This window comes from Phalacrocorax carbo, chromosome 5 (genome assembly GCF_963921805.1).
Source record: "Phalacrocorax carbo chromosome 5, bPhaCar2.1, whole genome shotgun sequence".
In the NCBI taxonomy this organism is placed as follows: domain Eukaryota; kingdom Metazoa; phylum Chordata; class Aves; order Suliformes; family Phalacrocoracidae; genus Phalacrocorax; species Phalacrocorax carbo.
This window is the reverse complement of record NC_087517.1, coordinates 53,461,078-53,513,023: the sequence shown is the minus strand read 5'-3', so window position 1 is coordinate 53,513,023 and position 51,946 is coordinate 53,461,078. Positions and strand designations below refer to the sequence as shown.

At 52.4% G+C, this 51,946-nt stretch overlaps 3 protein-coding genes across 3 annotated transcripts; 2 read left to right on the top strand and 1 right to left on the bottom strand.

The window, feature by feature from the left end:
- Positions 1-9,638: 9,638 nt before the first annotated feature.
- SYT8 (synaptotagmin 8) lies at positions 9,639-14,712 on the bottom strand. The gene is made up of 9 exons (XM_064453330.1): positions 14,585-14,712; positions 12,765-12,899; positions 12,244-12,401; positions 12,004-12,099; positions 11,604-11,771; positions 11,220-11,387; positions 10,901-11,018; positions 10,341-10,474; positions 9,639-10,252 (listed from the first exon to the last, which is right to left on the bottom strand). Exons 2-9 carry the CDS (start codon positions 12,880-12,882, stop codon positions 10,019-10,021), a joined length of 1,194 nt encoding a protein of 397 aa, XP_064309400.1. The 5' UTR covers positions 12,883-12,899; positions 14,585-14,712; the 3' UTR covers positions 9,639-10,018.
- Positions 14,713-16,771: 2,059 nt separating this feature from the next.
- LOC104049227 (cytosolic 5'-nucleotidase 1A) lies at positions 16,772-24,226 on the top strand. The gene is made up of 7 exons (XM_009509869.2): positions 16,772-16,914; positions 18,658-18,716; positions 19,438-19,605; positions 19,986-20,115; positions 20,624-20,746; positions 21,820-21,998; positions 22,554-24,226. The coding sequence occupies exons 2-7, from the start codon at positions 18,672-18,674 to the stop codon at positions 22,854-22,856; spliced, it is 948 nt and encodes a 315-aa protein (XP_009508164.2). The 5' UTR covers positions 16,772-16,914; positions 18,658-18,671; the 3' UTR covers positions 22,857-24,226.
- Positions 24,227-32,072: 7,846 nt separating this feature from the next.
- CTSD (cathepsin D) lies at positions 32,073-48,692 on the top strand. The gene is made up of 9 exons (XM_064452506.1): positions 32,073-32,307; positions 32,810-32,966; positions 35,260-35,383; positions 37,003-37,121; positions 41,141-41,340; positions 42,514-42,636; positions 43,830-43,974; positions 44,985-45,083; positions 45,756-48,692. The coding sequence occupies exons 1-9, from the start codon at positions 32,246-32,248 to the stop codon at positions 45,915-45,917; spliced, it is 1,191 nt and encodes a 396-aa protein (XP_064308576.1). The 5' UTR covers positions 32,073-32,245; the 3' UTR covers positions 45,918-48,692.
- Positions 48,693-51,946: the final 3,254 nt, after the last annotated feature.

Below are 51,946 nucleotides of genomic sequence, written 5' to 3'. Positions count from 1 at the left end.
AGAAGTTCAAAGAAAGAAGTCCCATGAGCAAAATTTTGGCTGATACAGATGTGTTTGTAGGACACAGAATGAGCAGATGGTGAGGTGTGGTAATAGGATGAGAGAAGGTTGAGCCTGAGTCTGCATGAGGCTTTCCCTAGAGCTGCCTGGCACAGAGGTTAAGCTGTAGGGCAGCTCTCCCAAAAAAGGGGAAGTCTGGGGTCTGGGAGGCCCCAGACCTAGAATACCACGAGGAAGAAACCCAGTGAGGATCAGGAAGAACAGAAAAACAAAAACATCCCAAAGTAGGAAGTATAATTAACATTAAGAAAGACAGAGGTTTCCAAAGGAAGTAGTGTATGTGTTTGAGTGATGAATAAACCAAGCTTCTTGCAGAAAAACTCAAGGACGATATAAGGAAGCTCCAGGCAACTCCTTCACAGAGGTGTGAGGCTCTATGAATATGAAGTATGAGTGAGAGTATTACACGGGGGCCAGGGGTGGACACACCGTTCACACTTGGGTACCTTTCCGGTGGAGCAGATGACCTTGTTCCCTTCCCTTATTCCCCTCCACTCATGCTAGAGGAATGTGCCATTGAGTGTGGCCCACCACTCCCAGAGCACTTTTGCCATCCTGCAGGGCCAGACAGACCTGACATGTACAGGACATTCTGCCCTATGCTTTAGAGAAACTTAGGTGTGGCACTTCTGGGCCAGGCTCCTCCAGGGAACCACTATATCTTAGAAGGACTAGGCTGATGGATCTACGCAAGCTGTCCCTCATGGCCATCTCCTACACCCTTACACCTTCCCTGTTGAACATCCTACAAGCATCAAGTGGACAGGCACTATGGGGTGACATGACACCAGATGACACTATATCTTATTTCCAAAGATAACATGGTTAGCAAAAGCAAAATAAATAAAAACCAACCAAACAAAAAAACCACAGAACAAAAAAAACCTCATAAGCCTTCGGCTCAGCAGCAGTGGAGCTTATGGTAAAACCTCAGGCAGGACCTCTGAGCAAACCAGTGTCTGACTTCCCTTTGCTTTCCCAAAATCACATCAGATCAAAGCAAAGCACATGGCTTCCATCCTGCCCAGGACACTCCCTCTCCCTTCAATGTATCCCTACAAGAGCTCCCCACACTCTTCTTCTGTCAACACCAGCCTCTATGAACTGCTACAAAAGAAAGCCATAAAGCCATCACCTTTGCATCTTGTGCCAGTGCTGTCCTATGTACCCCACAGCTACAGTCACCTCATTCACCCATGACACAGACTTAAGGCCTTTGGCTTTTCCTCTTTCAGGGCTGCTGCCAAACAACACAGCCACCCTGTTAATATAGCTCCATGCTGTCTTTCTTGACAGGAAGTACTTCAGGCATGTGATGTTGATGCCCCGAGGCTGCAGGGACATCTCCAAACCCACCAACAGGTCCTGATGACACTCCTGGATGTTCAGCAGGTACCGTGCCCTCACAAACTTGTAAGCTGCCGGCAGCCTCATGCTGTGCTTGACCATCAGGTACTGAGTGACACAAATAGGACCTACAAAGCAACCATCCCTGCAGTGTATGAGAACATACTTCCCTTTCTCCAGCAAGGTTTCAATGCATTTGTTGATGTTCTGAAAGCACAGTTGCCCCATTTTGTGATGATCCCCATGGAGTGGAGCCTCGATGTCAACCTTGAGGCTTGACCAGCTGTGTCAACCCTCCCCGTTGGCACATGCAGGGGATGATGCTCAGGCTGTGGTCACTGGGCAGGCTGTTCATGTCGATGATGCTGTCGATGCTGTTGGTGCACAGCGCCTGCCCGCTGTAGGCAGCACTGAGATTCCCCAGGTAGACGCAGTCAGTTATCCAAGCGATGATGGGTCCTGATAAGGAGGAATATGCAGGCTCTCTTGATTTCAGACCAGTGGGCTCCTCAAGATGCATATTCTTTGAGCTGGCATGGGTCAGGGAGCTGGAATCAGGCTTGGAGCTCCACAACAGCGATGAGAAGATGGAAAAGCAGCTGGAGAGCTTGGCCTTGGAAAGGGAGTCTGCTGGACAAGGCAGGGGAGAATCAAGGGTGGGACTGGATCTGTGAGCACAGGAATAGGATGCCTGCACCAGGGACCCTGTGCTGTGGGCCGCCGCTCCAGTCTCAGGCTCTCCCATCTGCAAAAAATCCCAAAAGGACTGGTGAGACCACAGAAACTTGTCTCTCCAGCTGCACAAGCAAGAAGGCACAAGCTGGCAGCTGGCTTTGCCCACAGCAGCACTTGGATATACTAAAGGCCCTGAAGACCTTGCACATCACCAGCCCAAATACCCAATCATCCTGTTTCCCTGGGCCAGGCACAAACATGCTGTAAAGGCTCACCTGGACCTGCAGACTGCTCTGCCAGTCCTGGGGTGCCGGCTTGCTGGAGCGGTCATCCCCTCCTGCTGATGATGCTAAGGAGAGTGGCCAGTGTGTCCTGTCAGGCTGGGTGGCTACGGACACCACATCCCCACCCTTCTTTTCATGCACTTCACTTTTACTTATCACCAAGTTTGGACAAGAGCCTGTAGGAACAGAACAACTCCATATGGACACACTCAAGTACTCAGACACAGGTGCTTTCAATATAAACATTGGCCTTGAAGAGAAACAAGGCATTTTAATGATCCCTACCACTCCAGAGGGACACTCTTTGGTGTGAGCGGCTGGAGAGGTTTGCAACTCATTGAAAGCTGGAGCCAGGAGGAGGGATGACATTTCAAACTGAAAACTTGAGGGGGTAAAGAGAAGCTGCAGGGGGAGGGCAAATGACAGAAAAGCCCTCTAGATGAAGCCCCTTCTCACCGCGGCAGCACCTGAGGGCTTCAGTCTCCAGCAATGGAGAGGGTGTGTTCATAGCCAGGGTTAGGGCCACTCAGTTCCCAGCTCAGCCCCAGGCACAGATCTTACTCCTCACAGGAGCTTTTCCCACTTACACCCAGGACACTTGGACCAGAAGGTGCCTCAGACCCTGCCACAGCCCAGCCATTTCTCCATGTCCCCAGGCTGAGTTGGCAGACCCTCTGGAAAGCCAACAGCCCACACATTTCTCCCCAGTGGTGGTCTGTGCCCAGACCTCCAGCAGCTGAGGTGATACCTCCAGCATTCCCACCAAGCCTGCCCATGGATTATACTACCACAGTGACCTGACAGCTGATCAAAATCTTCCATGGGTCTTCCACGGGTCTGGAAGGGTCCTCAAACCCTGCTAAAGACCAGGACATGACCCAGAACACGTCTGGAGAATAGGCTGAGACCTCTGTGTGCTGAAATGAATATGATTGCAATATATCTTCACTCTTAAAAGGTCTTTAAGGCTGTCTGTGCCAAAACAAAGCAGCAGCAAGAACTTTGTGTGAGTAAAGAAAAAGTGGCCATAGAGCTCAAAAAAAAAAAAAGCAATAAAGCACAAAGCTTTTCTGTCCCCAAGGTCAGCAACTGCCCTACAAACCAGTGGCCATGTAGGGAATGATTCTCCAGAAATCATCCATTACAAGCCCACTGGCTTTTTGCAAGTGCTATGTGACCCCAGACATCACATTTTGTAAAAAAGCTGGGAGCTGCAAAGACCCTCAGCTGCCTCGCCTACCTGCACATAACTGAGAGAGTGCCATGGGAGAAAACAGCTGCAAGGCGATGGGCCTCTGGAAGGTCTTCTGGAGGTGCTTCGCAATCAGGCCTGGGAAGGGAAGGGATAAGCTCAGAAAAGGAGAGGGCTGAGCCAGGAAAACTCAACACCATCCCCAATGCTCCTTACTTCAGGGTGTATCTAAGAGAAGAGGTTTCCCGTATGGAGCCAGACCTGAGTTTAGCACATACCCAAAGCTCAAGGGTAGTGTGGGATGAGTGCAATAAAAGCAGAGAGACCTTCAGAAGATTTTGTTTCTGGCCTTTGTAGATGTGAATGTGTCCTTTGTCACATCCAGAGTAAAGTTCCCAAGCAGCTTTTCATAACAGTAATGCCAAGCGTTTTAACTGGCCTCTCTTAAGTGGTGCCTTTCATGCCAAAATTCAGGCTTCTACATCAAAACTGCTCTGATTTTTATGTAAGCTAAGAGGGAAATGCTCTCCATCCAGGGCAAACCCAGATGCTGATGGGGCAGAAACCTCCACCTGAGCCAGCCACCTCCTTCACAGGCGATGAGGAGAACTGGCTCTTCCAAGGGTGTAATTCTTCTCATCCTAAATGAACAATGAATCATTCACTAACCAAAGTTCCCATGGGAAACACAGAGGGCTTGTTGCCCCCAGATAACTGGCTCAGAAGGGGACACCTGCAATGTCCATGTTTATGAGCAGGGTGATGAAACACTTGTTTGCAAAACTACCATCTTCCCAGACACCGCTCACAGGACTTAAAATAAGATATAGGTTAGGGTGTTTGCAGGTCAAGAGCTCATTTCAGTTCATAAAATCATAGAATCATTAAGGTTGGGAAAGACCTCTAGGATCATCAAGTCCAACTGTCAACCCAACAATACCATGCCTCCTAAACCATGCCCTGAAGTCCCTCATCTACACTTCTTTTAAATACTTCCAAGGATGGAGTCTCCACCACCTCTCTGGGCAGCTATTTCCAGTGCCTGACCACCCTTTCAGTAAAGAGATTTTTCCTAATATCCAATCTAAACCTCCCCTGACGCAGCTTGAAGCCATTTCCTCTCATTCTATCACTAGTAACTTGGGAGAAGAGACCAACACCCACCTCTCTACAACCTCCTTTCAGGTAGCTGCAGAGAGCGATAAGGTCTCCCCTCAGCCTCCTCTTCTCCAGACTAAACTTTAGCTGAATTCCTATTCCTAATTGTCTTTGTGCTTGTTCCTGCTTGAACTGAACTGCAGTAAGTGCCCACAGGGGCTTCATCACCTTTGTGTGAAGTTAGCAAGGCTGATTGAGAAATCCCCGTCTTGTTGACATGCAACAAATTATCACAGATAACTGATAACACTGATCTCTGGGGGACATCCTTTGCCTGGCAGCGTGACAGTGGTGAAATCCTTGTGCTGGTTTTCCTCTGGCTCCATCCTGCTGAGACCTGAAATACAGAGAAATTATAGGTTATGGGGTTTTAGGTTTGCTCCTTCAAATGGAAGGAGGCATTGGGGAGCATCTCTGTGCACCCGTTATCAGTCCTGTTTCTTAGATGGGACTGTTTGGGGCAGGAGGCTGCTACCCCACGATGGAAACCCTCCATGGCAGTGAGACGTGCAGTGGGACTTAAACTGGTCCTAAAAACACGTCTGTGTCACCAGACTGATACAGAAGCAAGTCAAGCCCAGCATGGGGCACAAACAGTTCCAGATGTGAGTGCCCCAGCAGTAGCTGGGGCAGGATCAAGGGGGCAGAGAAAAGAGGTTGGGGCAGGGGAAAGGGGGCAGAAAAAAAAGGGGGGGAAAGGGCAGGAAAAAGGAGATAGGGAAAGGAGTAGAGATAAGGGTAGGGAGAGGAGTGAGGGTCCTTGCCTCTCTCTGAGGAACTGAAAGGCACATCTACTGCAGACTTGGCCAGGGCAGAGGAGGAAGCTGTCACCCCGAAAGGCAGTAGCGCACCATCCTGCAGCAGCGCACCATCCTGCAGCCCCCCTCCCACTCCCCTCTCCCTGCCTTGCTCCCAGCTCCAGCACAAAGCCCCTCTCCCCTCCCTCCCATGCACCTCCCCCAGAGACCCCAGCACCCAGGCACGACTGCTTCCCTCCACCCTTTTCCCACCAGTGCCCAGTGGGGGGGCTCTCCCAGCACCCCCTTATCCCACCAGAGCTTCCCAGAGGCCAGGTGGCCAACTGGAGCCATCCCTCCCACCCAGCAGCGTGCAGGACCCTTCACCAAAGTTCCTCCCCATGTTGCAATGCTTTACCGTAGGCGAGGGCAGGGTGCCAGGGGCCAGTGGCTGCACCCCATCTCCCCCAAGCAGCCCTCCCTGGGGAGCTGGCAGCAGGGCAGTGTGCTGGGCAGCCTGGGAGATGTAGTTTCAGTAGGAAGCATGACCCTGGGCCCCCCAAGAGAGAGCAGCACATGGTGGGACTCTGAGCCAGGGGGAGGCTGGCTGCAGCCCACACCACCTCTCCTACCCTCCTTTGCACCGGCTGAGGGGTACTGGCTTTCCTCCCACCCACCTAGCAAACCTTGGCAGCAGCTGGTGAGCCTTCCACGGGGCCTCCCTCCGCTGTTGCCTACCGCCACCATCCCACAGCAAACCCCGGGCTCGCAGCATGGCTGGGCAGCTGCCAGGACCCCCATTCATTTGCAAGAGCCTCAAGCAAAAGCCAATCATCTTTTCACTTTGCCTCTGGGTTTTGAGCCTGGAGGCACCCTCATATATTCCCCCTGCCTCTAAAACCACAAAGGTTAAAAGTGTGCTTTAAAAAAAAAAAAGCTGCAAACCTGCAAATCCAGGAGCCGGGGCTTTTAAAACAACACTGTGGCATGGAAAAATATATGTGTCCCCATAAAATTGCAAGACATAATGACGCTTGTTATCGAACACTTATAAAACAGGCACGCTTGCTCCTTGTGAGAAAAGCTTAGATACTCTCTAACTCTCAAAAACTCTGAGACTAGCCAAAAAAATCTGTGGCTGGAGGACAGCCAACATATATCCAGGCTGAACGATGACAGCCCATAATCATTTTTGTCTCACGGCAGATGACTGGCAACAAGCACGAATAAGGCTCAGCCTTCTCCTGGTGCAGCTCTCCTGTTTGATTTCCTGAAGCACAGGGACAAATATCATAAAAATCACTGAATGAGAGAATAATTTACTTTGGGAGGGACTTCTTGAGGTCAGAAGTCTTGGATTTGGATGTAAATAAATGAGATTATAAATCTTAATAGCAAACACCTCAGTACTTCTTGTCTCCTTTAATGACCTCTGCATGGCCCAAGCCCTGCTTTTTGCCACCATCCTGCAAAATTGCTAATTAAATGCAGAGGGACTGTCCTTTGCATGAAGCAGAGGAATGAACTCCCCACCCACGATCCAGACAGCTCACACCATGCAGACTGGCTTTGGATACCTGCTTTTGCCTCCCTCAACCCACCAACAAAACCCACTTTGCCCCTGTGGTGCAGGATCAGGCTGGCTCCTGCCTCCTGGAAAAAGCCACATGAACACCTCCAGCATCGCCGCCCAGGTGCCAGACGGCTCTGCGGCAATGTGAATGGGCTTGCACCGGAGTATCACAGCTTTCTTCCCCTCTCACATACATGCTCCACCTCCAGAAGAAATCTTGGCTGGTGAGGCTCTACAGGAGCCACAGACCAGATAACACAGAGCCCCAGCCTGGAGCACGTACCTGCCCTGCCCCCTAGATGCAGATGGGGGAATCCAGCATAGACACAAGCTGAGGAGGAGTTGGTTTCCCCCTCCTTTAACTTCTCTTCTTGTTACATCTTCCACTCCCACTTCCTTCTCTTCTTGTCCATACTCCTGCTCCAGGCCCTCCAAGTGCATGAGGAGCATTGGTTGGGCAGTAAATGCTCAGACATCGAGCCTTTGCAGATGAGGGACAACTGGTCTTGCCAAGGCCAAGGTGAAAAGGAGATGCCTGCCTGTGAGATGGGGCCATCTTCCTTCCTGTGAGCAGGCTCCTGAGAGTGCTACATTCACTTTGGGTGAAAAAAGCCATGAAACAAAGCCCAGCTACGCCTGCCCTGCTTCAAACAGCTGCTAGAAGATACAAAAAGGATCCCACCAGAGGACGAGAGCACTCAAAACCTTGTTGTAAGGGCAAAAGGCAGATTGAAAAGGTAAAGAAATGATGGAGAAAGAAGGCAGCCTTGGCAGTGCATTAAAAACTGGAGCTGGGTGGAGATCATCCCCACCCACTCTCCTCTCCCTCTTGAGCAAACAAATTAGTTTGCTGCGTTTTACAGCACCAAGGATCAGCCCAGGCTGCCTGGAGCTGGCCCAGCCAGGTGCCAGTGATCTGGACTCTGAGCAACACCAAAGCTGGAGGGATGAGTGGTGGGTGCTTGTATTGGGGGTAACCTTTCTCAAGTGAAGGGATGTCCCCACGCTTTCTTCAGCTGTGTCCATTTTGGGACTAATATGCACATGCTTTTGTGCCCAGCCCCATAAATTAAGCAGTGAACCTCAAGGCCACAACTTAAAAAAAGGGCCCTGGAAAAAGGAAGCATGCAAACACATATGCACAAAAGAAATGTTTGTTCCAAGCACCTCCAAAACCCTTCTGGGTCCTGCATGGCCCTAAATCACCACACAGCATCACCAAAAACCAACCTCACAACAGATTTGGGATCCCAAACCCAATTCAGAGATGTTCTCTTCTGCACAGCCTGTTTCAACCTGATTCAAGGCTGAGACTGAAAGATGATGCTTTAAAGCATCCCTTTACAAGTCTTTCTCAGGTGACTGATTTTCTCCTCCATCTCATTAGCGGCTGCCAGCAGATGCTGTTTCCCCAGCAGAAGCCACACTCCACTTATTACAGCCATCTCAAAACCACCCTGTCATTTCTTCCCTCCTCAAACTACAGCGAAGCCTGGAGAATATTTATCAAGAAGCAGACGCAGCAGCTTTTTATGGTTAAGCTTAGGTCATTAATCTCTATTGAGAGTTTTCATAATCTTCCTCAGCTTCAGCAGGTTTGTTTAACTCTTGGATGGTCACTCCATGGAGCTCTGGGTAATTGCAAATTAACTGCTTTTCAATATTAATGGCTCGTCATTAATGCACAGGCTCTCTCCCCTCCAGAACCCAGGTAACAGCTATTAGCATTGTGCCCACTGCTCCCCACAGTGCAAATTGCTGTTGTCTTTTGGGCCAAAATTTCATTAGATGAGTCTAAATCTTCTGTGTGTTATGGCTGCTTTGTGTTAGAGGTATTTCAGAGCAAGGGTGATTCCTTCCTCCAGCCCAATGCAATGAGCTTCCTCCTGCAGATGGCTCAGAGGAGGTGCTTTTGAGCTACCCCAAATACAGCATACCCAAGGACAGGTAGGGATGGTGGCACCTCTTCAATGCCCTCATCCTTCTAGGAGGGATCTTTACTTACATAGCTCCCACCCCAAAGCCACATGAAGCAAGGCAGGGCAGGACATGTGGCCACAAAAACCTCCCAGATTACATGAAACCTGCCCAGAAGTGACATGAGTGTCGCAACCCAGCCTTCTTCAGGGTGTTGTGATCATGGCATGTAAGTGAGATCCTCAGCCCCTTCACCCTGGCAGCACCTCCAGGTGCTGGGGGTGCAAACCTTTCTGCACTAGCACTGTAGGACCATGCGGGGTGGATAGAGCTGACTGTACATCTTCATCTGCATGGTCCATGGGGATGGTTGCTGGTGAGTCCCATACCCTGAGTCACATCTTGGGGTGCACAAGTCAGCATGGGCTCAGAATGGGCTAAGAGTGAAGCCCTGTGGACAACTAGTGGCTGATCTTGCTGTCTCATTTAGCTTCTAGCGAGGACACAGAAGCACTGAAGAGCTAGTCCTGTATCTCAAACACCATCCCTACCAGCCTGTCCTCTTTCTCTCCTCGAGAGCCTCTTAGGGTGCTTCAAGATCTTGGTCTTGTTTAAAAGCCTTCCCAAGACGCATAAAGCCTTCCCAAGAACTTGCCTCTTGACGAGTTATTCACAACCAAAGAAACTTCCCACCCCATGCTGCTGGCATGTTAATCCCCTCTTTTAAAATATCAATGGACTCAGTGTTTTTGCATGACCTTGAAGCTCCGTGTATTTGTCCCCCCAGCCCAAGAGCGGCTGGGATGAGCTGGCTCCTGCACCCACACTGTCCCTTCTAGCATCCTCTGCTCTGTGTCCAGCCTTGCCCTGGGGTGCCGAGCTGCTCCACTCCAGACATTACACAGGGCATGAGCTGCACCAGCAGGCAGCTCATCTCTTGGCCAAAAGGAGCCCCCAGTCCTCTCTTTGCAGACATTGAGCTGGGATGAACACATCTAGACGCCGCTGAGCAGAAGCTCCTCATCCCTCCGCAAGCCCTCTGTCCTGCCCTCTGTGTGGAGGAGGAAACCCCCCACTATCTGGGGGACAGGGACAGCTTGAGGTGGGAATTCAGCCCCAGGGCTTTGTCAACCACATCTGGGGGCTGCAGGCTGTGCCACTGGGTGAGGGGCCGGCGTGGGTTGGAGAGCATGTCAGACCAGTGCCGCAGCTGGTTGCCCGTGGCCCGGCATCCCAGGAAGAGTTTGCCGATGGGCTCGTTCTTGGTTACTTTATCATGATCCCAGACAGAGATGACAACTTCCACGTTCTGGGGGGGACACAAGAAAGAGGGTCAGTGGGAGTGGGCTTGCTGCAGTGGGGACCTGCTCAGCCCTGGGTGCTGCAGTGAAGCCCACCTGGATCTGACTGAAAGGCACCTCAAAAACAAACACCTCATTGAAGTAAGGGCTTAAGGTGTTTTTTTTCACACTTGTCTTTTTCTTCTTCCATTTCTTCCTGTTCAGGATGAGATGCACCTTGACAAAAGGATCTGAGGAGAGAGAGGACACGGCTGACACAAGTGACAATTTTTGACTGAGGAGCTCAGCCATGAAACAGCTTCCCTGGGCCAATCCCAAGCAGAGCATGGCATCCCACTTATCACTTCTTGTGGTGAGCATCCACCCCTCTTCCCCTTGCCAGCCACCCCACAGCTCACCTCCCCCTGCTTCCTCCTGCCATGAGCTCCCCATGCTATCCAGCCATGACATTTTCTCCTGGAAAATACCTCCAGCTTCACCCAAAGATGGAATATTTTTGCTGGGGAAGGCTGGGAGCTGGCCAAGGCCTGGGTACGGTGCTGGGAGAGGGAAGCAGGTCTCTACACAGAGAGCTTTCAAGGCTTTGCATCTCTGGGTGCCATCATTAAGGCCTGAGCAAGGGTAGGGAGACCTGAGCATGAGCAGTCCCTGCTGACCTGAGAGCCCATGGGAGTCCATCCGCTTCAGCTTCTTGGCTTCCAGGATGAGCACTGTTAGTTTGCCAGTGCTAGGGACGTAGCGCAGCGAGAAGCAGATCTCACCCAGCTGCTCTTCCTGATGGAGAGATGCCAGTGATGAACACTGGGCAGAGGAGCTGGCTCACCTGGGGCTAGAGCACCAGGCTGGACCAAAGTTTCTCAGGTCTCCCCCATCTTCATGCTTGCCCCCAAGGGGCTGCTTCTTGGGGTGGTGCCAAGCAAAGCAAAAGCAACAATGCGTTCCTCCCGGCAGAGTTTCCCAGCCACGAGGACCAACCTCCACTTTACTGGCCGCCACCAGGTCACTCCACTGCTCGATGACATGCTGCAGGCTGACACTGGCCAGGGGCAGCCGGACCTCGCCAATGATGTCATGCTTGGTGAAGCGATTGAAGTCATAGACCTTCATCACCAGTGTAGATTCAGGCACCTCTGCCTGGGGTACCTGCAGGGGAGGACCCTAAAACCTGGATTCACTCCTTGGTGGCAGCCCTGCCCCATGGAATGGGGAGGCAGATGCAATAACAGGTCTTTCCCTCTGACGCTTCCCCACCCCATTGCAAAGGCATGTCCCTGCCTGGAGAGGTTTATGCCCAGGGAGCAGTGCCCATGCAACACTCCTGATGGGACCATAAAACTGTCATCAGCTGTAGTTTCCTACCTGGAAAATGAAGCTCTCATTGAAGACAGGGTTCAGGGTCTTGCGGTAAACTTTGGTCTCGTACTTCTTCTTCATATCAGACGTTAGGTAGATGATCACATACGGGTCAGATGTGCCTCCACTGTCCATGGCCTTCAGCTCAGCTGCCTGCTTCACACCGACTTTCAGCTTAAAAGGAGCAATGCACAAGGTCACCAGGTGGAGGAGGATGGGGCAGATGACTGGCATCTCAGTGGGAAGCAAGCAAGTGCAGCAGGAGGACACCTCCACACCAAGTGGAGCCAGCAAGGCTGCAGGCGGAGAGAGGTGCAAGAGGGTATGGCCCATCTTGGTGGGCAACAAAGAGGGACCATGCAACAAAGCCTTTTCCCTGCCATGCCGTGGCCACAAGCATCCCCACCTCCTGCGCACGGAAGTTGTACTCCAGGGAGTACTGCAGCTTTCCTTGCGCCTTCTGCTCCACGCCCTGCTCCAGGTCTTCAATCTCAGGCTGGACCTGCAGCAAAGAGCAGCACTACCCTCAGGACATGCTCAGCCATGTCCCTGGCCATGCCGTGCTTCTACCACCCCCAGGACCGGGCAGCATGGCAACAAACCTCCAGGAAAGAGGGAGGGGGGAAGAGGGGAAAGCAGGACGCACAAGGCAGGCTGTGCTGGAGCCACTGACGGCGTGCAAGCTGACTCTTTCCTTCTTCTTGGGCTTCTTCTTGCAACAGCAGCACCTGACGATGCAGATGAGGAAGAGGAGGAGGAGAACTGCCACTGCCACAGCCACAGCAATGAGCACCCATTTGGGTACTGGTGTGATGTTCAGGGAGTGGAGATGGACAGAGGAGTTAAACTCAAGCGAAAATGTGAAGAGTGCATTTAAACCCCTTCCTGGTGCTTCAGCATTAAGGAGTTGTACTTTCAAAATTGCCCCTATAATCCTAGACAGGCCCAATGCAGGGAGGCCACAGCTGGAGACCATTCCCCAAATGGGTAGCAATGTTCTACACTCCTTGAGCAGCACAGTACCACTCTGCAGCATCCCTACCCTGATGGACCTTGCTGAAAAAAGGGATTTGGAGGGAGGGAGAAGTGGATACACAGCCTCAAAGTCCAGGAGCCCTCCCAGGATAATGCTGCCTGATAGATCAGGGTAAGTGCAACCATACTCACGTGGGATCCGGCTAAGCCAGCTGCCCAGGAGTCCTGGCTCAGCTGTGGTGATGATGGCCACAGGGCTACTGGCAAGCAGGGAGTCCGTCACCCTGCCTTTTCTGGCTGCCACTGCCATTGCTAAGCCAGGATGACCTGGGGATGCAAGCAAAAATAACAGTGTCGGGGTTTCCTTTCCAGTACAACATGTGCTGCTGGTGGCCCAGGGTTCTAACGAAAGCAAACACAATTAAAACATAGAGCCCAGTGTAAGCATTTAGGGCTTGGCCACTTTGGCAATGAGGTGCAAAATAGATCAGGAGGGAGCCACAGGCAGAGCTGGGCTCTGCGCCAGCTGGCCCCTCACCTACAGCCTTCTTATTTATATACTTGCAAGCCTGCCTTCAAAAAGGGGAAGGAGCAGGGAGGATGTATTAGGGAGTTTTACTTTGTTTTTGAGAAGAGGAATCGCCTGGCTGTAGAAATAAAAAACCCCAAGAGCTCTTTTTTGCTGGCTACTCCCTGGCCAGGCTGCATGAGCTGAAGGGTTTGTTCAGCCCCAGGCAAGCCCCACCGTTAGCTAACACCCTTTTCCGGCTGTTTTCCCCCCTCTCACAGGGCTGAGGAGCAGGAGGGCTTGCTCCTTGGCTTGCAGTAGGGCTGGTGCCTGGTGCCTGCATTGCAGGTGGCAGTGGTGCCACCAGGCTGGGGTCACACTGGCTCAGAAACTTTGCATAAGCCTGACCGTGCACATGGCAACGCTGACGCAGCTTAAGGGAAGGTTTCAAATTTAAAGCTGAATAGTTTTTCACTACTGGTTTTGCCATAGCAAGGCTCTTATTCTAGCATGAACACTTCCCTGTAGCCAAAACTTCCTTCTTGCCTCCTTTTAGGTGAGGAGTGGCAGCAGAAGAGGTGTGCCAAGATGTGGGCTGTGCTGCAAGTGGGTCTGCATCCATCACGGTGCTGGTGGCACCTGGTCCTGGTGCCATGAGCAAGACTGGCAGGTATGTGCCTGTTTGCCTTGGCTGCCCCAGCTGCCTGCCCTGCATCCAAGCAGGTCCCTGCTCAAGCAGCCAACGCTGCCTTGCTCTGCCTGTGCTCTGCCCACATTCTTCCCATCCTACAGGGTCAGGGGTCCTTGCATGGTTATCCTTCTGAGGAGAAGCCACCTCTGCGCTTCCCTGTGCTGAGCCCGTGAAGGCAGCAAGAGCCTTTAATTCTTCCAACAGTGTGCTTTGCTGTGTGCAGGCATAGGGCTGACGGGACATGGGAATTGCCATCATCCCTGTGGCATCATCACTGGGGCAATGAGGTGCAGGTTAAGTGACTTACCCAGAGTCACCTGGAACAACTCTGCCATTGGACACCTGAGCTTTGCTCGCAGCCTCGCCACCAGCAGCTTAAATGATCAGATTCTCCTGTCCCCACAGGCGGAAATTTGTGGCCAGCAACGTGCCTGTGATATTTAGGAGGCACCAGACTGCGGCTTCAGGCTGTGGCGGTGGGTGGACACAACAGCATGGGTGAGCAGGCACCCACCCAGCACAGAATTGGGTGTCTCAGCACTTTTTCCCTGCCAGACCCCCATGGGCTTTGTCACATTAGTCTGATATTGGCCCTGGTTCAAAAAAAAAAAAGCCCATTCCAGCCCTGGGGGGTGATCTGAGCCGCTGTTTTGGTGACAGTGGGGACAGCCCAGCTGCAGTATGGGAGAGGCAGTGCAGACTTGGTGGGCTCTGCAGGGAGCATCAAGCATCCCTACTCCTGGAAAAGGGGCCGCGGGAGCCCTGCTTCTCACTCCCACCCTGTGCTGACTGGACTCCCAAAATCAGACTTACCAACACGTCTCCTTCCCAGTCTCAGTCTCCTTTTTTCCCTGCGTGGGCTCCAGGCTCAGCTGCCACACATGGCAGGGGCACGCTGCGGGGTGAGATGGGACCCTGCCAGGTGTGGAGCCGAGGGTGCAGCAGGGATGGTGGCTGCACAGCACAACCGAAACAGGAAAATCTGCTTTGCCAGTGCAGGAACGAGGCGGCCCCAGCAGCTCAGTCAGCCCCACCTTGCTGCTGACCAAAGCTGTGCTCACGCAGGTGAAAAGCCAGCAGGGAACTCCCTGCTGGACCAGGAAGCAAAATCTGCCTGTGAGAAGCTGGTGGGCATCACTGCCCAGCTCTGTGCCCCAGCAAATTCTGTTCTTCATGTTATCCCTGTAGCGATACTGGACTGAGTAGCTTCAGACACTTCGCACAAGGGGACGGACGCTTGCACGGGGATGGGTGCACGGCTGTATCCATCCCGGGTAAGGTCTGCACTTGGGGAGCCCAGCTTGTTGGCCCACAGGGGCACACAGAGGTTTAATGCACTATGTGAATGCCTGGGAAATGTGTGCAGCAGTGGGGATAAACAAGGATGCTTCACTCCAATGTGGCAGGGAGGACAGATGGAGCGGGGGGATACTGGATATACTGGGTATACTTGGGTGGCTCCATCCCCCAGCTCCAACAGAGCAGCACCAGGCACACAGCCAGGAGCAATTTCACCGGCATCCCTGTTGCATTAAATTTATGCTTGCACACTTCCTCCCTTGCTGCCAATTCAGCAAAGTCAGCCCAAAACCTGCCTTGTTTTGTCAAGTTTGCAGAAATTTGGGGCGGTGCAGGAAGCAGGGAGTGATAGTACCAGCGTCTGATGGCTGATGCAGACATGGTGGGAGAGGCCACCAGAAACCAGACCCATGCCAGCTCTGCCCGGCCACTGGTCCTACCAGATTTTCACATGGCCACCAAGGTGTTGTCACACAGGGCACCTGGCCATGGGAAAGGTGCCAGGGCTGCCCCTCGGCCACCAGAAACGGCCATGCTTGCAAGTGCCCTGCACTCCTGCTGCTCAGAGAAGCATCATCTCCAGGAGCAGGAGATGCTGTGGGAACAATGCTGCAGCAAACCTCTTGAGGGGGAAACACAGATGGAAAACATATTTTTGTTCTAAACTGGCTGTCCCGGAGGATGCACAGGAGAAATGCATAAGTGGGACGGGGCAAAAGAGAACATGCCCAATAAAATCAGTCAGGGAAAGGGGGTTTGCATATGCATGTGAAAAGCTAAGTGCATCAGTAGCCTTTCTGAGAGGCTTGCTAGAGGCAAGCATCTCGGTGAAACCAAGCTACCTAGGACCCCAGTTGCAGCCCATGCTTTGGGAGAAGATTTGGTGATGCTGGTGATAACCTGGTGCTACACAGGGGAATGGCTGCTTGGCCTTAACACAGATGAGTTTGGTCTCCTTTGGAGGGACCAGGCTGGGAAGGCTGCTGCTCTGGGCCGTCTTCCAGCAGCAGGGCAGGGACATGCCCCGGCTGGGCAAGGGAAAAGCGGCAGGACAGCAGCCGCTCCTCTGTGTCAGCCCCACGCCCCCACCCTCCCTGCCAAATCTCACTCTTGAGCAGAAAAGGAGTGTTGAAATACCCTGGCAACATGAGCATCACAGGGCTGGGTGCCACACAGCCCACCTGGAAAAGCAAGATCCCAGACCAAAAATCACCCCTGTTCAGGTCAGTGTGCAAGAGGCAGCTTTCAGAAAAGAAGGGAAAAGGAACTCAAAAACATTACAGTAAAATCGCAACTGTGGTGAGCCCCACTGCACCCTGCCACACTCTGCACCAGCCTTTGTCCCTGGCCCAGCTCCCTGCATCTGCCTGCATAAGCTGCATGCAGCTCTTGAACAGGTACCCCTATATATTCAGTCAAAAACACAGCCATTATATATTCAAGGGCTAGAAAATGAGAGGTCTGGAAGCATTCTATAAATACCCTGGCTACAGAAACTGCAGCGCTTGTGGGCAGTGAGTGGCAACTGAGCACAAGCTCCTGGAGAGCCTGAAAAGCAGGACCAGGGCTGAGCCCCTTCCCCAGAGCATGGCCATGGCTGATGCCAGCCTGGACGACCATGAGCTGCCCTGTGCAGCGCTTGCTGGGAAATGCAGTCTGGCCTGGGCACGATGCCAACGCACCGGCCTGCCTACAAATCCCAGCACGCCAGGGAGTGGAGCTGCCCGGCTCCTGCCTGCTTCCTGCCAGCACGGGGAGAGGGAAACATAAACAGCAGCATCTTGGACAGAGTTTGGGTGCTGCTGCTGGACACACTGCACCAGGGAGCAGAGGCAGCACTCGCGGTGAGTTTGGGCTTTTCTCTCTAGCAAAATCCTGGCTGTGTACAGTGGGGTAATAGCTGCTCTATGCTACGCAGCTGTAGGATGAGCTGCACGGACCAGCAAGCATCTGCCTGAAATGCTTTTCTGCATGTCTGGTGTTGCGTGCATGGCGGGGTGCTCACAGGAGAGATGCGTGCATGTGCATATACATATATCTGTATGTAAGTAATACCGCAGTTACTAGAGGCAGGTAGATGGAAAGAAGTCAGGCTTGGTTTGCAGCACTTGGAAGTACAGAGCAGAGATTAGGCGGCGTTCTCCCTCCAGGAAGGTCTGGTCAGCTCTGTTGCCTCCTCTCATTTCATTTTCACTTTTAGAAAAGTGCTTGGCTGAAATTTGGTCAGAGGAAAGCTTCTCCCTGCTCAGCAGACAAGGGCTGGTGGTTGCCACCCTCTGCCCTGTTCTGTGGGAAGATGCCCCTTCCCAGCATGGGTTTGGGTAGAAGAAGCAGAAGGATGCTCAGCATCTCCTGGTTTTCCAGCCACCTCCTGGCTGGGGGAGCAGTTGAGGAGTGTACATGCACACATTGAACCCCCATGGCAAGGCTCTGGCTTTTGGGGCTGGCATCAGCCAAGTGCATTTCCTATCAGTCCAGACAACACTTTGCACAGCCCCTGAATCATAAAAATGAATTAAAGAAAACTGGGGCAAAAGAAGGGTTTCCCTGGAGACCCTGACTTCCCCTTTACACTGTGTGCTGGCTTTCGTCAACGCTTGCACACACCCCAAACCCAGTAATCAGGTAGCACATGAACTAGTAAATAAGGTTTTAACCCCCCTGCCATTCCCAGCACAACTGTGCAGAGACATCATTGCTGCCTCTGCTCTCCAAAGAAACCCCACAGTGTACTTGTTGGAGCTGCTGGGTGGAAACAACTCCTGTGGAGTGCCCCTCAGTGGGAACGGGAACAGTGCCCATCCCACAGGCTGAATCCTAAAAGTCCACTTCTAACACTGACTAGTACATAGAGATGAAGTATACAGCATGGTGGTTACAGAAACCACAGGACTTTGGTGTGCAAAAATAAATGTGATTTCTTATTCAGTTGCTAGGCATAGGCAGACCATGTAACCCCTCATGACTTTCATCTGCCAGACCTGGTTTAGCACAGCCTGCATAGAGACCTTTAGTGTAGGAGCTGGCTGGCTCAGAGGGCTGTGGAGGGGTAGACCAGCCCCATCAGCAGGATCCTGTCCTGCACCCAAGCCCTCACCACATGTCTCTACTTACTCAGGCCTTTTGCAGCTGCAGATGAGCTGCTCACACAGTGAACTTGCTTATTTGTGGATACAAATTCTCCATTCGAACAAAAAAAGGTAGCAAGAAAGGCAATAAGGATGCAAACTAGAAGCCTATCCATAAGATCTGACGTATTTTGGCTTTTTAGCTCCAATCTCCAAACCCTAGTTAAGGTACATAAAAACTAACTTATTTTGCTGGGAAGAGCTTCACGACGACCTTCAGCAGTTCCCCCTAGAGCTTCTGGCGGGTGCGGGGGAGAAGCAGTGATCTGTGATTGAAAAGCCACTTCATCATATTTAATTGGAACTATTAGACTAGGCTTTCTCACAGCAGAGCAGGAGCAGGTTCATTTGGGCTGCTCTGCCTGGTAGGTAGGATGTCCCCTTTCTTTTCCACTCTTCCCCCTCTCTAGATTGGCTATATTATAATGCATCAATTTAATTGTATATTTTCTCTTTGAGGCTGAAAGTTGAAGATGGCAGAGCCTGAAAGCACCATCATAAACACCGATGTGAAACAGGTAAAAGGTTGTTCATTACAAAACACACATCCTGTATTTCTAAAGCAAGTTTTGAAATGCCACCGCAGGAGAGGACACACCACAGCTGGGAGCTGTAGTGGCCTGAATTGCCTGTGCCTAGGTTTCAGCAGAAGTGGCCTGTCCCAGGGCTTCTGGGCACCTGGTCCCAGTGAGGTCTGTGTGATTTCCACATGAGAAGAGGTTGCATGACTAAACCTCCAATTGCATGGACAGGAGCATTTGCTCACACTTAAATTTTGGAGCAGCCAGTAAGAAAGCAGCAGCTTCTGTACATATATATAGACTTTATTAGACTCTCCAGAACAGACACAAATGAAAGGTAAAGCCACCAGTATGTGCAGAGAAACACAGAAGTGCCTAGCTCAGCACAGACAACCATGGCTGTGCTGTGGCGACAAATACAAGAATTATGAAGCAATCCCCTCTGATGTAAGCTGTCCCCAGAGCATATGGCACTTACCAGACAGGTTAGTGTTTCACAAGTGCCTGCCCCATCCTTGGTGGCCTGAAGATGAAGATAGGGCTTAGTACCTCTTCTCCAAAGACCCTCTGGCATCAGAAACCATAACATACGAGTGATGCCTCCAACACTCAACCCCACCAGCCTGGTCAGTGGAGCCCTGTGTCCTCCTGCTCACCCCACCCCCCAAGGCTCCTTCTTTGCTGTCCCCTCGCCCCTTTTTCCCTCCCTGTCCTGCAGAAAGACCCCAGTGAGGCACTGGTCATTGCGGTGACCACCAGAGCCATCTTCAACCTGGAGGAGGAGCACAAGCTTTACCTGGAGAAAGGCAAGGAGGAGTACACAAGGTACCAGCAGGCCAACCAAGACAAGCCCCTGCCACCTGGCACGGCCTTCGCCTTTATCCAGGTGAGCCCCATGCCTGGCCCTGGGCACATACGGACACTCACAGGATGGGGTGAAAGGTCAGCTTTCCCAACTTTCCCAGCTTTAGGTCTTAACTCCCATCAGAGTGCAGATATGCCTGTCCTGGCCTCTTAGTCTCATTACAGGGCATCGAGACCTGTGCTCCTCACCAGTCCCACTTGTCCACCCCTGCTCTGGTGGGGTATCCTGCTCCCTGCCCCCCTGTCAACAGCTTTTGCAGGATGGTCGCTCCGTCTGGCTCTCCATAACATGCTAGGCTTGCTGACGAATGCAGCACAATCCACTAACCTTAACAGTGAAAGAGATGCAGCAAAACCGTCACAGTCATGTCACTTTAGAAGACCCTCATCTTCTCCTCACAGGCAGTGCAGCATGTGAATGAGAAGATCCTGGAGAGCAACCCAGCAGAGAAGGACCTCTTTGACATCCTGGTGCTCTCCAACAACAGCCCAGAGAGCAGTGTGCGCATCATCAACAGCGCCAAGCACTATGGTAAGGGGGACCCCATCCCTGCGGGTGTCTGCTTCTCCCGGGAGGCTGCGAAGCAGATAAGGCACCACAGTGGAGCAGGGGACACAAGGGGAAGGGGTTATTTTGGAAACAAGCCCAATTCCTGCCAGCCCCATGCAGCTTGCCTAGGCAGATCCTGGCTCCCTTTGGCCACATCCTTTGCATCAGGGGGTCTGGCAGCATTTTGCACAGCCTGGGCATCCTCAGGCAGCTACTAATAAAACAGAGTTCTTAAAAAACCTAAATCCCAGAGTGCTGTCAGGAAGGATCATTTAAGGGAGGGATGAAGGGAATATTTAACTGCATTCTGCAGTTTTGTAGGAGCAACAGGGCAAGAAGATGCAGCAAGAACAGGGGCAGGTTCCCCACACAGCACTGGGAAATTAATTACCCTGAGCTCTGCAGCAAAGCACATCAGGACCCTGGGAGGGGGGCATGCAAGAAGGATGTTACCCCTTAACAGACTTTGCTCACATCCCCTGACCCAAAGGCCTGGAGATCTCCAAGTTCTGCTTTGTCAGTGACGAGGACTCTACACAGTACCTGAAGTCCCACGGGGTCAAGCTCTTCCTCTCGGCTGACAGGATAGATGTCTGCAATGCCCTCCGGAGAGGTGAGTTCTCCCCTCTATACCACGTCCCCAAACTCCTGACACCCGAGCAGCCCAGTACCAAGAGGCAATGCCAGAGCTGATGCTTTCACAGGGGCAAGGGTGTGAATGGCACGTTAATTACTAGTATAGTCCCCACCAGCAGCCTGCAAACACACCAGGGTTTCTCAGATGCCTCCACAAGTCACTAAGTGCTTTATGCAAAATTCTGGCCATAGCTCTGCCATGGGGTGGTCGTTCCCTGCCTGACACTTAAGCCTTTCTAACCAAAGATGCTGCCTGTTGCTGTTCCCTGGATCAGTGAGTGCATCAGCGATTCCCAGGGCTTTGTGAGGATGCTATAGAAATTTGCTTTCTTGGTACCTGCAGAGTTACCTTGTGCTCATTGATAGATGTAAGCACATGCTTGACCTGGATCAGAGGGAGTGCAATCTCCCCTGCAGCTCTAATGGGGTTAATCGCCTCCTTATTAATTTGCTTGGGTATGAGCACATCAGCTGGCCAAGGTCCTTCAAGGTCAGGAGCAAAGCCATCTGCAACCTGGGCTTTCCTTTGCTGCACAGTACATTCCTTGAGCCTCCTTAAAGAGCATCATTGCTCTGACAAGTGTCTCTTATCTGGGGCCTCAGTCCACAGATGAGGGCAGGCACGGAGCAGCCTGTAAGAAGAGGCATGTAATTAAGCCAATTACCCCAATCAAGTGGAGGTGCCAGTCCCTATTACTCACAGCACAGAGTGCTAAATCTGGGCATTAAAGCCAGGCTTGGCAGAGCAAGAAAGCACCAGGAGGAGGCCCGCTCATGCCTACACAACCACCCATCATCTCTTAGCAGACTAAGTATCTCTCCAGACATCAGTCTCTTGTCAGCAGTGCTTTCTCAGCCATCCTCATCGCAGGGATAACACAGCCCTAGAAAGGCTGAGCTGACCCCCACAGAAAGTCCCCTGGCTTGTAGACCCTGACATTTGTGGTGTGGGACAGGGATGTAGCAGACACACGGGGAGGAGCTGGCCACGCATGAGCTGCCCCCAGGAGGGGGTGTCCCTCCTGAGCCCCACCTTGCTCTGTGTCACAGGGGTCTCGGCAGCACTTGTCTTCCAGCAGGAGGTGCAGGCCCCCAGCACCCCACTCCGCGTGGTGTTTGATGGGGATGCCGTGCTCTTCTCCAACGAGACGGACCGGGTCTTCCAGGAGCAGGGCCTGGAGGGGGCTGTGCAGTATGAGCAGGCAATGGAGGCCGTACCCATGGGAGAGGTGAGCAAGCCATCCCACTTTGATGGGCATCCACAGGCTCTGCACCCACTATGAGAATCTCTCCAGCTAGGGCTTTGCCATGAGTAGCCAAAAAGAAAGCACAAATCCTTACAGGTTCCCTTTGTGCCCACCACTTGGTCCCTGGTGTGGGCCTGATCTGGAGTCCCACTGGAGATGGATCTGGCCCAATGTCTCCTATAAGCGAGCATCAGCTCCTAAATATCCAGGGTTGTGCTTACCTCCACTTCAACTTTCACAGGCTGGGACCTCTTGCTGTGCAAGTCCCTGCAAAGACTCAGACCCAGAGGCACCGTTTGCTGGGATGTACCTTCCTGGCCACTTTGGGATTAGGATGAGCACCACAATGTTCCCCTTCCACCCAAGCGCCCCGGTGCACAGCAGCAGTCCCAGCACTGCCCAGTCCTGCACCCCACAGGCATCCCTGTGCTCTGCAGAGCCCTGAGAGACCCTGGAAGAGGAACAAGTAGTTTGTACAGGCAGAGTAGAAGTCTCCTTATTTCCCACCCACTCTAAAGTATATTGCTGTGCTTCCAGGGTCCCCTGAAGGCTTTTGCTGTGCACCTTGGGAAGATCCGCAAGAAGTTCAGCCAGGAAAAATCCCCCATCCGCACCTACCTGGTGACTGCCCGCAGTGGCCAGGACATGGGCATCCGGGCCATCAAGACGCTCCGTGAGTGGGGTCTGGCCATTGACGAGGCTTTCTTCATGGGCGGGGCTCCCAAGGGCCCCATCCTCGCCCAGATCCAACCCCACATTTTCTTTGACGATGGCCTTCATAACATCCAGGGGGCTCAAGATGTGGGCGTACCCTCTGCCTGGGTCCCTTCCTGCTGCTGATGGGCTGCAGGCCAGCAGTCCTCCCTCCCCACAGCACAGGGAACTGGGCCAGTTGATGGCAAACCTTCTGGTGGAAAGGGAAGGATTTCCTAACCTGCAACAAGCAAACCTCAGGGAAAGCAGGCAAAAGAATTGCATGAGAGCACGGACTATAAAGCAAGACTTGATGTTCACTTCTGCTCCTGATATGATGTCCTTTAGGTCTTAGGATAGAGCCAGAAGATGCAACTGCTCCAGGAAAGAAGGACACCCTTGCTGTGATGCTGAAGACTATCACCTACCTGCCCTGTAGGAGCCAGAGACTTTTTTCTTCTACAAAGAAATAAATGAAGCTATTATCCCACACACGAGCTAAATGAAGGATGAAACCAAGCACTAAAGATGCTAACTTTGGCTATGTTCAGACAGCCTCCAGATTTACACCCAGGACCTCTGCCTAAAGGGAGCCCTCAAGACCCTGCCTCACCAGACACACTAAGATTCATTTCCTGGGGAGGCTGATGTGTTAGCAAGTCCTTCAGGCAGCTCCAGCCAAACTCAGCAGAGGGAGAAAGACTTCAAAGCTATAAAGGACCTACAAAGTTTTTAGAAATGGGTGACCAGGTTGACAAAAGAAAGCCCAAGTTGTGGTCCTATATAGAAGAGAGGTGACCACAAGTCACCTTTCCTTAAGCATGCAGACTGCTTACAGAGTGCCAGGTCACCCAGGCAAGGGACAAGATTACAAGCCAGGTCCGAGGTCTATCCAGGAGGCAGAGCTGCCATGTAGCTCTGGTGTCACTCCAGGAGAGGGCGCTGGAGATAGGCTGGCTACAGCACAAGCCATGCAGGGGCCAGGGCTGCATACAATTGACCAGGATGGGACAGGGTGCCCAGGCCTGAGCTTAAATGGGTCTCTAGGGCCATGGGCAGAGGGCATGAGTGGGGGGGCCCAGGTGCAGCTGCTTGGCACAGACAGGGTTTCTGGGTGTGCTCAGGACCCTGCTTGGCACCAAGCCACACCCTGTGCAGGGATACCTCTCCTTCAGCAATTTGGACTCTGCTCCTCATTTTCCTGGGGAGCAACAGCCCCTCAAGATTCATTTGCAGGTTTCTTTCCCCAGGACTGGATGTGAGCGGTTGTCACTAGAAGCTGCTGTACTGCACCCCAAATTCCTGGGAGCTCCCCAGACCACCATGTAAGAAAATACAAACTGGCTGCTCAGGGCAGTGCCTGCTGGGTGGCAGCGATATTATGAACAGAGGAGGTGGCTTAGGTTTTTTTATCCCAGCATAATCAGAAAGTAATTTTTTTTTTAATGATTTACAAGCGTCACTCTCACCAATGCTTTCTTCCCCGCACTAAATAAATAACAAGCAACCCCCTGTGAGCACTTGTCCCTCACAACCACGTTCAGCAGTGTGGGAGGAGAGTTGGGATAACTCAGTGCTCCTTTAAGGACAATCAGTTCTTTTATCCAGTCTTACACGTGTACTTCAAGAGGCATTAAATACACAAGAAGCCTTCAGTGGTGTTTGGATTAGGCCCCTGAACATCTTCTTGCATCTGTGTTCCCAAGCCCACTCCCCCCACTCACTACCCTGGACTTGGGGGCTCTGCACATCTCGCCCTAGCAAGGGGAGCTGCTTGGCCCCGCCATGCCACTGGCACAGGTCCTGTCCCTGCCACCGTGGCCGCCATATGAGTCCAACCTCGGCATTGCCAGGGCAGGGTATGCATGCCCATGTGCAGGGCTTTGGTAGGAAGCTACCTCTAGAAATGCAAAGCCCAGCATTTTTTTAGCACTGGCAGTCTGGCCCCCTGGCCCTTTTGCTCAGTCCAGATGCTGAAATAAGATGTCTCAGGATGGCAACATCTACAACATCAGCTACTCATCATTCGCTAATAACGCTAAGCATCCATCAGCCTCAATCTCTGAGCAAACATTAATTACAGGATGCTCAAAACATGCCTGGTGAGTAGGTACAGATGTTCGTCCCACTTTTGTGCAGGTCAGATACCACTGTGCTTGGTGCAGGGATCTAAGCATCCATCTCCAGCCCCGCTCACCATGTACATCTGGCTGCTTTAGTGGCAGCTGGTGGTGGAGACATGGACCTGGCAGTGGTGGCAGTGGTGGTGGTCCCAGACATCCTCTGCTGCTCCAACCCATTGCCTTTGCTGGAAGGAGCTCAGTCAATGCCTTGGCCGAGGGGGAATTAGCTGAGTCAAAGGTGGTGGGGACAGAACCACGTGAGCTTTTGCAGGATGCAAGCTGCTGAGGCAGGGGGAAGGAGCCATGTGCCTTCCTCCAGCACTGTCAGCACAGTGGGGGATGACAGGGCGAAACATGTCCAAAATGGGAAAAAAGGAAGGAAGCTCAGGGTTTAAGGGATTGCATCATATGGGGCCAAGTGCAGCTGCCTCAGGGCATGGTTCAAAGGTGTAGCATCAAAACTGCCCTTTATTGTCCTGCTCTAAAGACAGAGCACCCTCTGGCAAGGACTGCTGCAGCTTCCCCCCCTGCTGCAAGGGCAAACTTGTTGTTTCTGTCTTAGAGGCATCTGTAATAAGTTCAGTAATGCTTGGGATGTTCCTCAGGTCTCGGCTTTCTGAGGCATTTTAATGTCCCTCCTTCAAGGGGTTGCTGGTGCCCTAGGGTCTCCTGGTGCTGTTACAGCCCAAAGGCAGTTTAGTTGCTGCAGCTGTTTGTGGGATGCTTCTCTCATACCCATCTCAGGTTTTTGGGGCCAGAACAATGGAGGAGCAGGTCACACCACCATGCCACCCACAGGGACAGGCTCCCTTTGAGCCCTGCTGGGTTTCACACCTTTCCACTCCAGGAAAAGAAATGAAGGGGTGCAAATGGGTGCAAAGGGAACTCTGCGGATGTGCACTTGATTCTGGCCATTGCTTTTCAGCAACCCCGCATCATCTGAGCCGAAGCTGCCCAGTGTCAGGGTTGTCCCCCCCCGGCACTGACCTGCCATTGCTTGGGACACCCCCATGACACCCTCCCAGTGCAGGGAGGGAAGAAGGCGATGCCCCTGCTCCACTCAGGCATAGGCAGGCCGGCTGCCTCCTCCACTGAGCCCAGCCCCATCAGTGGTGCTGAACAAGTGGTGCTTGTTTCAGAGGTAGCGCGTGACCCCAGGGATCACAGGCTGCAGCCAACTGGCCCCACAGAGTTTGCAGGAGATCTTTGTCCGGGAGTGTTCCCTTAATCCTCCACTCACTTCACCAGTAAATTTAGGGTGGCAACACTAAAAAACCAACCTAGCACTGTGACAGAGAAAGGAATTTTTTATGAAAAGGTGGTGCTGTGGGGGCGGGGGGAAGATTGGCAGGTGTTTAGCTGCTAACAGGCATCTGCATTGGCAATGTCTGAGCCATTCAGTTTTATTGTCTCCTGGCTGCAGCAGGAAAGGATGACAGAGGCTGCAAGACCTGGTCACAGCTGTGGTGTCTGCCAGGGATGCTCCTGCACCTCCCTCCACCCACAACCTACAAGAACCTTTGTCCGTGAGCACAGGGCAAGCATCTTCACATTTTTGACCTAACCCTAAACCACCCTGGTGGCAGAGCTCCTTGCAAAACACTCAGGGGTTTGCAGTCAGAGAGGCTGAGATGCCAAGTCCCATGCTGCAAATAATTATTAACAGGGTGTTTTGCATGCAGAAGCTTAGAGAGTGTGTGCAAAGCCACAGACTGTGTTTGCCAAGGTGCTTAAACATGAGTTCAAGATCTTAACCCCAGACAGGCACGCTGGAAAATGCTGGCTGTGATCGCAAGTGAAGGTGGGACTTAGCAGAAAGGTGACAGTAAATAGGTGGGAATTAAGAGCCTTTATGGGCATATTCACACAGCAGCACCTGCCCCAGGAGGTCAGGATTGATTCCCCAAAAAGGAGCCAAGTTGTTGCTCCCACTCCAAGGAAACACATTGCCATTTTAAACCGATCCTTAGGTCACCATGGGGTATCGACCCTCGTCTTTCCAAGCCCACACTCCTCCCAGGACCAGAAGGCTCAATTGCTTTTGTGGTTTGTCACATGGAGATGTAATTGCATAAATGATGATCTTCTTGAGGCAACTTCAAATGGAAATTAAAGGAAATAATTAAACGACATCTAGGGCTGGCCAAGAAAATGAGATGGATGGCATGCTTGGATGAGGCTGGAGGCACATATCTGCATTATGCATGGAGATCCCACCTGTAAGCCAATACCCTCCGCCCCAAGCCAGGCTTGTGAGGCCCCAGGGACCACAGCAGGGATTGCTCAAGGCAGGCGATGAGGTGAGTTGGATCCCGGTGCTCCCATTCACATCCTGGCGTGGGAGTCAGTGGATCTATGCCATCATTGCCACTTACCACCCCATCCCGTCAGCTGCCGGTCACGGTACCTGCTGCCATTGCCTGCCGTGGTTGTTGTTGCCCATCCCCAGCAATTTCAGCCTGCTGCAAAATAACTCAGGTGAGGCAAACACCACGAGATCCCTGCCCGAGGAGCAGACAGGGCTCACAGATGGGGTGAGGCAGGCCCCCTCCTCCCCGAGACAGGTGCTGGGCGTGTCCCCAGTGCGGGGGAGGATGGGCTGGGGGATGTGGAAGGATGTCCGATGCCAAGCAGGATCAGGCATGGGCAGGTGGCACGGGGGTGGTGGGGATTTGGGCAGGGCCATGGAGAGCGTGGGACACGGGGGCGCATGATGCTGAGTTTGGCAGCAGCCCAGCAAGGCACGGTGGCATACAAGTAAGCCCTAGTGAAGACACCAGGGCAGCTCACAGGCTTGAAGACCATAAGCATAAAGCCTTCTTTTTTTTTTTTAAGTAGCTAGGGGAAAGGCTGGAAGAGCAGAATATGACAGAGAAGGTCCACTGGGCTGTACCCCCATGCTCAAAGGCTGCTGCAGACAGCCCCGATGGGGACGGAGCCATGCTCAGGGCTCCTGCCCATCATGACACCCAGCCGTAACATCTGGCCGCCAGCAAGCCACCCTCACCCACCATGAGGATCAGGGTTTGCAGTGTGAGAGGCACCAAGGGAATAATTACCACCCATCCTAAGCCTTTTGCAACTCCACTTAGCATCTCCCCAAGGTCACTGCAGCCCATGCTGGCAGCCAAAAAATGTTTAAGCAGGCTGCCAGCCAGCTCTGCCTCCAAACCAGCCCCAGCCAGTCAGCACTGACAGACCAGGGATTGCCACTGCCTGCGATGACCAGGACATCTCCCCCACCACCCGAAGCACTGGGACATGGTGGCCAGGGCCTAGATGAGTCCCTCTGCTGTGCTCCACGAAACCCCTTCCATGCTCCTGGATTTCCCATCAGCTGGAGCTGCTACTAAAGCACCTTCAGGCTTGCTTTTGCAGGTGTCACCCAGAAAAAGGGTATAATCTGGGATGTGCAAGTGCCACTGGAAAATGCACCCTTGCCTTGCAAACTCTATGTCAGTTTAGGAAATGGCATTGAGAGTGGGTGAGGTCCTGGCACCATGCTGGGAAAATGTTACCACCACTTCGCTCGGGGGCTTGAGGCTGGTAAATCAGGCTACACTGATTAGCGGCATCCTGCAGCTTCACACCGGCACTGGGACCTTGAGTCAGAGTCAGGGTGTTTGCAGCCAGACCTGCCTGGGCTTGTGCACATGTAGACTGTGCTTAGCTCAGACCAAGGAATAGTTTTCGTTTTTCCTTTAGCAATGAGCTGCAAGATCCCAAAAGCATTTTTCTGAATATGAAGAAGACATTCACCCTCTAGAAATCCCACCCACAGCTTTGCATTTAACACCTCTTAGCCAAAAAATAATCAGTCTTTCTGAACTGAAGATTTCCTTGCCCTTTAGGCCATTGTAGTTCAGGGCATTGGCTACTGCTGTGATAAATACATTTTTAAAAAAGAGTGAAGGAAAGGGCGAAGACAAATGGACAGCCAAACGAAAGGAGAAAGAGGCTGCCATATCATTCCTGCTAGTGCTGCCAGACTGCAGGCGGGGAAGTTGCAAGACCCGCCCCCCCCCGAAAATATGGTGTTTGAAACTATGTGGTGTCAGGTCCCCATCCACATAGGAAAGGGCAGGTGGCACATCCTGTCGCAACCCACAGAGGGGACCCCAGTCTCCCTGGGATGGGGATGGGGTGTACCTCCCCACGGGAGCTGCCAGAGCTGAGTCATTCGTCCCCCCCTTTGGGAATCCTCTCCAGCAGGGATCAAGGTTGTGAAAGCACACCCGCTCCCAGGGGCGTGTTACCTCACGCCCACGGCAGCTGCTGCCAGGCACCATGCTCCAGCTCACCCCCTGGAGCCAGGGGGGATGTGCGGGGCCAGGGAGACAAGCCAGCAAGGGAAGGGGTTCATCCACCGTGCTGAAAATAGGAGCAAGGAGGAACGAGTCCCTCAGCTGTCTCTTGCGCATCTCTGCCTGCTCCAGATGCCTCAGCTGCAGCACTGTGGGTCTTGCTCTGCAAACAGGAAAAAATGTGTAAAAACCCCCAAACCCGGGCTCATGCCAGTCTATCTTTTGAAGTTAACACAGTGCAACTCTCACAGTCCCAGCTTATAGATACCCAGACGTGCTCCCAGCTCCTGGTTAAACATCCCCACTGCGCCCTCAAGGCCTTAGCATCAGGGCAAACATCTCACAGAGATGCTGAGGGAGCCTGAATGCAGAGATCCTGGCTCCTTGCTGGGGCCACCAGTCCCTCAGCATGCAGGCACGGCAGTGTCAGCTCCAAAACCACCAGTGCCAAGGCCTGGAAACAAATTAAACATTCTGGGGATAAGCCTCCTGGTCCCTTCCCATCCTGCAACGACCCAGGATAGGATCAGTACCGTAACATTCCCTGACACAGCCCCATCCTCTCTTTTTCCCAATAAATCATTGGGAAGTGTCTGGGCTCACTGGTGCAATGGACACATAAGTTGCTTAAAGAAGCACATCTAAAAGCAGTGACACTCTCACACTGGTACGAGAGCAGCACTGGATGCAGACATGAGCCCTGCTACCACAAAGCCCAAGCAAAGGCTCGTTCATAACAGCTTTATTTACAGCAAAGATTGCCCTTAATCCATTGGAATTAAAAAAACAGACACAGGCTAGGTCCAGACTGATTGACCCTCCTGAAAGACTGTGCACTGCAGTGCATGATGGTACAGAGCTAGCATGGCATGATGTCCTCACCAGCCCATCCCTGCACACCAGAGCCAGCTCTATAGCCATGGGGTGCTGGGAGAGACTGGCTGGACTGGAAACACTCGTGGGGGAGCTGCCGTAGGTGCCCAGCCTGGAGGCCAGGTGCACGTTGCCCGGCTGGCTCCGGTTTCCCAACCACTTCAAAGAGGAGGGAGGAGTGCTGGTACCTTGCCGGCTCCACTGTGGGCTCTGGGAAAGCCTGAAAGGGTGTAGAGGAGCCCCAGGCCTGGCGTCAGGACTAGCCCTTTTGTCTGCAAAGCACATTTGCAAGGGGGTTTAGGGCCCTTGGAGAGGGTGGGTTTGCTTGGGTGGCACCTTGGTTGGGTTACTTCGTGTCTGACCCACTCCCACCTGGAGACACTCAGCGCTGGGGTTGCTGGTACCCAGGGGGACAGGGGGATACCCCCAAGCTGGAGCCCACGGCAACAGTGATGCCTCCAGGGTTGGGCTACAGGTACTGGGGACCTGCCATGCCTTGGCCCCTTGCCCAAAAAGAGCTGTGCAGGGTTTTGCTGAGTCACACAGTGCCTTGGGGCTGGGAGGGTGCCAGGTTTTGCTGACTCAGGGTCAGTGGCACTCGCCTTGACCACGTGCCTGTAGGGCAGGAGGGAAGCGGGGGCTGGCTGAAATAACGGGACCCAGCAGGCTCAGCCAATGCCTCCAGCCATTGCTCTGGAAAACCTCATCCTGGTGGGTGCCACATCCCACGAGGAGGCGGTAGGTTTCCTGATATCCCCAGCTCGACCAAGGCACAGCAACTTGGACAGCTGGTGGGACAAGACACAGCCCAGGGCAGAGATACCCCCTAAAAACACTCAGCACAAACCAAAACTTGGGGGTGGTGGGCACAGACCCAGGTCAGTGGGATGCTTCATGAGACCATGGGAGGACGGAAGAAGCTCAGGGAGGGAGAGCAGGGACAACATGGTGCGAGCAAGGTGCCAGCAGCATGACCCAGTGATTTTCTAGAAGTTGCATGAACATGAAGGAGGCAGGCAAGGGGCAGGGACCCCACCATGAAGCCTGGAGACCCCCATCCCAGCAGAGTGCCCAGCTTGTCCCATGGGCTGCTGCTTTCCTGTCCCCAAGGCTGGGACCAAGCAGGAACAGAAAACAAATACCCCTAGCCCTCAGGACTTGGAAGGAAAAGCGGCTACAATTCTTGTGGGTTTTTTTTCCCAGCTGGTCTCATGGCTGTAAGAGCTCAGTCAGGGTGAAAGAGGGTAGAGATTAGCTCTGTCCACCACCTCCCAAACTGACAGGGTGGCACCTCTGAGCCCTGCTGTGACACCCTGGGAGTGGTAAAGAGCCTGTCCTGACGCTCCCCAATGCATCCTGGAGTGCGGGGGGACCTCAGGGTCTGCTGGTGGCCAGTGCCTCCCTGGGCTCTGCCCACCACCATCCTTAGTGGCTGTAGGTGGCCTGGTACCACCAGGGTGACATTTTGAGGGGGGACACAACTGCTTTGGCACCCCCCCGGCACCTCCCAAACAAGCTATGGTCCAGGATACACCCATCTCTCCCCAAAAAACCCAGCCCAGAGCGATGAGTCCCCCCAAACTGAGTGTGTCCTGGGGCCAGGGAGAATCATGGGGGGTGCAGACATCCCTGTGGGCCCAGCTGCAAAGCTAAACCCCACTGGTGACAACAGGTAGGTGGCCAAGTGCCATGAGCAGGCGTGGGCTTCTGGCAGGCTGAGCCCCCATGTTGGGGGGTAGTGTACTCAGCAGGATTTTGGGAGGCTGCTGCTGGGGGGTGTGCCCCATCACCTCCCCAGGGAAGAGAGAAAAGACAGAAAACCTGGAAAGAACAATAACCAAAAAAAAAAAAAAAAACCCAAGAAGGAAGTTAAAGGCACAACAAAAACAAGCACGCGCAGCCAGCCAGGCACCTCGTGATTTATTTAATGGCGTTTATTCCCCTTTTCCTGGAGGCTGAGTCACGGCCAAGGTGCCAGGGGTCAGGCCTGGGGACTGGGGGGGTGCGTGAGGCGGCACCCTGGGCCCCGCACCCCACGCGGGTGCCCCCGCCCCGGCCCGCCCTCACGTGACGCCGCCGGTTGCAATTTTAGACCGTCAGCTGACTCGAAAAATCCCTGGAGAGGGGCCGCCGCTCCTACAAAAACAGGGAAGGCGGCCGGGCGTGGCGTTGCGGCCTCCCATCGGCGGGACCCTCCGGCCTCCGTCACCCGCCAGCCACCACCGCCATCGCCGCCATGGGCCCCCACGGCCTCCTCCTGCTGCTCGCTCTGGCGGGGCCCTGCACAGCCCTCATCAGGTGAGCCGCGGGGGGCCCCTCAGAGTCCGGCTGAGCCCCCTGAATCGGGGGGGTTGGGGGGGGTGGGAGGAGACACATGGGACATGCATCTCAGGTGCTGGTGCAACGGTGGCCTCTGGGCTCCTCTCACAGGCACCCCCCGTGTGCTGCCAACCCCCCCCCCCCCAATCAGAGGGGAGAAGGGCTGAGACTCTCCCCAGGTGGGGGTGCAGGGCTGATGTCCTGCCCACAGAGGGGTCTCGACCCAGCTTCCCCTATTCCCAGTGACCTTTGGCGGCCACCCGCTGCCCTGGTATCTGTCCCGTCATCCCCCCCCCACCCTGTCCTCTGGCTTGGGGAAAAGTGTCGAGCACAGCACGGCAAGGGGGATCTGTCACGGGGTGCTGGCAGAAGCCCAAACCTCATCCACCCTGGTTTCAGTGGAGCTGTGCTGTCCCCCTCCCCAGGAGACCTCTGCCCCCCCCACCTCCATTAACAGGTGGCATTCACCCTCCCCTCGCAGGATCCCCCTGACCAAGTTCCCCTCCATGCGACGGGTCCTGAATGAGGTGGGCAGCGAGATCCCGGACATGAACGCCCTCACCCAGCTCCTCAAGTTCAAGCTGGGCTTTGCCGACCTGGCTGAGCCCACCCCAGAGATCCTGAAGAACTACATGGATGTGAGTAACGCCCCTCCTGCCGACCACCCCCATTGTGGCAGACACCAGTGTGATGCTAGCCAGGCGGCCGTCACTTCTGGGGGTACCTGTCCCTGAGAGGTGGTTGGACAATACAGTCTCACCATCCCACTGTAGCCAGGGAGAGATGTTGGTCCCATAAGAGAGATTCATGCAGTCCCACAGCTTGGTGGGTGGTTGCTGAAAGTTGCTTGCCATCATTGCTAAACTAAAAATACTAATACTAATAATTACAATAATAATAATAAACAACCCACTGCCACCCAAGTGGGAGCTTTGCAGCATCTGTGACCTACTTCCTTTCCCCTTTGTTACTAATTAATGATCATAAATAGGGGCCTGCTTGCTTGCAGTCCTTCCTAGCATCTTCTGGCTGGTTTGGGCTCTGCTTTCTGTAAGACAGGGACATAAAAATCATGCTCCACTTCTTGGGGCATTGGGGCATAAAAGAGCAAGCATGGGGTGGGGGGAGAGGACTCAAACTGGCCACGAGCTTGCTATGTGACTGGGGATTCGGGACCCTTCCTCTTGCTATGCTACATCTTCTGCACAGCCTTGGGAAAGGCCACACTGCATCTTCAGTTTCTCCTCAGCAGCTTAGGAAGTAAAGGGACCTTTGCTCATGACCATGCAGCTTCATGATGGAAGCAGCAATAAAGGGAAAAGCCAGATAGAGGACGTGAAGCTTGCCCTTGCCCAGCTGCCAGACATGTGTAGGGTTTCCTCTTTCTGGTTTCCTCACCTGGTACCCTCTCAGCTTTTGGTGGAGGGGGTGGGATGTGAGCACTGGCCAGCAGAATAAACCTGGCGGTAGATATTTGGGTGTTAATTCAGTATATTCCCCCCTGCTCCCCTTCCCTACCATCCTGCCGGGGCTCTGCTGGGAAGGGCCACTGGTGTTTTAATTGGCAGTGTTGAAAGCCAGGGCACTAGCAGTTGCACCATGGTATTGTCTCTTGCAACTGCAGTTCAGGCCACCACTTGTGGAAGGACTCTGCTCTCTTGTCACAGGGCGACTAGCCCAACCTGCGGTGGGAGATAAGGGACCGCTGGGTCCCTCCCAGCCAGGCAGAGAATGCTCTTGCTGCCAGAGGAGCTGTTGGGATGAAAAGCGCAACCTCCCCTAGACTGCCCTGTATGGTCCCCACCAGCCCCTGGGACCCCTTGCGGGTCTGTGTAGATGATATACGGGGCCGCTATACCGGGAGTTAATTTTCAAGCCCAAGCAATAATTACAGAATCACTGGAAGCAAGTGCTGCCTCCCCATTATGGCTAATTGCAATGGATTATTAATTACTCAGTGAGCAACCCCTGCCAACTAAGCGTACAGGAGGTGAGCGCCTTTGGTAATCCTGTTTTCTTCCCCCCACCCCTTAATAAAGTACATGGCAGGTTTAGAAAGGCCACAGGCTGACTTCCCTTGCTAGCAGCCTTCTCTGCAGGGCCCTGATCCAGCTGCTTGACAAGTTCTCTGCCCCTTTGGGAGGACTGGGGAAAAATGGGTCCATCTGGGACCTGTTCAGCATTCCCCATTCATCCTCTCCCCTCCTATAGAGGGATGCCCTGCAAACATCTTAGCCACCCAGGTTTCTTCCAGTCCCAGCAGAGATGCACTAGCAGGGCAGAGGGTATCCATCAGATACCTGCACTACAGGGACTTCTCCAAAACTCTCACCCTGCAGCCCTAAATCCCTCTCTGGTGGTGCTGCTGGTTCCCTTTTCTCCCTCCAGCTCCTCCGAAGTCTTCTGATGCCCACGACTGAGCATTTTATTCCTCCCCATTCCAGGGGCTCACCAGCCCGCACCAAAAGCCCCAGCAGCTGTATCTCCACCTGCAGTGGGCAGAGCTGATGCTCACTGCAACCCACAGTTCCTCTGCAAACCTGCCAGCAAAGCAACTTCCCGAACAGTTTCAGCTTTTCAATAACGCAGGTGTTTCATTTGGCTTCCTCCAATCTTTTTTCTCTCTCTTATAGTGAACTGCACACCAACGTGCAGACCTTCCCCCTTCACTTCTGCCCTGTCTCCCGCCCCCAAAGTCCTCCCCTGCAAGCACCCCTCCCACTTCTCCCCGACTGATCCTTTTCACACCCACTGTAATGAGGTGTGAACACCGGAGGCGAAGGGTGGGAGCCCGTCACTGCCAAAAACAAGAGGAGGGCAGTGTCTAAATAAGAAGCTGGTCCCTTTTTTAGTCCTAAGAGATTTTTTGGTCTTTAGTCCCTGCTTTTAGCCGGCTGACTCTGCTCATGGCTCCCTTCTCCTCTGCTGCAGGCCCAGTATTACGGCGAGATTGGCATTGGGACCCCACCCCAGAAGTTTACGGTGGTCTTCGACACTGGGTCCTCCAACCTCTGGGTGCCATCTGTGCACTGTCACCTGCTGGACATCGCCTGCCGTAAGTGTCACCAGTGCCAGCCATGGTTCAACACTTTCTCCTTCCCTGCAAAATGCAGATCCTGGTATTGCAAGAGGAGAAACTGAGGCAGCAGCATGAAGGGCTTGCCAGAGGTTGATGGGCTCTTTATGGTCAGAGCTAGAAATAGGATCCCACATCCATCCTTCATTACTCCTTTCCTGGTTTTTCCCCTCCACATCACCCACGCAGAGATTTAAACCTTCCCAACAGCCTTGGCCCTGCAGCCAGGGAGCAGCATCACAGCCTGTGATGTTTCTCCTCAAATTATAGACCAAAGCTGCTGTTGCCCCATTGCACAAGGCTGGTGAAAAAAAATCAGCCTCTTGCCAGATCTGATACAAACTGTCCTAGTTTCTGGTTTGTTGCTGCACAGAGCATGTGCGTGCATGTTTATGGATTTAGAACTAATGAGAGACAGGTAGGCACGATGGCATGAGAATGTCTTAGGGACTACAAGTTCTTTTGCTCTGTGGCATTACTATGCAATAAACCTCCACCGTTGAAGGTGTCAGACCTGGCTGTGGCTAAATGCCATTTAAAAGCCACCAGCTGTGCTTCTTAAGCAGAGCAGAGAAACCTGTGGGGCCAAAAATAAGCAACCATGAAAGGTGGCCTACAGTGCTTGTTGAGGGTAGGGAGGATATTTGGACTTCTTGTACGGCCCTGTAGTGCCCAAAGAGGAGATGGACCTTTTTTTTGCATATGTGAAATGAGATTTAGAACACCAGTAGGGCGGTAAGGTTCAGACCTGGTCTGTCTTGGGGCTTCCTGATCTGTAGCAGGGAGCCGGTATCTCAAGGCAATGGCATGGGAGCTGCTGGGACCAAAGGGCTTGTTTTATGAGTATGCAATGAGCCTAACCTCCTGCCAGACCAGGTTCCAGACAGCCCAGCCAGGGAAGTCCCCATGTAGCATGTCAGTTTTCACAGGGCTTGGCTGGTTCGTCCTCAGCCACTGTCTGCCCCACTCAGCGAGCAGCTGTGGAGCCAGGCTGGCCGAGCTCACCACATGCCACTGCCCAACTCGTGATTCAGAAGGAATCTGTGGAGGAGGACTCTGCCTGGCCATAAAAACAGGGATATCTTAACAGTTCCCAACCCTTCCAAGGGGAAAAGCAACTTAGACTAGGGGAAAGCCCTTCTCCTCTGCAAATAAAAGAATATTTTGAGCCCTCTCTGTGCAAAAAACCAGTGACCATATTAAAAAAAATTCCAGCTAGTCTTAGTAAAAGAAACAGATAAATCCATAAAGTGAAAATGTTCATGACCAGAGCAGGCTGTATTTAAAGTGACCCTGCTTCCCCATGGCTGTCTAACGCACCCTGAAGCACCAGCCATGTAGCCTCTAGGCTTTTAATACCCAGTGGCCAAATCCGATTTAACAGCCAAATTGGATCTGCCCACCTAATTCCCCAGCCATTGGAAATGCTTTGTTAAGCAGTCTGGGCTTGGCAAATGCTGAGTTCAGGCCCACCTTCACGTTGTCAAGTGTCCATTTGTCCAGACGATAAACTGGTGTGGGGTTAGGTATCAGGGAGCCCTAGGTATAAAGGAGCACTAATGGTGTATGTCCTTCTGTGTCCCCCTTCCTGGCTGCAGTGCTGCACCACAAGTATGATGCCTCTAAATCCAGCACCTATGTGGAGAACGGCACCGAGTTTGCCATCCACTACGGGACAGGGAGCCTATCCGGGTACCTCAGCCAGGACACTGTCACGGTGAGTAACAACTGCCCTTGCCCTGAGCTGCCCCAGCCTGCTTTCGGCAGAGTGCATCAAGCCATTTGATTTCCGGTCTCCCTTCTTGAGTTTCCTACTATTATGAAGCATGCTTCAGTACCATGTTTCCAAGTGCTTTGAAAAAGGTGGTAACAATAACTGAGGAGGTGACAATGACCAAGGAAAGCAGAGAAAGGGGAAGCTATTATTTAGCAGGTCAGCAGGCTAGGAGTGTGGGCCATATGCATGGTGCCCTGCAAACATGGTCTCTGGACATCCCTCCAACCCTCTTCCTCCTGACCCCAGAAATTTCCCAGCCCAAGCGCATGCCAGCACCACTACCCAGGCTGCTGGTGGTGCTCAGCTTGTTCTTGAGCAACAGCCATGTGATAGTGGACATCCACACGGGCAACTGCCCAAACGCTGGCCAGAAATGGGCTCTTCACTGCCCCATCCTGGTCTGGTGTTGAGAACCAGTGCTTATGTTTGCAAAGGCTGTGTAACACCAGGGGACTTCCCCAGCAGTGTTCAGGGCCCGGCTTGAGGTAGCTGGGCTGCTGATGGTTCCTTCCGGTCATTTCCTTTTCAGCAAGCAAAGGCTGAGCTTTCTGTCCTGTGAAGGGCGGGCACCTTTCACAACCGCCTCACAGGTACATATGCTCATGAGAGTTGCCAGCTGCCAAATGTCAGCAGTGCACATGCTCCCAGATTACTTGGTCTCCTGGCAGGGATAAAAGCATATGTTTGCTTTGCAGTGGAGAGGCAAAGCAAAAATTTTGAATAAGCACATAAATCTGGGGATTTGGGGTTTTTCTGTGTTAGGTTCAGCTGAAAAATATTGGCTTACGAATTTCATTGGGATCAAAAGAAAAATATCCAAAGGAGCCCAAGAGCAATAGCTCATGCAAGGAGCACTCTTTTGACCATCCTTATAGCAGAAAAATTTCAGGCTAGCCTGGAAGCACCAGCTGTTGCCTCTACACTGCATACAAAGATGCCAGCAGCTCAGGCTGGGTGCAGGACCCTCTTTGGGGAAGGGTCTTTTGATGGGCTTGGTGAACCCTGAAAATCAGTGCAGACAAGGCTGTGGGGGAAAGCCGCAGGGGCTGCCAGCAGCTTTGCACCTCTGGTTTTGCTCTCTGCCTCCTGCAGCCCACCAACCTTTGGGACCATTTCAGTTTCATTTCACACCATTTATTTCCAGCATCCCTGTGTTCACTTAGAAATACCCTGCTGCAAAAAAGGCTGCCCAGCCGAGCCTCCCCGCAGCTCTCACCAAATGAAACGTGTATGTAGCATTAATGGATTCTTATATTAGATTTGCAAAATACAGACAGAGCAGGCAGAGGCATCTGCGTTCATCCCAGTAATGGAGCAGGGCAGTGAGGCAAACAGTGAACTTTATTGTCCTGTGAAATTGTGGGCTGGTTTAGGCACTTTCCGACTTAATGCAGGGGCTGAAGTGAGTCAGAAAGAAAATTGCAGCTTTTTTTTTTTTTGTAATTATCACCCCCATGCCTGCTTGCTAATTAGCTCTCCACTTCCCAGCAGCTCAGAGGAAGGACTTTGTGCCTGAGCTTGTTTGGGAAGTGGGGATGGCTCTTGGCAGCCAGCACAGCTTGTTTTCTCTCTGGGCAAAAGCAAGAGAAATCTCTTGCATGGAGCCTGAGCAGTGTCACACTTGCAGTATGCAGGAGCAGGGGCAACTCAGAGGGTCAGGGACCTTCAGCTTAGACACCAAGATGCTTCCTTTGATGCACAACATCCTGTAGGCAAGCTCCCTGTCCAATGCAGTCTGGAAATACAGACACTGAAATAGCATTCAGGGTGACCCTCTTGGCCCTAGCCATCCTGACGGATGGAAGCAGCCACAGCAGCCTGTGGTGGCACTGACATCTGAATAAAAGGCCCTGGTTGGCAGGTGGTCCAGAGTCCCTTAGCCCTAAATTTTATTTTGAGAGGGTAACAAGTTCATGTCAAATATCCTCTCTCCTTCTGTGGAGGAATGATGCCTTGTAGCACCATACTCCTTGGTGCTGCTTGCTCTCCAAAGAGTAGCAGGTTCAGCTAGCCCTCTCTGCTTGGGCATCTAAGCCCTTCATCGCAGCCCAACCTTGGGATGTCCTTCAAGGACAGGAGAGAAAGCATCACCAGCCATGGGGTGCAAGGTCTCTCCCAGGGCTGCAGTGCAGGTACAACGTGCAGGAGATGTCCCTCCTCACCTCTCCCCTGTGCCTCTGCAGAAGGGAGCCTGAGCCCTGGGGCCAAACTTTGCCGTGGATGCCTTCACCTCTAGTCTGCCTTTGCCATCAGCACTTGCCCGCTTGGCTGAGGCCACTAACAAGGAGGCCCAGTGAGCTGAGGGGTGCTAACACCTGTCTGCAAAGTGCTGGAGGGCGGCCACCACGCAGCCATCCACTGGCAATGATTTTCAGTTGCTCTGTGTCTGGGTGAGAGCCAGCAGAGGGACAGAGACAAATGATCTGTCACCTGGCAGCAGCGCTCTGCTAAAGATGCTCTTGGGTTTCAGTCCTGCCGAGGACTAAGCGCAGGCAGGGTCTGCTGAGACCCCACCACTGGCCAGATATCTGCCTCCCTCTTGGAATGTGCAACCAGGTCAATAATCAAATAAACCTGGCACTCAGTTTTATCAGCCTATTGCATTTAGGTTGTGGGTTTTTTTAAGTGGAAGCCTTATTGAACTTTTTGAGCTGACGCAGGACCAGCTGTGCTGAGTGGTGGAGTAGTGGCTTTTGTAAACCTGCAGCATACAGCTGGGGCGCTTACCATGCACCACTGAGCACATGTGTTGCTGCAAGCTGTTTTGCCCCACATCCTGCCCTGTGGCTTTTAGCTTTTGCAAGGCTCGATTGCCTTTTCCTAGCGCAAGCCTCTGATACCATTAAAGCCCACACTGCCTGTCCCAGCCTTGCACTGTCTAACCCTGGGGGGATATTAGTAATTTACAGGGATCATTATCTGCCATCAGGTAGGAGAGGCCAGTGTTTCAGTCCAGCCCCGTTCACCTCAGGGCTGCTAGATGGATGCTGAGAGGCTGAAATCATCCTAGCATGGATGCTAAAATTGCCCGTTGTCAGCCAGAAGCTCGGAAACCTCCTGAACTGTTAGAGCCAGGAGCCAGCAGAAACATCCTACTCCCTGTGAGCAAAACTATCCTGTTTTCTGTGACCTCCTTCTTTCTGGGGATCTGCCCTTGTGGGGTTTCAGCTTTCCAGCGGGGAATGCTAGTCCTTCTTGTGGCTGGCAAGAGAGGTGACCTTTGCATTCACAGTACTCCGCTTGCTATTTTTGTGCTTTGGGCTCAACCTCGCTTTCCTGGCTGGGTCTTCTCCCCTCCCATGGGAAGTCTCCGTAGGCTGGTAGCTCTTCCAGGAGATGCAGCAAAATCCTGGGGATGTTTCTTATGTAGGGGAGATCGCAGGGGTTGTTGGCAGAGGTGAGAGGGATTTGTGCTCCCAACCAGGGGTGGATGCAGCACCCGAGGAGGTAGGGGACAGAGATGACTTAGATGTCCAGGGTGGGGAAGAGGATTAAATGCACAGCACAAGAGCTTTTCAGACTGGGAGGAGAGGAGGAAGTAGGCAACAGGGGAAGGGATGTAGCTGGGACACAGTGAGATAGAGCGCTCTGTGCAAAAAGGAGTAGCTCCAAAATGACATGGCCAAGTGCCAGGACCCAGCAAAAGGCTGAAAATATTGAGTGAAGTGGGCAAAGAGCCAAGGGGGGCTCCTGTCCATAGGGGCGTGCTGGGCTTTGCAGGGACTCAGGAGGTGCCACTGTGTGGCTAATGTGGCTTGTCCCCCACCCTGAGGAGAGTGGCACCAGGGTATCTGGTTTTTGCAGCTGCCTGTGAATGCAGGGGTGAAATCAGGCAGGAGTGTGGCAGTGCGTTGAGGGACACTACAGCCTGTGTTCAGCGAGATCCCATTTCTGCCCTGGTCCTCCAAGTCAGTTTTGTTTACAATCTGCTTTTTGCTTCCCTCCCCATCTCCCCTCAGCTCGGTAATTTGAAAATAAAGAACCAGATCTTCGGGGAGGCTGTGAAGCAGCCAGGTATCACGTTCATTGCTGCCAAATTCGATGGCATCCTGGGCATGGCATTCCCGAGGATCTCTGTGGACAAGGTCACACCTTTCTTCGATAACATCATGCAACAGAAGCTGATTGAGAAAAACATCTTCTCCTTCTACCTGAACAGGTAGTGTTGGGTTTGGTGGTGCATCTCTCGTAGTGAGGGCAATCCCAGCCAGGCATTTCTCTATGCCTCCCAGTAGCACCTCTTGCCATGTGCCAGTTTATGACCAGGCCAGTACTGTTGGGGAGGTCTCAGCAAGGTCTTCTTGCTGGAGAAGTCAGGCCAAAATCTCTTCTGTTTACTGTTTTGAAGTAAGAAGAAGGGAAGTAGAAATGCAGCCATTCTACTGATAAAAAGCTGCGTAGATCTGCTACCAGATTTCTTAACAGATGAAGAGATACAGGAAGTTTCCAGAGGAAAGAGAAATAAAAATGAATAGGGTTGCGATCAAGAGCTTGCATGCTGCTGTTGCAGTCCATGTTAGGGGGGTAAACACAGCCCCAGTTTGTTGCCAAAATCCATGAGCCACATGCCCACCACTATGTCACCTCCCAGGCAAGCATGCCCCACACCCATCATCACTAATGATGGGGCTAACACTCCCTCACCCCCCGGGAAATCGTCCTGCACGGCTCCCAGTGCCTTCCACTCACTGCTGCTCCCCCCACGACACCCTGTCACCCTCCTGGCACCACAGGGGGGACTCTGAACTACTTCAGCCCAAAAAGTAGCACGCTAGGAGCAGAGAGGGCAGAGAGGGCTGCTGCTGGCTGCTCAGGTGCCAGCCCTCCCCCCATCACCATATTTCTTCCCATCTGCTTGGCAGTGAGCTTTTATCTGACAGTAACCTTGAGGATTCAGCTTCAAAGCTGCTGGCTGGCACAGGGTCAGGTACAGATAACCTAACGCTTCATCAGCTATGTCCACCCCTGCACGGGTGCTTGTTACAAGCTGATTATTTGGGGAGTCCCTGCACCAGTGCTCAGTTCCCCTTTGCTGTGCCCCTTCTCTGCAGCAAGTTTCTCCAGGTGTCCATGCAAAAGCATAAGGTGAAGAGCTGCAGGATGCTTTGGCTAGGCCACAATATTCCCATTTCCCCACCCCGGCCTATCTCACAGTATCTGTCCTTATATTGACATATTATAGCACAACGTAAGTTGTCTGTCTCCAACGCTGCTAATGTCATATTTCACCCCCAGGCACCCTGGTGTGTGTTTTGGGAGGAAGAGGAAGCAGAGGGGGTTGTTCTCACCCTGCCCCTGATATTCATGGGTTCTGGGCTGGGTTTTTTTTCAGAGATCCCACTGCTCAGCCTGGTGGTGAGCTGCTCCTGGGAGGGACCGACCCCAAGTATTACAGCGGTGACTTCAGCTGGGTCAATGTCACACGCAAGGCCTACTGGCAGGTCCACATGGATGCGTAAGTTCCCCCTTCACCTGACTACATGCATGGGGACATATGTGCAGACAGCTCATGCCTGGGGCTGGGCTAAGACCCTCCTCAAAAAGGAATAATCTCTATCCCTGTAGCACATCCACACCAAAAAAAGCAGAATAAAATCCCACCCTAAGGCTGGGTTGTTTGTCACTGGAAGGGGAGGAGAGGCAGAAAACAGCAGGAGACATTCTGCAAAATCCTTTCCTCTTGTTCATGGCTTGGTCCTTGAAAATGCCTGCTGCACCCTTGCAAACTGGGGAAAAATGTCAGCGTGTTCTCCTTGCAGGCAGGGTGAGCCCCATGGAATAGACCCCAGCTTTGCTCAGCTCTCAGCAAGGCCTGAGCTGTGTGGCTTACTTGCACACAGCTCCAGAGGAGCAGGATGAGGGCCCAGAAAGCCAGCCCTTGACTGAAGGGCACAGCGCGGCAATCAGCGCGCATTGTTGGAGGCAGAGGGGAGGGGAATGGGTTGAGCTGACGGCCGCCAGCCCTGCGGTCTATTCTGAGCTCTCCCACGTGATGGGAACTTAAAAGTGGCCTGTGATCAGAGTGTGTCCTTCCCCTGGAGATTGCATCCCTCCCCAGTGCAAAGTTTTAGTTCTCATCTTCCCCTAGACTTGCCACATTGGTGAAGTGTGGCAGACCCTTGGCTGCAAGGCTTTATCTGTCCATGCTGCTGTGAAACACAATGCATGAGAGGAAGCCAAGCAGCTCCTGCCTTGCCTCTTTGATGTATATGAACCCTTCCCTTGCCCATGACCCCCTCAGCCATCACACCACCCCTTTAACCCTTTGCTTTTTGCAGTAGCACAGGTCATACGAGTCCCTAATGCATTGCCCTTAGCTCACTCATACGCCCATTAGTCATGGTGTTTAGCAGGCAGGGTATGCAGGCAGCAGTCCAGGCAGCCTGTAGAAATGCAGTAACACACCAAGGCACCTGCACAATTGGGAGCAGGTGAGTGCCCTCAAGGGAGCCAGGGGGTCTATGCACTAATTCGGTGCTGCATCAGGATTTCTGAGCACCTGTCCTGCCTGGGTGTCTGTCACAGCCCTCCCTCACATGCCTACATACTGCCCAGGCTCAGCTCTCTTCAACTGTTTGCCTGCTGCTCCCCACAGCCTTCAATGGGAGGCCTCTAAGGGTTGCCTTCTGTCTGGGCATCTCTCCCCAGGGTGGACGTTGCCAATGGGCTGACTCTGTGCAAAGGGGGCTGCGAGGCCATTGTGGACACAGGAACCTCGCTCATCACTGGCCCCACCAAGGAAGTGAAGGAGCTGCAGACAGCCATTGGTGCAAAACCACTTATCAAAGGCCAGGTGAGGCTGGGTTGGGAAATCACGGCCATCGTGGCATCTGCACTGGCACCCTCCTTTGCACCCAGATGCTTCTAGAAACCCTGTTCTTCTGCTCTGTCTGCTCTCCGTTCCCAGCCTGTGCTCCTGGAAAAGCCCCTGGCATAGCAGGGACCCCTCCATCTTTTGACCCTGGGTAGTGTTCAACACCCTGCTCATCTGCTCATGCTCTTTGTAGAGGGCACAGTCCTGTGAACATTGGGAGGCTTTGGGTCATCTCTGCTGCGTGTCTCTGGGAGGCAGAGGAGAAGGGGTGAGAGTTGCAGCTGAGGCCAAGAATTCACATTAATGTGAGTCCAGAGGCACTTTAATGCAAATAAATTTAATGTAGATGACAACCCTTCCCTGCCAAGCTTTTAACCATTTTAGTGAATCTCACAAGGTCATCTCTATTCCCTGAAATTGTGGAGGAACAGGGATTATAAGGACCCTCTAGGAAGGATGCTCTTCTCTGAAACCCCTCATAAATCACAGACCCATAAGCACATGTAGGGCTTTTCCGCAGTGTGGGGAGACCCCATGCTGCAGCAACAACTGGCTTAGACCTGCTACCCTCCCCAGGACTCACCAGTGTTAATTAGAACAGCTTTGTCCGTTCATCACACCATGAGTCCCTGTCTTTGTCTCTAGGCTGGTGCCATGTCTTTGTCTCTAGGTATGGAGCCATGTCTTCCCCACCTGTGGCAGAGGAAAGACTCTGCTGTGTCTGGTGCTGTGTCCTGGGTCTCAGCAGAGCCAAAAGCTGAACCCAGCATCCATTGGCTCCATCCCTATCCCTAAAACCCTCTGGCCCCTCAGCTTGCAGCCCTGAGCAGGGAGCAGCCTGCTTACCCCAGCTCAAGCCTCTCCTGCACCGTGGGATGAGCAATTCTTAGGGAAAACCACAGCAACTATGTGGTTATGCCTGGGGGGGCCATGCCCTTTCCTGAGGGCATGGGAGTTGCTGTGTAAAGCTTTTACTGTTTCTGTTTCAGTACGTCATCCCCTGCGATAAGGTGTCATCTCTTCCTGTCGTCACACTAACACTAGGAGGGAAGCCCTACCAGCTCACCGGAGAGCAGTATGTCTTCAAGGTGGGTCCAGACAGGTTTTGCCAGCCCTACGCCAGCTGAAGGCCAAACTTTTGCCTTTTCCACTCAAACCGCAGCCATGAAATCCAAAATGCAAGAGCAGCAAAAACAAGGCTGGAGCTGGCACTTGGAAAAAAGTCTGAAAGGTCAGGGTGATGGGGTGGTGGCACTGGCTGGTGGACCCAAACAACCTCACTAAAGGACTTTAGGAATGAGACCCCATGCACGATGCTGATGAGGGACAGCAGGATGGGAGAGAAAGGACAGGAAGGCTGTTGCTTCACTTTCTACTGATAGTTTGCTCTTTTCTGCTGGATTCTGGTGCCACAAGGCCAGCATTGTCTTAGCAGAAGCCACCAGCCTGGCATTTAAGCCATCAGAGACAACTTGCAAGGACCATCTTCTGCAGAATTTCAACAATGGCTCTCATTTAGAGCTGCGTGGGCTGGGAGGTTTATGAGCATGTGTGGCTCTACTTGATGCTTTGCTTTGTAAGGGCTCTGGGAGGGGGAGCTGGGTTTAGAGACGTGGGAGTGGCAGGTTGGGAGTTACTTTTGCAAGCTGTGGATCTCAGGCTGGGAGAAGCTGAAATGCAGCCAGCATTGGCTGATGTTATTGCTGAGCCTGCAAGGTTGAGGAACCTCCTCGGGCTGAAGCTCTAACTCTTCTCTCTAGGTTTCTGTACAAGGAGAGACCATCTGCCTGAGTGGCTTTTCAGGACTGGACGTCCCACCCCCTGGGGGCCCACTCTGGATCCTGGGAGATGTCTTCATTGGTCCCTACTACACTGTCTTTGACCGTGATAATGACTCTGTTGGCTTTGCCAAATGTGTCTAAGCGCCTGATCCCCACTGCCCCTGCCACACACACACATACACACATGCACAGGAGCCGTAGAGAAAGATTACCAGGATTAGAAACACAGTGAGTGGAAAGGAAAAAATAAAAAAAGAAAAAGAAATTGAACTAGATGCAAAATTACATGGAAAATAGTCATTAGTGCCCTGCTAGCTACTTTTTACCCTCCAGTGAGTAAGTGGTGCTGGGAGGTCTCTAGTTAACAACTCCAGCTGGAGTAGCCACTTGCTTTATTGGTAGGTCTTCCAGTATTTGTTTTTAAGAATGATTCCCAGAGCTGAACAAGGACCTCTTATGTCTCCCAGCCCTGGTCTCCTTCCCGGGAAGGGCAGCTGGCTGGAGTCAACCCCCGGCACCTCTGTTCCTGCAGATAGCCTGTGGGGCTGCTCTTGGGTTTGGGCTTCTGCGCTGGAGGAGAGGGATGGGGAAGGCTCTCTGGCACATTATTTAGTTCTTGCTTTTTCACTGATGAAGTGGGTAAGTGGCTGGGGGAGGAGAAACTTTCTTCATCACCCCTCCATGACTGGTTGAAGCAGCAACCACTAGGTCATTTCACAATGGGTTTGTGCTGGCTTGGTCCTGGGAGAGTGTGTCCTGGGCTGGAGTGATGGAGATCATGGTAACGTGCCCACAGGTTGAGTTTCAGAGCCTTAGGGCTTTGGTGGTGTGTTTTTGTGTTGTGATGGCACTAGTGAGAGAGCTGGAGGCATGATGTCTGCGTGCCTGACCTAACAAGACAGGGATTCATAGGGGGTCTCCAGCCCGTGGGACTATTCAGGGAGCAAGAATATAAAGGGGTCAAGATAGGATTTAATAGAGGTCACTTGAATTCACGGCCATGAGGGCCCAGCTTTCTGCTGAGAAAAGTCACTTGACACAGGTTCTCTTGAGTTTGGTGAACTTCTCCCAGGTTCCCCAAACTGCAGATCTTCCCAGCTTCATCCGCAGCCAGTGAGTTGAGAATAATGTTTCCTAAAGCAACTGTGATCTACAATCCGAAATCACACTGATAAAATCTGTAGGTATTTGTCAGCCACATAAGACCTTTTGGAAACATTATTCACAGTATTTTGAACTGCCCAAACCTCAAGACACAGTTGGCAAAGCCAGGAAGCCTCCCAGGCGGGAGGGTGCCGTGGCAGCTGCTGGACGTGGTGTCCAGCTGTGTTCGCTTTCCCTGCGCACACAACTGCTTTTAACACCCTCCTTACCTGCTTTCTACCTTACTAATGCTGGCGAGAGCTCTGTTCATGTCCACCCTGTGTTGCAGACGGAGTGAGGCACAATCCTGCTTCGGAGAGGTTGTAGCTGATTTAGCTGTGCTCACAGATCCTCCCAGAGAGCCAAGATCTGCGTGTATGGAGCCACTTGCTTTACCAGGCTGGTGTCAATAGGCAAACACTGGTGGAGCTGGGAGGACAATAAAGTGAGTTTTAAGCAGTACTGGAAAACAGAAGAAAGTCTGCCAAGAATCTCAGCTGGTGCTGGGAGTAAAAGACTCACTTCACTTTCCCAGTGTGCTGGATCAGGTCCTGAAGTAAGGGAGTGGCAGCAGGTAAGAGGCAAAGCTGAGGGTGGCAAGAGGACCAGATCAGCACCATCCATGACCCCAGACCAGGCAAAACAGATGATAAAATCCAGGCTCACTAAAATTCACTATAATCCTGCCAGCAGTACCAGTAGGGCCAAGGAAGCTCCCAAGAAAGGCCTTTGGGCAGTGGGTGAATAGATGGTTATGCCTGGTGAAATGCATATACATCATCCGCAATACTGAATTTACCACAAGCATCAGAGGCACAGGAGGGGAAGAGGTCCCACGGTGAGGATTATGGGAGGACAATGAGCATGTAGCCTGCAGATGTCCCCTGTCCCCACCCACTGCAACTGATTAGTTTGGCTTTGTAACTATGCCTCACGCCTTGGAGGGGTCTGGTGTGGGCAATGGGGACAGGGCTGGGCACATTTCTGATGCGTGCATTGTCCCCTGCAACCCCGGATGCAACAAGTGCTGCTCCCAAAGCTTGCTTCGGCCTGCTTATAGTCTTCACCTGCAACCCCACATCTGGAAGCCTAAGGACATGTGTTGCAGAGTGGCTAGAGAACAGTAGTGTGTTACTGAAAAAAAAATCAATAAGTACTCCAAAATCATCAGATATTCAGCACCTCTCCGGAGAGCCACGGTTTCACACCGATTAAGTGCCCAGAGCTCCTCCAAGTCCTGATATGTCATCTACCAGCTGCAGGATTTCACCAGCGTGGTGAGACAGAGACAGCCTCTTGGGTATCTGCTAATCAGACCTGAGGAGGGAAACCCAACATGGAACTGGCAGCAGGTTTTGACCCTCTTCAGCATCAGATTTAAGTGCAGCACAGCCCCAGGACAAGCGATCAGGCTGCAGTTCTGCTGGGCATGCAATGCCTTATGCTGTCTGCATCATAGCCTCCGCAGTAATTCAAGGCTGGGCTGGTATCTGTCCTCAGGCAGGCAGGGGACTGCTGCCTGGGGAAAGAGCATGGCCCAGAACAATGCCCTGAGTGACATACCTTGGGGTAGGCTGGAGGAGCAGTTCATCGTAGTCTTCCCTGAATGGGTCTTCTCCCCTTGTTCTTTTATTTGCATTTTTAAAGCAAACTTTAACCGTGTGAGTGTTTTGTTTTGTTGTTGTTGTTTTTTTTTTTTAATCTAATTTGCTGTCCAGTTTACTGTCTCATCATAGAAAATTGAAAAGAAAATACAGTATTTCCCCCCCTCAACTCTGGGAGTGGTCTTTCCTTAAGCAGTTTGGGATGCCAAACTCCTCCTTAGAGTCCAGAGACTGTGGCTCCCTGACCCATTCGCCCAATACATCTGGTCACCCACTTGGGCGGACTCATACGTGTTTCAGAAGTGCTTCTTCCCTTCTCTCTGATAAGGAAACATGATAACAGCCTGTCGGATTTGTCTTTTTCAATGTGTTAAAACATAACCCAGCCTCTTCAGGATGACATGCCAGTGTCACCTGCCTGGCCCAGCACCATTGGGGCAGCAGGCACTCCCAGCACCTCTCCTAGCCTACAGCCTTCTCCTGGGGCCACATCTCCCCGGCTGAGTATTGCCAAGGGTAGTCCTCCAGCAGGGTATTCAAGCTGTCCCCTGGCCCTCTGGGCTAGTTGGAACAAACTCCTGCTCGACTTGGGACACAGAGTGTTCCTGTAGCAGCCAACACCAGACTCTAAAGTCCAGCCTAAAAACCACTAGGATGTGGAACTTATGCTCCTAGAGCCCAGTGATTAAGAACATGGGGAAAAAATCCATACCTCTTGCCTGGCTGTGTGATTTTTAGTTCTAGCGCTGCTGTATGAAAGCTGGAGACTCTGATGCAGAATAAAGGCCTCATGTGCCAGGTGGAAGATAAGAGCTAATCCCTACTTTGAAAAAAAGCATCATCTACATAAGCAAGACAGATACAGCCAAGTCCCATCCCATTTTCCAAGCGCAGATCTAAGCACACAGAGAGCTTAACTGATTTCCCCACTGGCACGTCCTGAGCCTCTGTTCCCCCAGGATGCCTTAATAGCCCAATCAGCTGTTCTCCTACGTTTATTTAACCCAAAAAGGCTGGCTGGGTCCTGAAAACCAATCATGCAGCCCACCGTTCCTCAATAGCCCAAGGGGAGAACATGTCATCCACTGCCAAATATTTATCGATGGGAATATGAGGGCATTGTTTCTGCTGGGGGGATTGTGCCTGAGCCTTTAATCGTGCCACGAGTACTGAATATTACATCTCAGCGGGAATAATCACAGGCTTGATCTTGGCGAAGAGCTGGAGAAGCCAAGAGCCAGGATTGTCCACCCCTGCTTTTCCAGCAGGGAGCAGAGCACACTCCACCCCACAAGCAGCCTGCATGCAGCCCCATGTTATCTTACCCAGCAAATCCTCAGGTTTACACCAGCTGCCCCCCCCCACCCCTTTACTGCTCTGTCTTTGCAGAACTCCATGCACATGACAATTTGATAACTCACTCTTTATTGAATGCCTCCACTGATGCAAAGAAGATAAAATTTTTCATTATATGTCCCCTTGAGTAGTAAGGTGCTTGGCCCTGACCCTCAGGTCTGTCTTCATGGGCCTGATCCTTCTCCAACTGACACCAGCCTAGGTCTGATGAGGCTTTTGCCAAAAGCCCGCTCAGACAAGGACCTGCCCAAGGAGAGGGAGGATGAGACCCCTCATTTATGGAGATGACTTGCTCATCTGGTTGGCTCAGCAATTTGTTGTTCTTGGAAACTATTTTTACTTACCGTCAATGACGAAAAATGTTGTTTTGGGGGCTTGTGGCATTTTCTTTTTCGGCTCTTTCTTGGATTTATTTTTAGGTTTCTTTGGGAGGGAAAAGAAGTGCAGACTGAAAGCTTAGAGGACAGGAGACAGAGATCAAGGGAGAGTGAGGAGATGAGAGTTACCCCTCCAATCCTCAGGCCACCTTACTGCTTTTGGGGCTTAGCAAAGCATTGAGGAATTTTATAAGGGGAATAGGAAAGAGCATTCAGGAGGTTGTGGGCTTTCTCCTTCAGAAAAAAGCAGGGGCAGGTCCTGCTAATGGTTTTCTGGAGAGCTGGGGTAGGATTTCAGATGGAAGACTTTCTCACGGGTCTTACAGCACTTGATTATGCTACAGCCCACATGTCTTTAACACGATTACAGGATAATTGCTTTGGGGCAGGAAACATCGTTCTGTTCTGTTCATCCCATGCTTAGCACAAGGATGTCACAGTAATACAGGCAATTATTCATACTCATCCCAGTTTTTATTTGAAAGGAAGGTGGTCCTAGACCTTATGGTTGAGGTCTTGCATGCATGGCCTTTAAAGACTCCAGGAAATAGGAGGAGTGTTAAAATTATTCAGAATATTGAAGGTTTTTTTTTCTTCCTTGTGTCATTATTTTTTAAGCCAGTTCCCTAATTTTGAAGGGTCATATGAATGGTTTTTGAACTGGTGATGCTGCATATATGCTGTTGTGGTCCATGGTAATAAACCTCTCACTTAGCATTGTGAAAGATCATGAAATACCAACCCAACAACCCAAAAGTGCTCCACAAACCATAGGGTTAATCAGGCACCCAGAGAAGAGAAAAAACAGCCATCCACCCTCCCTGACCTTTCAATCCTATCCACCCCAGGGTACACACCTACTTCTGTTGATCCCACGTTCCCCTACGCCACCCTGCTGCCTCCTCTTGCCTCCTCCAGACCCCCTCTTTGACCTCCCATATTCTTTCCTTAACCTCCATTCCTGCCTGACATTAAGACGAGTAGCCATGCCTACACGACTTTCCCCAGGCAAATGAACAGCAGGCTCACCATTAGCTCCTATGGCAGACAGCAATCTGCATCCAAGGGGTTTTGTTGTTCCTCCTGAGCCTGTGGGAAGGGTGCTCTGCACAGCTGTGGATCGCAGATTTGTCCAAGCCCTCCAAAAAAGCTGAAAACAGCTGACCGCAGCTCTGCCTCTCCTGTAAACATTTTAATCCCATGGGAACATCACTCTCACCCCAGTGCTGCTTCTGTTCCATAGCAGCTTCTTGGAGGGAGACCTGGGTCTCATCACAGGCACTAATAAAACCCTCTTTACTTTGGCAGGACCCAACACTGCTCCAGCAGCAATAAATCCCAAACCAGAGGGCAATTTGTCCTTTTTTAACCATCATAGGAGCCTTCAGAGGGATGAAACAGGCCTCGTGGAAACTGGGCTGCCTCCAGCCTGGGAGCACTGTGGCTGTGCAAGAAGTCCCCTCGCATCACACCAACTTGTGGGGGATGAACACAGGGTGGGTGCCCCTGTGCAGGAGCCAAACCTGCTTGCAAAGAGCCAAGTGAATTACCATCCTTATTACTTAGCTCAGCACTTTGAGGGTAGGATTAAGGCATTTCCAGAAGATTTCCCTTCCTCTGTAGGTACCACTCATGCAAACTTTTGTTCTACCCTGCTGGTTTCCAGTACTCTGGGATTTCTCTGCTCTCC

Coding starts and splice junctions, on each gene's coding strand:
- CTSD (XM_064452506.1), top strand. CDS start 32,246: ATGGGCCCCCACGGCCTCCTCCTGCTGCTCGCTCTGGCGGGGCCCTGC. Junction 32,308..32,809: donor CCCTGCACAGCCCTCATCAG/GTGAGCCGCGGG, acceptor CTCCCCTCGCAG/GATCCCCCTGACCAAGTTCC. Junction 45,084..45,755: donor GAGAGCAGTATGTCTTCAAG/GTGGGTCCAGAC, acceptor TCTTCTCTCTAG/GTTTCTGTACAAGGAGAGAC.
- SYT8 (XM_064453330.1), bottom strand. CDS start 12,882: ATGGCAGTGGCAGCCAGAAAAGGCAGGGTGACGGACTCCCTGCTTGCC. Junction 11,388..11,603: donor ATGAGAGCTTCATTTTCCAG/GTAGGAAACTAC, acceptor CCTCCCCTGCAG/GTACCCCAGGCAGAGGTGCC. Junction 10,475..10,900: donor GGACTCCCATGGGCTCTCAG/GTCAGCAGGGAC, acceptor CTCTCTCCTCAG/ATCCTTTTGTCAAGGTGCAT.
- LOC104049227 (XM_009509869.2), top strand. CDS start 18,672: ATGGCAGAGCCTGAAAGCACCATCATAAACACCGATGTGAAACAG. Junction 19,606..19,985: donor CGGCCTTCGCCTTTATCCAG/GTGAGCCCCATG, acceptor TTCTCCTCACAG/GCAGTGCAGCATGTGAATGA. Junction 21,999..22,553: donor AGGCCGTACCCATGGGAGAG/GTGAGCAAGCCA, acceptor CTGTGCTTCCAG/GGTCCCCTGAAGGCTTTTGC.